This window comes from Tetrao urogallus, assembly GCF_951394365.1.
Source record: "Tetrao urogallus genome assembly, chromosome: 6".
In the NCBI taxonomy this organism is placed as follows: domain Eukaryota; kingdom Metazoa; phylum Chordata; class Aves; order Galliformes; family Phasianidae; genus Tetrao; species Tetrao urogallus.
This window is the reverse complement of record NC_136819.1, coordinates 6264162-6330700: the sequence shown is the minus strand read 5'-3', so window position 1 is coordinate 6330700 and position 66539 is coordinate 6264162. Positions and strand designations below refer to the sequence as shown.

The 66539-nt window shown below is 45.2% G+C and overlaps 3 protein-coding genes across 3 annotated transcripts; all 3 read left to right on the top strand.

The window, feature by feature from the left end:
* Nucleotides 1-12994: 12994 nt before the first annotated feature.
* DISP2 (dispatched RND transporter family member 2) lies at nucleotides 12995-30159 on the top strand (the record flags this gene model as incomplete). Its single annotated transcript, XM_079536891.1, has 8 exons — nucleotides 12995-13074; nucleotides 19815-20267; nucleotides 21948-21977; nucleotides 23264-23387; nucleotides 24307-24422; nucleotides 24720-24838; nucleotides 25528-25625; nucleotides 26740-30159. The coding sequence occupies 8 exons, from the start codon at nucleotides 12995-12997 to the stop codon at nucleotides 30157-30159; spliced, it is 4440 nt and encodes a 1479-aa protein (XP_079393017.1).
* Nucleotides 30160-31681: 1522 nt separating this feature from the next.
* On the top strand, nucleotides 31682-36311 carry KNSTRN (kinetochore localized astrin (SPAG5) binding protein; the record flags this gene model as incomplete). The annotated part of the gene is made up of 8 exons (XM_079537203.1): nucleotides 31682-31814; nucleotides 31981-32113; nucleotides 32903-32959; nucleotides 33174-33273; nucleotides 35012-35126; nucleotides 35408-35469; nucleotides 35594-35668; nucleotides 36180-36311. The coding sequence occupies 8 exons, from the start codon at nucleotides 31682-31684 to the stop codon at nucleotides 36309-36311; spliced, it is 807 nt and encodes a 268-aa protein (XP_079393329.1).
* Nucleotides 36312-36767: 456 nt separating this feature from the next.
* On the top strand, nucleotides 36768-50854 carry IVD (isovaleryl-CoA dehydrogenase; the record flags this gene model as incomplete). Its single annotated transcript, XM_079537292.1, has 12 exons — nucleotides 36768-36908; nucleotides 39577-39666; nucleotides 42358-42409; nucleotides 43947-44116; nucleotides 44470-44563; nucleotides 44978-45114; nucleotides 45801-45897; nucleotides 48468-48561; nucleotides 49234-49315; nucleotides 49578-49682; nucleotides 50539-50611; nucleotides 50721-50854. 12 exons carry the CDS (start codon nucleotides 36768-36770, stop codon nucleotides 50852-50854), a joined length of 1269 nt encoding a protein of 422 aa, XP_079393418.1.
* Nucleotides 50855-66539: the final 15685 nt, after the last annotated feature.

Genomic DNA, 66539 nt, shown 5'->3' with positions numbered 1-66539 from the left:
GGGGTTATATGCATGCACATATGTTTGTTTATACATGGTGTTATGACCAGAAAGAACTGCAATTACACCAGAGCCATACTCAGCTTCAGGTCTTGCTGCATACTGCCAAGAACTCTGCTTTGTTCTTACATGTGTGTCATTCCTGGAATCAGTGATGCCTTCCATGCCCACCACAGGTTAAGGGTGATCCTCCAGAACCACCACCCTGACCTTGGGGAGCACGAAAACGCACCAGGAAGGAGAGGATGGTCCCCAGTCTTCAGTTACAGTGAGAAGGGTGTGATGGATATTGGACATTTTGGTGGCCATGCAGGACCTTACGACACTCTGAAACCTGTTCACATGAGCACACCCACCTTGGTAGCTGAAGCACATACTCTCTCAGGCAGTCGGTGGCAGCTATTTTGCTGCACTTGATGGAGTATTTCAGGGAGTGAATGTATATTACACCCATGTGTGACAGTAAGGTTGTTTGGAGGAAACAGGCTAATTACTCATGCAGAAATTTTTCCACCACCCCCAAGGTAATCCATTTATTCTTCTAAAATCATCAGAAGGCCTTTAATAAGCAGGATGACCTCTTTCTGAGCTGGTTTTATTGTAGTCTGTAGTCTGTAGGCTGCTGTGGACTGGCTTGTTCCATCTCTAAAGCCTACTACTCAGCACAGAAGCCACAGGGTGCACCCAGCATGGACACTCCAGATTGCCTCTCCCTTTTCCACTTTATGGAAAGTGGATGTATCAGATTTGCTATCAGAACCCTCTGAAAGAGCAATCCCTGTGATGGACAGAGGTTTGCTTTCAGAAAACCCTGAAATAAGAGAAAGGGACTTGACTGACTGATGTTAAGTTTAGCTTCCAGCTGCCCTCACAGAAGCCCTGGTCTCCACTCGGGGCAAAGTTTGCCAGAGATTTTCTGGGGCAAAATAAGGAGATCAGAGGAATGAGCCATCCATTTTGTGCTCACAGCTATGAAATAATCCCTTTTTCTAGTTGTGTGCTGCAAAGCCTCTCCCTAACCCGCTTCAGCACAAAAAAAAAAAGTCTCTCTGACAGCAGTCTACAATCTCTCAGCTCTAGGACAGCATTTAGCAGATTGCAGATTGTGTTGCTCCACATTTGACAGTAAGACTGTTTGTGTCTTCTCCATCTCTGACTTACACAGAGTTTGAAGGAAAGAATCTGATCCCTCTATTAACCCAAATATGACTATCACAAGAAGTATTCCTGGCATCCTTTTATCTGCCCTTCCAACAGTTGAAACCACCTTGCCTTGAAACCCTCATCTCTCTTTCTTTTGCACTTTGTGAAAATCCTTCAAAGTCACTTAGTCCCATGCTGACACTCCTCCCAAGTGCACTGTGCCCAACTTCACCTTGGCTCCCTTCCATTTTTTGCACGACTGCTATTTAGTCAACAGATGGCACTCGGTAACTGCTGGGAGAAACTGGGAGCCAGCTGCCAAAAAGCCCACTGTTGAAGTTAATCTGCCTTCTCTGGGAGACTGCTTGTATATCATGTATTGAGACTGCAGATAAGCCGCATCGTTCAGTTTCAGAAGCACCACAGTGTGCTGCCACACGCACCAGAGAACTCTCAGATCATGCTGCCCAAGGCTCCTGAGTGGAATCAGCAACCCTTTTCCAGTCCTGTTGAATGCATGGAGGAATAAGAACATGCAGATTATCTAAGGAGAGGTTGCTGACAGCCTGGAGGCATTTTTCGTACCAAGCACAGAGCAAACTTCCTTGCAATAAGCAAAGTCCTCCTTTGCCTCCCTTGCTCACTCCTTGCTCTGGCCCTTTGGCCAGCTGTAACTGCAGGATAAAAAGGAGTTAGGCTGTTCCTCAAGCCAGCCAGATGAAAGGTCTGCATATTCCTTAGACTCGGAGGAGGTATAAGCCAGAAATATTAAATGGGCTTTAGTTGGAGAGTATCACGAGGATCAAAGGACTGCTGAGACATTAATTTTGAAATGTTTCAATATACAGAAATTGAAAACTACCAAAGACAGTTAAAGGATACAAAAGCAATTATATCCTTTAACCCATTATTATACATAGTGATACCAGTCACCACAGAGAAACCTCTCAGAATGTGCGAATCAGCTCTGTTCCTACCGAAAGACAATTTTTCCCCTCTTTTCCCCCTCCCTGCACATCATCCCAACCTGCAGGCTGCCACTGCACATCCTGTGGATAAGTTTTGAGCTTACCAGTGTTTAATGCTACCACGAATAATTTGTGCTGTCACAACCTGACTTGACATCTCCCACTCCTGGAAAACTTGTAATTTTGCTGTAAAGTCCCTGAAGTAAGCAAAACAACAAGAAAAGGATCTGGTCTCTTCCCTCTTCCCACTTCCAGACATGCAGAGCAGGACCAAATTCAGGTCTGCTGACCCCATTTGCATCCCCAGCCTTCAGATGTAGGACATGCAGGCCAGGCTAGGGAAGGATGCCAAGATCTGACAAGTGGCTGGAGCCAGTCAAACAGGTTCTTTTCATGTTTTATGACAATGCAGTCCTTGTAGAAAGCAGGGAGAGCTGCAGACAGCAACCAGCTCGCCCTGGGTGCAAGGTGCCATCAGCCAGGGTGTTTCTCCTTTTCAGCACATGGTTTGAGCCCAGAGCTAGGAGGACATGGGCAATTCAATGGCCTATAACTTGTAGTGTGCAAGGTGCAAATGAGAAAGCCAAGAGTCAACTGGCTCATAATATGGTCATGTGTGCCTGGTGAACTTTACAGTGTCCAACTTATTGGACACAGGGCTGCTTCAGGGCTGCACCAGAAGCAACGTTACTCGCTTCCAGACCAATGCAGGAGGAAAGAAGTGGTGAACTCAGTGGCCATTTTCCAGGCCTCTAATCTCAATCAAACTGAATTAAAACCTAACAGTCCAACTCATTTTGCTTTGCCAGCAGAACTTAAAAGCAAACTCTAGAGACCAACCTTGGCTTTGGGATCTAAACTGGACTGAAGATTCTTCATGGACTCCAGTGGCGTCACATCATGCTGATGCTCTGTGGGTTCAGTTTGGACTCAGAAGGGAGGCGGACTTGCAGAAAGAGAAGGTGCGGAGCAGAGGTGACTTGAGAAGGGAGGATATGAAAAGAGAAGACAAGGTGACAAATATTAAAGAAACAGTTCAGCAATACTCTCCTTGGGTGAAGAGAAAGGGTGGAGGTACACTAAGTGCTTTCAGACATTTGCTGTGCTATGTCTGTCTGGCTGAACACAGCCCTCATGTGTCACCAAACTCTGAAAAATACCAACAATCAATAATCCAGCAGGATGGAAATCATATTTTGAGAGGATGAACTAAAGCCTAGCTGGAAATGTTGGTCTAAAGCTAGGATAAATCCTAGCTACGGTCATAATTTGAACCCCGTTGGCCTCGATTCTCCCTTTGCACAATTTTTTTTCTTTCTAAAATAAATAAATAAATAGACAAATAAATAACGATTCCTGTCATTTTGGATAGATGCCTTTTTGTCTCCATCCCCCCAGCCTTTCCATCTCCAGTACCCATATATGTGACTACGTTTCCAAATTAGTGAGTACTTCAGGGAGCTTTCTGGAACCTTCACTTGAAAAGGTTTCCTTCTGGAATAAAGGCTTTCTGTGTCCCTTCTCTCAGGCCACCCTGACCATGGCTACAGTAGTGAAGTATAGCTTGCCCCAGCTGCTTCCATCAATTAAAGACCCTTGACAATCAGATGAAGGTAGCAGGAGCAAAATTAAAAGTAACAAAGGCTTTCTTTCACATCCGCAGAACACCCTGTCAAGGGACACATGGAGGCAAAAGGTTTACCCAAGTCCAAAAGGAGACCACACAAATATTTGGACAACGGCTCTTTGGAGGTTTCCCAGCTGAACACGCCATACCATGCTTGCAGAATCCTATGCAAATGATTTGGGGAACCATCATATATGCTCACCCTGTTCTTACTTTTCTCTGGACATCTATTTCTGGTCCATGTGTGAGTTCTTGTGCAAGGTGAAATTCATCTGGGAGTCTGGCCAGCAGGTGATCCCTCTGATGCAGTCCCCAAAGCATGACAGGAGGGATGGGGAACATCACAGTCTAAGCACATAGCATTAGGAAGATTTAAAATAAAGAGTCTTAGAGTTGCATTTGTAAAAAGAAAAAACTGCATTTCCTTCAGTCCCTTGAAAAGAAATCTGTTAAATTTGGTCAATTTCCTTTCCAAAATGTCAACGGACAGTTCCCTGCATAAGACCAAATCACTGGCACCGGTGCCATAGGGACAGAATAGTTCTTGCTGGGTCCTATAGATCCTGTGGGCATGAGACTGGCAAGGCAGGGATCATCAGTTTGCAGCCAGTTCTGCTAGCTTGACAACACAGTTGCTAGTCCCCCAACACAGGGGACTGTGCAGAAGCCAGAATAGCTGGAATGCTGTGAAATCCAGAAATAAAGGTAGTATTTGTGATTTGAGTAGCATTACAGTTGTTATTGTGAAGACAAATGGGCAAATTCATAACTGAATACAGAATGCATTAAACTGACAAGATTAAGGATATGTTAGAGAGTAGCTCTTCTGTCTTTCATTATATCTGGCCATATTCCCATCTGCAGCTTTGATCATCACCTTCACAACAGTCCAGAAACCTGCCAGAGCCATCAAACTGGTTTCAGTGAAACCATCCCCGCTGTGCTAGCTTTCCTTTGCTCCAGCAGGCTGTGCAGGAGCCAGCACAGCCCTCACTGGCTAAGAGCCAGGCAGAAGTTTGTCCCTAAATACCTGAAAAATTGCAAATTTTAATCCTACATAAAAAGGGAGAGTCATTCTAAGTTAAAGTTCTCTTCAGGGAGATCAAAAGCTGCCAGAACTAACCAAGACATGAAGGTAATGTTAAGGTTGTGCACTGGCCACAAGGACTGAAGAAAGCAATTTGTCAGGAGTTGCAGAAAGGTCCATTGGGTTGCTAGAGCAAGAAGGGGGAGGATTTGCCAGCAGTTCATAAGGGAAATGTGAAGGCTGGGGTTACAGCTAGGATTTGCTTGAGGATCAGAAGCATAGAGTGAAAGCCACCGAAAAGCAGACCCAGTAGAGGCAAAGGGCCAGTAACTCATTGTGAGCCCACCGTGATCCCCAAGCCAGGCATGAGTTGAAGTGGGGGCTGAAGGTTTAACATTCAAATCCAAATCCAAACTTCAAATCCAGCAATGAGAGGAAGGGAGATAGAGCTGGAGGAGATGAATGTCCCACAGCATCATCAAGAAGGGAGGTTGGATGTTTGGGATGGTATACAAAGTTAGAATTACACGTGAGCGCAGCATGAGAGTTTAAAAAGCAAGAGGAAAAAGCTAAATTTATGGCCTAATGCCTCTGTGTTGGGGCAGCTGGTGGGCCACTGCCTGATAATAGGAGTGCCCAGGGAGAGCCAAGGAGGTGCCACTGCTATTGGGTTGAGCATGTTGTGGTCTACAAACATGAACTCTGGGAGAAAAAGGCTTTTCCCACAGACTCACAGCATAAAGTTACTCACCAGTGGAATTTAAATGCATCCTTGGCAAGACTAGATTATTCATATTTTGCAGGCATTGCAACAAAGCTTAGATAAATCAGGAGAAAGAATGACATAGTAGGGTTGTATATTTAAAAGCTATTCCAATATTAAAACTTTCTAGCTGATAACCACTGGTCTAATTCGCTGATTCATCTGATTTTCTTTTCCATGGTATGGACAGAGTCTTATGGGCTGAGACTTTCCCTTGCCCATAAATATGTTAGCACTGTTCTAACAAACTCAGATGGAGAGGAGAGCAGGAAGCACTTAAATAAGCCTTGCCACAATAGAAAGAGCAACATGGTCTTCTCTTTACATGGCTGGAGCAGGAAGGCAGACAGTTAAACGCTCTCTGGAGCTCTCAGCCAAACTTTCCTTATTGAACAATTAGATTAGAAAGGCTGAGAGTCTCCTGGTAACTGATACCTTGGCTGTGCTTGCTGAGCAGTGATAGCACGTGTCAAATCAGCTGCAAAACCACAGGAACCCGCAGCACTCGTTACAACCTGAGCTAACAAAGCAGGGGAGCTCAGGGCAGAAGGGGCCTTAAGGTCAGGAGGGAGATGCCAGAGGTGTGTATAGTGGGGGGCAGCATTCCTTGGGATTTAGAGGCAGCTCTGTGGAAATATTTTGAATGTAAAGCAGAAGCCATAAGTCTTCAAGGGCATATCTCACAGTTAGCACAGGACAGTATTTTATAAGATTTTTTTCCCTGTTGCAGAAGTGTCCATTCAGAAAACAGATTATTTTTTTTTTCATGTGGCCAGTTGATTTCAGTGAATCTCTTCTTTTAGAAAGTCATTATTCTAAAATCTTGGACCTGTCCTCCTTTTTGTTTTTCAACACAAATTATCCAATCCTACAGATAACAGAAATATGCTTGCCTCCTACCTCCTCAGCATCAATCAAAATCCCTCTTTTGTACAAAGCTGCCTCACTGCACAGATTAGAGGTCCGAGGCACTGGCAGAAAAACAGTGCCTCTCAGTGTGCCTCTTCACTATCAGCCTGTACTTTTGCAATGAAGATGAGGCTATGTCTGAGACTCACTGAACTGTGATCAATCCATTTTAAGGAACAGTTTACCTGCAATGGGCCAGGAGCAAATATGGTATAAGGAAAGGAAGTTGTGCAGAGATTCAATGGCTGTAGCAGAAAATGTGTGACTTGTTCCTTTCTCTGTCAGGATGAATGGTACAGGGTGAGTGTCAGCCATGTCCTCCTTCCTCCTACATCTTCTTAACAATAGAGGAGTATTTCTCCCTTGAGAGTTTATGTATCTTGGCTGTGCTGGGGTAACTTCAAAAACTCTGTAGGTTTCTCACGTTCTCCTCATGGTATCTATCAGGTCTGCATCGAGCTTGCTGCTTTTCTCTTGGAGCTGAAAGAATCAAAGACTGTGTTAACAATGTGGGACACATATCGTGCACAGCATCCTCACACTTAGCAGGCTGTGTATGTGCTTATGAATCCTGAATGACAGAACTCAGGTAAAATTCCCATTTCTACGATGTACATAGGATGTAGAGAGGGTGACCAACCATGCCAGGGCTTACTTCAAGACTCAACAGTTTTCAGATAAGTGGCAACACATCCTTCTTTATTCTTAGGGGTTTAAAAGGAAGGAGCTTCCCTCATTCACCGCATCCTTAATGCCAGATCTTTTTCCCTTCTTTTCCTGCTTTTGTAAGCATGAAGAAACCTGAAAGTAATCACTGATACCTCAGAGATACAGGTATCTATGTGCTAGGCTCTAACGTGCTGTGAAACATTTGGGCTCAGCCTGTTTTGCAGAACCAGGATTGAAATGTGGGTCTCACATGTGAATTGCAGGAGCCTGGGAAGGGGCTGGCTGGTTTTGAAGTGTTGGATTTTGTACATGAATTTGGCTGTGTCGTGCTAGGGCCACACTGTGAAGGTTGTCTGCAAGATCCTTAATTCCACTAAAAGTCAGTTGTGATTTCAAGCCTTTTTGAAGCTAAAGAACATGTTACAGCAGACACAGTTAGACAAGATAGAAGTTGATATATCCTAGCATCTTCTCAGACCTTCCCTAAGCAGAGAACTTGTCTCAGACTTTCATAAGGACCATATTTACCTGCAAAAAATGAAGCCTTGCATATCTCAGGATGCTGTGAGGGAACTGGCTCATTGTCAGAGACACTGGGAAACAGTGTGAACATATGGACTGCTTCAGAGCTGCATGGCTGTGGTCCCAGCACAAGGCACTGCAGAAAATGGTACAACATTTCTACACCGAGATTTTCCCTGCCAAGTCAATGGTGAAATAGGTCTCTATGGGCGTTCTGCCCCTTACTGCTGTATGCCTGTGATGGACAGAAATAATAGCAGGTCCCCTGAGCCTGATTCCTTAGTCCCCTTGAAATCCTGTGCCTCGTGCTGATGCAAGCATTAGTTGCTGAGGATGCTTCCTGTCGGCGCAGAAATTTTGAACAAATTTTGGAAGGTGACAGCTCCTTCAAGCCCATTTCAGGACAGAGTAATCAACAGATAGCTTCAAATACACATCCCTTTTAAAATAAAAAGCAAAACTCCATAGAGCCTGCTGGTTTCTGCCTCTAGCTTGCTTTAGCTCTCCCCTGGTAATTATACTTCTCAGAATTGCACCTCCAAACAACAAAAAGGCAGTTGTGGACTACTTCACCTGACACATGTGAATGGACTCACACAGAGGAACGTGACAGGATCAACTGAGTGTGAATGTGTGCAGAGATATGCGTCCTTTTAAGTGACATTGCTTGTGCCATGCTATTGGTGCGGGAAATCAGATCAGTTCTGTACAGGAGACAAAACGTGCATCCAGACCTTTCTCTTTCAGCCTCAGAGATGATGTTTTTGGCATAAGTGTCAGCCTATAAGTAACCAGCTTTCTGGATAGATAGGACTGACTCAGGTCTTGGCATTCAACCTGTGACTAAAGCACATTTCTATACTAAATTAAACCTTCTTGAAGTGGCAGTAAAGAGGTAGATAAATTCACCGGTAAAATAAGCTCCATGAAGTGAAGGTGAATGGGGCTCAATTTGCTAACACAGCACCAACTCCCACAAAGACTTGTGCTCCGGCTAAGGAAGCAATTTCACGGGCTGAGGCAACAAGAGGTTTATGAAGCAGAAAAGTTCAGGACTACTGCTGCTGTACTCAAGGAAATCTTCCAGCATGGGAAGGGACTGGCATGCAGTCGCTGGCTTTGAGGAGCAAAAATACCATTCCTATTTTATTGCTACAGTGAGCACAGGCAGGCTTGAGTTCAAATGCAGCTGGCTGCAGATCTGCAAGACAGTGCACATTGCTTACAATGTCAGCCTGCTGCAAAGAGAAGCAGCGAGCGGAGCCACAGAGCAGCTGTAGGCTGCACTGTGATCTCCAGCCTTGATACGACCATGGTGACTCCAAGAGCTCAGCTGTCCATAAAACTCATAATGTGAGTGATTTTGCTGGAAAAATCACAGTCTTTAAGCACTGTAGTGGGGTCACCACTGCAAGCAGTCAGATTGGAATGCAGTTTTTCTGAGACCCAGGGTAGCACTACCTGCACTGAGAGGTAAGGATGCATCACCATCCAATGGTATGGATCTGGACCGCTCTGTATCCATCGTGCTGACCAGGCACTGTGGAATAAAATATCCCTCTGTATGAATGTTCAGTGGCAAGAAGGTTTCAGATGGAAGGAAAGGGTTTATGGGCATCATTTATGTCCATAAAACAGTTCAGGAGACCTGTTTGGTAATCCTTCCTGTTCACTGTTGCATTTTTTACTTAAAGGGAGGAAATCTTCTTGGGATTAGCACAAGTATCCCCTACCACGGCACAAGATCTTTTCTATCATTATGGCAATATCTAGAGGTAACAGGCAGTGGGGCCAACAACAGCTTCTGGCCGATGGGCACGAGAAGCTCCTTGGTTGCTGCAATGCCAGGACAAGAGCCAAGCAGATTTTGAGGAACAGGACTCCTAGCATCCAGGATTTTGACCACTACAGCTGCCTGCTCCCAGCAGCAGGTCTAGGAAAAAGTCTAAGGGAAGCCAGCCTCCTCCTTGGATGTAAATGGCACGGTGTGAACAGAGTTGTATTTGCAGCAGGCTGTTTACATGAGCTGCCAGTAGGACTGCAGGACTTGTTGTTTCTTCCTCTGAACACAGAAGAAAGCAAGACACATACAGCAGAGCAGGGAAGCAGCAGAATGTGGGTGTCTGGCCAGAAAGGCACAGGCTTGTTCTGAAGCATTGCTGCACAACATGGCTTCATTGGCTGGTGAAATGCCTCAGCTGTGTACAAACTCATGCTTCTTGTTGTGGATCACTGCAATCAGGGAAGAAAGGCCCTTAGGGTTTGCCCTAACTGGAGGTATAGGTAATATTTTCAGCTCACTCTTTTTTCTGCCCCTGGTGCTCAAAGAGTGCACCAAGCCAAAGAAATGGCAGTTTGAAGACCCAGGCTCAAAGACGATTGGATACACAGAGAGCACTGCTTGCTGTGCAGCAGAATTGTTGTGACTAATGGGCACTGCAGCAGCTCTGAAGTTTTCTGCCACAGCAGCTGATGGAAATAGAGCGATCTGTGTTGTAGGGAGATAGATGAGCAACACAGCTCCCTCTGGTCTTAAAGTCCACCCATGTGCTCATGCTCAGTGACATTTCTGAGAACAGGAGCCTTTGAGTACAGCAGCTGCAATGCTCTGCAAACAGGAGTCAGGGCAGCATAAACCAAGCTAAATTCTCCCATGGAAATGTTGATTTACAGTGAAAGAAAATGAATTGTGCTCAGAAAGGGTGCTGGGAAATGATGCATGTTGAATTGTGACTATAAAGCAAATCCAACTGGAAATGCTCTCAGCCACATCTCCAGCCCACTGAAGTAAGACTTCCTAGGCTTCTCTAATGCTATGCCCAACTTGTATTCCTAAGGATAAAAGGAGCCTTTTTACAGACACTGGTGGGAGAGGAAGGAATCTCCAAGCTGTGGGGACATCGCACACACATCAAGTGCCATGTAGTGTTCACTTCCAACTCAGACTTCCTTCCTACAGAGGAGAGACAACATTTTGTTTTCTATTTGTTAAAGAAATGCAAATGGATGATCAGCAAGGGAGTCAGGAGAAGTAATAAGCTATATAAAATGAAGAAAAAAGATGCTTCAAGTAACAAATGTATCAAAGCTTTAGTGCAAAGTTCCTCTTATCTCTTTCACAGGTCAATCAGGAGAGGTAAGAAATCTGTCTTCATTTGTCACAAACACTGATTTTGCTTGGGGAGCTCCAGCCCAGAGACAGGAGGCTTGCCTGCTCTTGGAAGCTCTTCATGAAATGTGGAGTAGTTGATGGATCCCCTAAGTTTCTCAGGGTCAGCGGCAGAAAATTGCTGTCTAGGATGACAAAGTGGTTTTGCAGCATAGCAGCTCTGTAAATCTGCCTTAGCTACCTCTTGCATCACCATCAGTGCATCCTTACCCCATTCACTTGTTGTATATCTTCCTTTTCTCTTGATCTCTGCTCACCAGGTTTCCCCTTTTCCACACATTTCCATCACTGCCTGTCTGCTTTTTTTTTTATATACTCCTGAGCCCTTTTTTTTTCTTTTATTTTTCTCTTAGTTTCTATGAGGTTTTCAGCAACTTCTCTCCGTGCCCCTCTCACTCACCATTGGGGGACCAGCTAGACCTAGGAGATGCTGGCAGGTCTTGGATGTGAGTTGCCATGGCAAAACCCCAGCTCCAATAAGTGACTGTACCATTGCAATTCTCCAGCTCTGTCTAGGTGAAAACAGCCCTGAGAGAGAGGTGAGCAGCTCCACTGACACCTTGCACAGTGCTTAGCCTCTGCATGGGAGCACGAGCCCTACAGTACTCCTCATTTAAGGGCAATTTAAAGAAAATCCAGACACTGAATATCTCACAGGCCATGGAGGAATACTGCCAAGCTGTGGGAGTGAGGAAGTGTTATCACCCCCACTTCACAGACACGGAGTTCACACATCGTACTGAGCCAAACTAGAAGCTGTATGGTGCAACTGTCTGTCAGAAGCAGTGAGATGTTTGCAATTCAGACTATTCCCATAGTCCTTTCAGCTCCCATGGCTTTATTATTATTACTGCTGCTGTAAGTATTATTATTTAGCGTCGGGAAGAAAGAAAAGGAAACAGCAACCATACCCTTGCCATCCCATTAATCCCAGCCAATCCTGTCAGTAGATACCAGGTTTCTGTCTTTCCTGCTGAGCAACATAATACAAGCTACTCTCTAGCTGCACGACGTATCTGATCCTACCAGGCATTTCTGTGGCTAAGGCTCAGCAAAGCAGGCTGCTCCCCTCGCTGTGGGCAGTGCTTCAGTGGGTTTCATCTCACTAGGACATTTGAAGTCTGGCTGTTGGAAGTCCCTCTTGCTGGGTTTGAAGAGGTGATAGCCTACAGTTGGAGAAAGTATAGTAGCATTAGAGAAAGCTTTTTGTTCTTTAAACTGATGTGGGCATTTAAGTCATTGAGGCAGGAAGGGCTTATTCCAAACAGCTAGAGGATTAGTGGGAATTACAGGATACTCTCTTATCTAATACTCTCCCTTTTTGCTTCGGCTTTTTTGTATCATGTGAAGCAAGAAGGATGCCACCCTCATATGAGAGAAGGTCACTGCCCCTGTGAGGGTCATAGACACAGCCATGCGAAAGGAGGTCACAGCCATGCCCACGGCCACATGTAGAATCATGAGAAGAAAGAAGGTTGCTGTCACTCTCCTGGCCATATGCATAGGCGTGAGAAAGGTTCAGGCCATTTCCAGCACAAGTAATGTCATGGACATTCACATGGGGCTACAGTACTGATAGCCAGTGTTAGCAGATCTGACTTCCTTGTATTCTTCTAACTTTCAACTCAGCTATTTCAAAGATACCATCTATTTAAACAAACTTAATTCTGCAAAAATCCAGATAGTGAACGTCTGCACTTCAACATGCTGCCCTGCACCTGTGATAAGAAGTCTAAGAGTGCTTCTGGCAGCTTTCCTACCTTGGGCAGCACAACTCTTCAAGGGACCAGCCATCCTAAAAATGCACTACTCAAACATATAGCCTGCTCTACTGCACATCTTTCAGTGAGGACGCACAGTGAGTTTGGGGCTGGAGGTGCTTTGCTCCACCTTTGAGAGAACCCCACATTCTTGCATTGCCCAGAGTTCTTACCTGTACCTTTCTGGCTCAGTCTCCTCCCAAAAATGCGGACAACACCCAAGGGCTCACCCACACCGCCCAGCCTCTCCTCCGGCTTTCCCCCGCCCTCCACTCGTCCTCAGCCTCCACCGGCAGCGCCCCGTGGTCATTGGCCGGCCGCTCCGGGCCCGCCTCCGCGGTCGCGCAAGCGCTGCGCGGAGCTGTCGCCGCCGCCTCGCCGGGAGCGTTCAGCACCGCGAGCTGCGGACAGCGCCCCGGCTGCCTCCGCAGCCGGTCATGGAGGCCGGGCCGGCCTCGCCGCGCCGGGAGCAGCGGCCCGAGGGGACGCGCCGTGGCCGCGCCTCCGCCTCGCCCAGGTAGGAGCGCGGAGACCGGCGCGGAGCTGCGGGGGACGGCGGTGAGCGCTCGGCGGTGTCTGCTGTTTTGGGGGGGTCACTGGGCGAGGCTCGGTTATCCCGCGCCTTGACATTGCCTTCCAGCCCCATCGAGGGGCATGTGCCTTTCGTCCTAAGCCCCTCGTTTCGGGGTTTACAAGAGCCGCGCTGTCTGGCTGGCACCCTCGTGGTTCGTGCCTCCTGTGCTGGTGGCGAACTTGGCCTCCTTGGGGGTTTTTTGTCATGCAGTAGGTGAGCAACCCCACCTGCAAATGGTGAAGTATTGCTAGCAGTGCTCAGCATGTTTTGGATGAAGTCCTCTTTTCACCAGGCTTTGGACAAGAACTGGTTTCAATTCAAAGGTTTTTTTCTATAAAACCCTGCAGCTCTCTCCTTCTGCCCCCCATGCCATATGCTTCCTTAACTGGTGTCTCAAACCAGGCTGGAAGCCATAATCATTGCAATTTTCTAGAAATGCCAACAAGCCCATGATCCTGGGCATAGAGCCATCCCCAAATTTTTGACCACACCGCCATTTGTTAGACTGAAGGCAACAGATCTGAGCTCTTCAGATTCTCCTGAGCAAGGCACATCCTGAGTTCAACAACACACAGATTCATTCTGAAAGCCCAAAGAGTTTCACTTCTGCCTGACACAGAATCTTCATGCTAAGCCATCCCCACCTGCCTGGGGGATCCAGTGGGGCAGCTGCATCCCCTTAGCTCTGCACATCTCAGCCTTAAATCTCAGGCATTGGGTGGGGTCTGAGCACCAGCAAAGCCCCATTAGCTTTACTTGCCTGTCTAATCCTTGCTTGTTTAAACAGATCCTTTAAAATGAATACTGCAGCCTGTCAGAGTTCAGTTATGGATACAAATTACATCAGCTGAAATGGGTGCCTTGACTTTATCTCATGCTGTACACTCAAGAACTAAAATTTATGACAATTATGATAGTTCTCTGACTCCTGAGCAAGTTTATACATAAATGCTTCTTTAAGCAAGACTGTTCATGTAGCCACAGAAGGGTTAGCTCTGTAGCACCTGTTCTTTGGCCTAAGGCAATGCTTGACTGAAATGATCATCGATAAACAACACCTTCTTTCTGACCTTCTTAAGGCTGGGATAGTAAGGTGTAGTTTTCTTCAAAATAGGAGTGAGCAAACAGGTTCGAACATCTGTTTGTTTTACACTGCCAGTGTATATATAGCAAACTGCATCCAGACCTTCCTGGAGCTGGAGACTGGGTGGGGATGGCTGAGCCCTTTGTGTCTGCTTGCACCCCATCCCAAACACCTGTGCCCACAACACTGCTAGCTGCCCGAGGTGAGGGTAAGGCTGTTCAGATGAGTCAATGGAAAGGATAATAAAACTAAACTTTTCTTGGCAGACTACGTGGGAAGCAGAGCTTTTCAGTCTCATTAATTTTTCATGAAGATTTAGCATACGCAGGAGTCTCATTAAAAAAAAGATTGTAAGGCTTCTTAAGGATACATGTTATCTTGCTACTAGACTGAAAAAGCAAAACAGGGAGTAACTACACAGAAATTTTCCAGTGTACAAAAATTTGACCATGCCGACGAAGGAGATGAATTGCTTGACAGGTGCCCATCCCTCCCTGCCAGCTGGGCAGTGAACCTACATAATGGGTGAGAGTGAAATGCAATAAGCCCTCCCATAATCTCCAGATACATGCACTTGTCATGTTAAAAGCACAAGCAAACATAAGCAATAACAATGGTGTTATCTTGACCATTTTCCTGTGGAAAGAGGAAAAGGGAAGAGACACTTTTGCTGATTCGTGCACATCTGCACAGGGCTCCCTGTGCCCTGCTGCTTGCCTCAGAAAAGCACTGCTGCACCTAAAGGGACTTGGGCAGTTTCATAAATTGGATTATTATCCTGTCTAGGCATCTCAAGGGAAGAGATGGGGAAGCAGCATGACAAATGCAACTCATTTGGGTCTCAGGAGCAGTTTGTTCCAGCCTGTCACCTGCATACAGCTCGTCTTCCTTCTCTCTGTATCTCTTTAGTTGCATCCAGTTGAGCTTGAAGAAAAAGGAGGTTGTCAGGCTGCTTCTGTAGGCTTTTCTGTGGCTGAGAGGCCATTTCTGCCCACACCATCCCAAATATGTCAAACATGTGACACAGTCCTGAATGGGAATGAACATTCAAAAAAATGTTTCTCTTCCCCTGGTGTTAGTCCAGTGTAATGCTCTTGCCGACCTCTTCTTCTGTCTAACAGTACACAATAATCAGGAATACACCCACAACCATTTTCCAAACACAATTCAGGGTCCTAGATACCCAGAAAAGTCATAGTGACATGCTAGTAGGTGTCAAGGACCAGCCTACATCTCCGGTGCAGATCTCAGCAGATCAAATGCACCAGCACCCTGGCTAATTGAGAGCATAGCAACTGAAGACTCAAAACCTGCAGACCTGTCACCAGTAATTATCCAAAACTATCATTATTTGTGAGCTCCAGGTTTCCCTGGAGATTTTGGATAACCAAGGTCACATTGTCACAGAGTTGGAGATGAGCATAAGGCAACTTGGATCTGGAGTGTGATTGACAGAACTGTAATTGTGCAGCCTGAAAAGGAGATAATGAAGAAGACTCACAACTGAATGATTTGAATTAGCTAAAGTTATTCTAAAACATGAAGTCGCTGAGCAGCCAGGGGATGGAGCTGAGACCACATGAGGAGAAAGAACAGAACATGACAGTATTTCACAGCAAAGATGATAATCAAGGGGAGTGGGCTTGTCTGTTAACTATTAGCATTGAATGCATTAATGTATGTGCAAAAAAAAAAATGAATGCAATCTGTGATATCCAAGGATTTGCCACCTGCCTTTGCCACCAGGAGATTGTGTAGCTGAGGGTTTTGGACATGGAATTTTTTAGCGCATGTTTCTTGCATTTCCCTGATTATCTTCAAAGTGTTTTTTTTTCTGGTGAAAGCCTTTTCCTCCTCTCCAGTGTAACAGATGATGCAGGCAGACATGGCAGTGTAGTCCTCAGACTAATTCAGTTATGAAAAGCCTCTTGTGCCCACTGCCAATGCAAATCCAGCAGTTTACATGAAAAAGAATTTTGTTTTCCCTTAAAAAAAAAAAAAAAAAGCACATATTTTACAGGTGTGGAAATACCAGAAGCATAAATTGTCAGTGCAGTAGTTTCTGTGAATTATTATGCATTTTTGGAAAACATCTTACTTAAGGTGTACCTAAATTAAGAAAAGTGATACGTGGAAGGTAGAGAGAAAATCACAGAATCACAGAATCAGAATCACAGAATCATAGTGGTTGGAAGGGATCTCCAGAGATCGTCGAGGTTCCCTACACCAGGTCACATAAGTAGGTGTGCAGGCAGGTCTTGAACATCTCCAGAGAAGGAGACTCCACCACCTCCCTGGGCAGCCTGTCCCAGTGCTCTGTCACCTCACCGTAAAGAAGTTCTTGTGCACATCTGTACAGAACTTCCTATACTCCAGTTTCTGGCTGTTCCCTCTTGTCCTGTCTCCACACACTGCTGAAAACAGTCTGGCCTCGCCACTCTGCCCCCCACACCTTAAATACTTATAGACCTGGATCAGGTCCCCTCTCAGTCTTCTTTTCTCAAGGCTAAACAGACCCAGTTCACTTAGCCTTTCTTCATAAGAGAGATGCTCCAGGCTCTTCACCATCTTTGTAGACCTCTGCTGGACTCTTTCCAGAGCACTGCACACAGTACTCCAGATGAGGCCTTACCAGGGCAGAGTAGAGGGGGAGGATCACCTCCCTGCTGACCACGCTCTTTTTAATGCACCCCAGGATGCCATTGGCCTTTTTGGCCACAAGGGCACACTGCTGGCTCATGGCCAACCTGTCGTCCACCAGGACACCCAGGTCCCTCTCCGCAGAGCTCCTCTCCAGCAGCTCATCCCCAACCTGTACTGGTGCATGCAATTATTGCTCCCTAGAGGCAAGACTCTACACTTGCTTTTGTTGAACCTCATCTGGTTTCTTACTGCCCAGCTCTCCAGCCTGTCCAGGTCTCACTGAATGGCAGCACAGCCTTCAGGCGTGTCAGCCAATCCTCCTAACTTCGTATCATCAGCAAACTTGCTGAGGATGGCCACTATCCCCTCATCAAGGTCATTGATGAAGATGTTGAAAATAATAAATTAGAGATATAAAAATAATAAATAAGAGACATCAAAAAGGGGTCTAGAAGCATCAAGAAGAGGTCTAGATTTTGCAGAAGTATAACACAACCACAGTTCCAGCTTTATGATGATAATTCAGTGCCTCAGCTCTGCTAATACAAAACTACAAGCCTCCAAATAAAATTAACTTGCACTGCAACCGCTGGAAATCCAGGAGAAGGGAGAGGAGTTACACTTTTATCTCAAGAATGGAAGTGTGATACTCTCACAAATAAACCTCGTCCCTGAGACTTCCTATAGATAGGGAGGATGTGGTGGTTACTATGTCCCTGGCTGGTTGGTTCTGCAATTATTGTAAATGGGCAATAATTAATTAAATATGCCATTTCATTCATTGCCACAGACCACAAGCTTTCCCTTCTCTGCCTTTGTTGCACCTGCTCTACACTGCAGTTGTACAGCTGAATGCAAATCCCCCCAGTGCAGGTGACTTTGATGAGGCTGTAGCAAGCCCCAGATTCCATCTTATGAACGCATTGCTGACATCTGATTTATTGTCTTGTGCAGCGTGTTTGTATACACCACCAAAAAATTTGTAGCCTTCTTTGTAAGCTGCCTTCATAGAGCTATAACCCAAATCACTTGCTTGAAAGTCTGGGTAATCCTGCCACTAATCCATCTGTGACAAGACAGCAAGGACTTCATGCGACAGGATTTTATATTATATCTTTTGACAAACTCTGCGGGAGAATGGGATATCATTGTCACAATCTATTCAGGAGCTCGGGCTTTGCAAACAGCACTTCCTCTCACTACACTGAGCTAGCTGAAGTCTTATTAGTCCTTTGTATTGCAGAGCAGAGGCAGCTGAGTGCTGGAACTGTTGAGAAAAACCTGTCAAGTTTATCAATGAGGTGTGCACACATCTGTCTGCAGGTTTTCTGGCACTTGCTTCAGTGCAAACTTTGTCTTGTTGCCACCAATTTGTACGTCTGCTGCCTTAAGAAAAATCAGCAGTCTCACAGATCCGATCTGACCTTCCTACCTTTGGGTGTACCTTCTTTTCCCAGGGATGCAGAGGCATTTGCTAACTCTTTTGATAACTGTTTTGCCAATTTCATGACCCAAAAGCTGCATGTGAACATCAGTTACTGCTTCCAAAGTCAATGACACTGTGATAAGCAACTTCGACTATGTCATCTCTGCCTGTAACTACATAACTAACAACTAAAAATAGCATTGGATGGTGTCTAACTATGCAAGATATCTTTGTTACTAGTCCTGGATAGGTTGTATGTGCAAGTAGCAGTGACTGGAATACCTGTGCCATGAGTCTCCACACCAGCATTGGTATAACTGCTACTGCAAACATTGCTCGGTCGTAATGATTTTAGTGAAACGAGCCTATTCTGTATAATCATGAAATATAGTTTCCCAGTGTTGATAAGCTCAATTGATGTTGGAAAGTACACAGCATGAGCTGCCAAGGCCAATATGTCCTCCTTTCTGGAAAAAATAACAATTTTCAAGCAGTACTGAACTAACGGAAATCTTCAAATCTCTTTTGTCATCGATACTATTATTTAACTTCGGGTGCAATTCCGGAGACTTGTAATTGCTAAAAATTTTTCCATGTCTGTCAGAAAGAGAAATGAGATGAACTCTGCAAAGTTTTGAAAATATTCCCTTCTCAGTTGTATTTTGTCTTCAGTTTTTCTCCACATCTCATCAGGTGCCTCAGGCTAAAGTTCATTTCATTCTTGTCTCAATCCAGTACTCATAATTCTCTGACAACTCAAGACACTTTGTTATTCTAGCTGGCCCAAATCATCCATTATACTTAATGCTTAATGCCAGACATTACAGCAGGCATATAACTCAGCTGTAGACACCATGGCACGTTCTCTGATCGACCACCAGAGGCTGTAGGTGTATCCATATCATTCTTGCCTTCTGAACTCCAAATTGCACAGTGCTTCTGAAGCTCCCTGACAGTGAGATGGTAATTTCAAAGGCACTTTTGGGTCAGTGTGAGTACATCCTACGGTGTGTGAGGGGTTTTCTTGCTGTCACAAAGACTAAGATCTCTGTAATTACTCTGTGCTTCCACATTAGGATCCTACCTTTATCACCGGCCAGCGTGTTTTGCCCTTTTTTTTGCACCGAAATCCCTTGGAAGAAATAAGAAGGAATAAGGAGGCCCATCTAATTAAATGCCATTAGCATTTAATTAACTTAACTCTACCTATACATTGAAGCCATACCTGGTTTCTAAGACCACAGCCACTAGAGGAGCTGAAAACTGTTCAAGGGCACGTTACGCTATTTTTCATAATTTTGGAATAACATGCAAAAAGGTATGATAGATTCACCATCAGCTGCACTCCATGAGTGAGGCATGGATGTTTCTGTAAAAAGCATGGTTCAGCTCAGTCCTGGCTCTTGATACAGTAAACAGAGGCTGAGGTCTTATGTCTTGCATTAAGTGGGAGACAAGATGCAATTCCCCAGCATAGCCCTCCTGATGCTGTAACAGAAAAAGTTTTACCATCCCTTTGTTTCCTCACAGAGAAAAAAGAAATGCAGGACCTTGCCAGACCTGTCTCGCCATGCCAGAGATTGCCAACACTGAGCCCAGCTACAGTGGCACTTCTTGGGAAAGAATCTGCCCGGTCCATCACTGCCCCATTCCTGCATCGCCCAGGCTGGGGGGAGACCACCTGCCCTCCTCCAGCCACACGCTGGGGCCAATCTCCACCCAGTCCAATGGTCAGGTACCGTCGAGCTCCCAGGACGCGCAACAGCATCACTTGTATTATTCCTGCAATCAGCAGGAGCCCCGAGGCAGCTATGGCCTGCCCCTGCTCCCTGGGCACGGTGAGAGGTCCACGTTGTGTTCTCACCTCTCCAGCAGCGATCCTGTCCCAGCTTCTCATCATGAGGCTTTGGAAACCCCTTGGAAACGGTGGTCCCCTGGGCAGCGACTCTCCCAACCGGTGCAGCACCACATTGTAACAGTCAGGTAAGAGGCATATGGAGAACGGTTCAGCAGTTTTCAGAAGGCATCTCCTGAACTTTGGGACAGGATCGGAAGGCTCTGAGTGATTTTGCTTACCAGTTTGAAGCAGTAGATGCCCCCAGAAATATAGAGGGATAGAATTTTCTCTTTCCACCCATTAGGAACATATACAACTACCATTCCCGCACCTGGGAGAGTCAGGATTTCCTTCTCAAGGTGACCTGTTAAATAGAGCCAAGGTCACTCTGTTACTCCTGCATCACCCAGCTGTGATCATGCCCATCTTCTGTGATCCTCCCCTTTTCTCCATTTGCACTCAAGATAGCCAGCTGGCTAATCCTTTATCTTGGCAGAGTTTCTGAGTGATAAGAGCTCGGGTCATTTATTTTTCTACTCCCAGTGAAGCTGCTGCCTATGATGGAGGGGAGGGAAATAAAATAAGAAATACAAAGTTGGGGAATATGACTTGGTCTTCCAGGTTGCTTTGCAACAAGCAGTAGGCAGCAAGCAAAGTTCAATGGTGTAGGATTCCCTGCTTTTTTACAGCAGTGCAGGGTTAGGCACAATAGTCCTTTATGGTCTCATTTTCTAACCATTAACAGAGGATTTAATTTGTCTGTGTTTGCATTTGCATCAATATTGCATCAATAAAATTGTTAGCTGCTTTCTCTCTAACAGGTTATTCAAGTAGGAAATGCAGCTGGACTGCAAATCATTGGCAGAATGTGCAGCACTAGCAGACAGAAAAGTGATGTTACAACAATGATAGAATAAGGTTTTTAGCCTGAGCAATTCTGCTTGAGAAGCTATTGTGGAAGAATTAACAAAGGACAGGCAGTGTGCAGCTAAAAAGGGACTCCTCTTCGAGGAAAAATCTATGAGGATTTTTCTCTGCTCCCCTCTCTCTCGAATCTGTGGAGCATTAGAGTGATGAGACCATGCATTTCAGGGAGACATCTCAGGTGGAAATGGAGAGCAGAAGGAAAGGCCCTTCAGATATGGTGACCACTGAAATACAGTTTTTTTGTTAAGATTGCCCATAGGGATTCACTAATAAAGGTAACCTCAGATCCCCTCAGAAAGGCTTCTTTTTTTTATCCCTCAGAGCTCTACAAAGAATGACAAGAGCTGCTCTGTGATGGAAACACCAGAAAAATGTTCTGAGCAGCTCTGCTCGCCTCCTTTTCCTCTAGATTGGACAAATGTCATCTCTGAATTGGCTCAGGAAACAAATGAGATTGACTTTCTGGAAAATCCTTGCTGAGTTGAACAGGAAATAAAAACTATAGGCATTGTTAGCTCTGATCATAAAATTTCATAGAGTTACACTGTTGCCAAGAAGTAATTTAAAAATTCAGCAGAAAAGCACTTGAAAAATATAGATTTTCATGGATAAGTGTTAAACTGTGATTCCTATGAGATTATGTTATGTCCTTTAAATTCTATTTCTGGAGGGGCAACACAGAGGAATTACTAAGAGTTTTCCCATTTGGTTTGGTTAAAATGCCAGAGAGAGAGGGAAAGACCCTATTATTCATTACCCAAACTCATCTGGTGCCAAACAACTCCCACAGCAGTGGCTCAGCTTCTGAAGGGGTAAACTTGCTCACTAGGTACCCAAGACAGTGCTTGGCAGGAAGATAATAAATGTATGCCTTTTTTTTTTTTTTTTTCTGTCTGCAGACACGACAAGGCTTTCAGGATGCCCAAAAGGTATGCTTAATATCAAATCCTTGCCATTCTTATATCCTACTATCACGACTCTCCTGCTCTGCTATTAGCAAATGCAGGGCGTCAGTGCTGGTGATTGAACCTCCCCAGCAGGCCCAGTTTCAGAGGCAAGGTCAGCACTCCCTGCTCCATGCTTCTCATCCGTCTGGAAAAATTTCTATTTGCTTGTACAACCTGTACTAATGAATAGCAACGGTGCTTTGATGGCCGTTTTCAGAGCAGGTGCCTGGCTCTAGTCCATACAGCAGCTTTATATTTATAGTTACACTGGCGGGGTTAAGCCAGCTTGGCCCGCCAGATGGGGAATCAGAAGGGTATCAGGAGCAATAGCAGTAGAGTCCTGCATTTTCTCACAAACTACAGTAGGAGAGATCTTTGTTGCAAGGCTATGCACAATGATTCATGAGGCTTAAATTGAAAAAAAAAAAAAATAAAAACAAAATAGGCCTGACCTAAACTCACGTGAAAAGCTGTTTGAAGGACCACCATATTACACCAGTCTATGTGGTTTTGTGTGTTCTCCAAACTCTGATCTGCAGCACTTGCTGGTGCTTTTGTTGTAGGGTCAGTGTTTGGCTTTGAGGCTGCAATCAGGGTGAGTCTCTCATCCTGCAGATTCAGAAACCACTTGCTCACTTCATGACTGCTGCTGACAGTCCTAATGGTGGTTGAACATCAGATCAGTGGTTTCCATCCTCTTTTAACTTTGCAGGTGTCTACGTATTTCCGAGCAGTAAGGCAGGCTCCCATATAGCGAGTGAATTTAGAGCAATAATAATGACTTGCTTGAGCTAGTTATCTTCGGGAGACCTTTCAGAATAGCTAAACTTCTTAGGGTCCATGGGCAGAAAATCTGCAGGCCAAATAGCAAGACAGCTACTGGTGTAGATTGCACAGTGGGAAAAATGAAAGCATGAGAAGCTCCTTCTAAATGCAGCCTTTTAAGTTAAATATTTAAAGCTTCCTTTTGCCTTAGGATGGAAGAGTCTGGGTTTTATTATTTCCGATTGAAAAAGCAGGAAAATATACAGAGGCAAAATGTGGTTACCTGAGTTAATTAGAGTTGCCTCTAATATAGTGGAAATATAATACATTCATTAATAGCTGTACTAGAGCCTCTAAGCTTTTCAATAAACAAGTGCTCAAACCAAAAACCCCTAATTCTTTTAACTTCCTTTTATTAGCACTATGTCAGCTCAACAGCAGCTTTCATGCTAATAACAGAAGGGCTCTAACAGCTGCATTTTTTCTCCTCCTGTTGATTCTAGTTATTCTCAAATGATCGCAGAGTGGCCCATTGCTGTCCTGGTGCTGTGTGCAGTGACAGTTGTGGTTTGTACTTTAGCTGGCCTGCTTGTTGGAAATTTGCCGGATTTTTCAGAACCCCTGATGGTAAGTCCCTACAGGCAATATGTCAGTGTGAACAAAAGGAAATCCACAGGGCAACTAGTAATGTGTTCTTTCTGCCATACAAAACAAGCCTATGCTTCCCTCCTTCTCTGCAGATAGAGGCAGCAAGGCAGGACAGGAGGACACTAAAGCCACTAGAAATAAACGGCAGTGTTTATCAGTGATCTGCTATCTTCTTCCCTCTTATCTTCACAGTGTGCAACCAAAGCAAGATTCCTTCTGGATGGACATAATGTTTCAGAGTAATGTTCAGTACTCACTGTTTCTTTGATACCACAGTCACAAAAACAGAAATAGTGACATCACTCATTAGTGAAAGGCTTTTATTCCTTGCTATTTCACTGCTGCACTGCTCAATAGCTTTCACTGGTGAAGCAATTCTGTTAGTATTCAGTGTTAAGTCCCCTTCCTGAGGCCCAGCATGCTGCTCTGGTAGTATGTCCTCATCAGCTTCTAAACACTCCAGCTCACTCCTAAGGACTGTTTGCTCCAGCCTACAGAGATGCATCTCCAGATTTCCCTCCTTAGAAAGAGTGCATCTCTCAGGACGGGGGCACAGCAAACTTTGGGTTACACTTGGCAGCTGCGGAAGGGCTGAGCTTCACTCTTGAGCTGGGTTAGGGAGCACACCCTGTGCCAACAACAACCACCAGCCCATCTCTGCAGTGCTGAGGACTCACACTATAGCTATCCATGCCCAAAAAGGAAAGGAGAAATATTTTTTTCCTCTCATCTCTTGGATGCAGTATTGCCAGGGAAAAATCAATGTGTGTATCTCTCCAAGATGCAGGAATCATCTCAAATAGTCTCATATAGTTTCTATGTCTAAGAAGAAGCATTAAGGAATGCTAAGCTAAGCTAAAATGCAAGCTGATGATAAAACCCTTCTGCTTGACTACAGGGTTTTGAGCCACGAGATACTGACATTGGCAGAAAGCTCATTGTATGGAGGAATGTAGAGAGCCATACGGGCCACAAGAAGACCTTTTCCCTTTCTCCATATGCTGAGAAGAAAAGGTATTTGCATTTGGTGAGGGAGCTTTGAGGAAAATGGTGGGTATACAGGTATCGATTCACTGTTCCAAGATACTTATGTGAATTACAGTGTACATCCTGTGCTAGAAAGCAACCGAGCACTGGAGGGTATAAAGTCTGCTGCCTTGCAGTGTGCTTTGTTTCCCCACTCTGGATACTAGGAATTAGGCTCTGAACTCTCCATGTGTTTATTTCACAGTTTACCAGAGACTCGCTAGTCAACATCACTCGTTGCCAGCTGATCTCTCTACTTACACAAATTATATCATCTCTTGCTAGCTATGATGACATTGGCACTAGCAGAGGACAAAAGGCTGTTCAGGGAGGACAAGAAGCGAGGACACGGAGAATGGTGGAACAAATCTATGGAGTAGATGGTTTCTTTTGCGGCCCCCCAGGTGAGTGGAGTTGTGATGGAGCAGTATGCACCCAGAATTCAACAGTGTACAGAATTGTCAAAGTGTTTTAGGACACTGGGAAGAGCTCTGAGAAAGCCGTGCACACAATGCCACTCCCCTTCCTTCTTTTCTTCTTGCAATACATATGATAGTGAAAAATGGGAAGGAAAAAAACACCACCACCACTCCAAGATACCTCAAACTTAATAAATAGAAGAAAGAGGAACAGCATGCAGATAGTCTGATTCCATACCCTGCCTCAACTCCACTTTTGAGATCAGTCAAACACCAAACTGACAGGTCCTTGGGAGTTCTTGGCTGGACTTCAGCTCCTCACTCTCTAAGAGGGGGTGCAGCACCAGATGGCAGCACTTACTGAAAGCAAGCTATCGGCATGGAGAGTGCATTTTGAAAACATTCCATCCTTGTTCTCCTGCTGCTGACAGCTGGGTGAGGAGCTGGGTCAGATCACACATGGGGATGCTACCAGTCACTACAAGCCGCTTCATGACCTGGCTGTCTTCAGGGAGTCCTGTGGACTTGTGCCTTGGAGACAGCACAGTTTACTTATTTATTTATTTCAATGCCCAGAGGGTCTACTCCAACCAGCTTGATTAACTCATCTTCATTACCTAATATCTGTTGTTGGCTTTTTTTTTCCTGTTCTTTTACATTTTCCTTTCTTTCAGAGAAGGGCTATTCCAAGCTGGTATTTATGTCCACAACTGCTGGGAGCTTATGGAACTTGCAAGCTATTCAGTCCATGTGTCAAATTGAACAAGACAAGGTTAGTGATGTCACAAAGAACATATATACATATTATCTCTTTTCTGACTGTCGTTATCTTGACTAGCTAGCTGAAAGGCAGAAAAAACAACATAAGCTGCAGAGCAGGTTTCAGCCTAGAGAACTCCAGAGCATTTTACCTACCTAGCAACATAAGAATGATTTCACCTATCCCTGAAGTCCAGCTGCCATTAAACAAGAATACACAGTCACTGGGCAAAAAACCTTGTCCAGAAGCCAAAGACGTCCATCAGAAGCTGTTGAGAATGTTGAGCAGCAGAACCTAATTACCAAAATGGAGCTGTTGTCCTGGAGACTGCCACAGTGTTTTTTAAAGGGACGTTTAATAGGGTTAGTTGTGTTTGCCACAGGATCTTGAACAACTCTAAGTGATAAGACTCCAGGAAACCTCCACTGCAAGAGCCTGACATCCTGCTGGCAGAAGGCTCTGTGTTCACACTACACCGTGCCAGATACATAGTTATGGGAGCTGCAGCCAAACTAGGTTTTAAACCATCTCACAGCACACAGAGGGTGCAGGCTTCCAGACCCATCCACATCACTGCATATTGCACACTCAGCAGTGCTAGTCATGTTGTCAGCCACACCTGAGCTGCTGTGGTGTGCCTGCAGCTGCCAGCACAGTAATGCCTGCAATGGAGAAACGCACAGAGCTACAAGTCCCAAGGCATAACAGGTAAGACAACAAGACTGTGTGCCCTGGAGGACTGCACATGATTTCTTTGGCTGCCAGTGATTCTACTAGCAAATCTAGTAATAATATAAGGAGTAAAATAAAAATAAATATAAAATAAAATCAGTAGAAAGTATCTCCCTCTTCTGTACTAGCCTTGAGAACACCTGCAAAATGAAGGGCAATGCTGTCACTAGGATAGTGGAGAAGGATCCAAATTTTCAAATCAGAGGTTATAACCTGTAAATAATGGACAAGGTTTCCTTTTTTGGCAGAAGGCTAGTGTGCTTTAATTGCTTTAGTATGTGCAGTTTGTCACTGAGAGCCATGGCTTGTACAGCTGGAGGGGAGGGTTACTGTGAGGAGCAAGATAAAGCGTGCAGAGTGGACCTCACATGATGTTCCCCTGGCTATTTTTCAGATACGCTCACATGTGCGTTTTAGAGACCTCTGCCAACGTACTGAAGCCAATGAATGTTGCCCAAGCTGGTCTCTGGGGAACTACATTGCTGTCTTGTACAACAGGTCATCTTGTCTGGAGATAACTCAAGGAGACATTTCCCACACCCTGGCTCTCCTTCGTGCCTGCGCTCCAGACTACCACAAAGGTATCCTCACTCCATCATGCATAGGTCCTGAGACCATGAGACAGAAACACCCTCAGTGTGCCAAAGTCCCAGAAAAATGTACCCGCTTCAATGCTATTTACCAGCTTCTTCACTTCTTGGTTGACAGAGACTTTCTTAGTCCCCAGACAATTGAGTACCAAGTGCCATCTCTCAAGTACAGCCTACTCTTTTTGCCTACAAGGAAAGGTGCATCTATGATGGGGATCTACTTAGACAATCTTGAATCCTGGGATCTATTTGATAACTATACATCTATCACTGGAATGGACTTGGGCCTTAAACAGAAACTATTCCAGCACTATCTTTTACTGGATACTAAATATCCAGTTCTGGCAATATTAGCCATTTTTCTAAGCATTTCTTTTTATTTACGCTCGGTCTTTATTACCTTGATGGTCCTGCTCACTGTCGTCAGCTCTTTGATGATCTCCTACTTCTTGTACAAGGTGGCCTTCAGATTCACCTACTTCCCTTTCGTAAACCTGACGGCTGTTATCATTCTCAGCAGCATTTGTGCCAACCACACCTTCATCTTCTTTGACCTCTGGAACCTGAGCAAGAGCCAGAACCCTTCTGCTGGGCTTTCACTGCGGGTGAGTCAAACCATGCATCATTTTGCGTATCTCATGTTGGCATCCTGCTTCACAACGGGTGCTGCCTTCTATGCCAGCTACATTAGCAATATAATAGCCATCCGCTGCTTTGCTGTTTATATGGGCACCTCCGTCCTAGTGAATCTCATATTCATGATGACTTGGCTTCCGTCTTCGGCTGTGCTGTATGAGCGCTACATTGCGACAACCTGCGTTCACAAGCCAGAAGACTACTGGAAAAACACCGGCCACAAGAGAGTGGCTCTCTCCCTCCACTATGTTCTCAGGGGTCTCCAGAAGACATTGTGCGAAACCTCCAAGTTGTTATTTGAAAAGCTTTTGCCTTGTGGGGTCATCAAGTTTCGGTACATCTGGATCTGCTGGTTTGCCGCTTTAGCAATCGGAGGTGCCTACATTTCCTGTTCCAACCCAAAACTCAAACTCCCGACTCTTGAGTCATCGTCTGTTCAGGTGTTCAGACTGAGCCACCCCTTTGAAAGGTACGACTCTGAGTACTGCCACCAGTTCATGTTTGAGAGGCTAGAGCATGGAGAAGGGCAGCGTATGCCAGTCACTATCATCTGGGGTATCCTGCCTGTGGATAATGGGGACCATTTCAATCCAAAAAGCAATGGCACCCTTGTGGCAGATGCCACCTTCACAATCCAAAGTCCTGATGCCCAGAAGTGGCTCTTTGAATTCTGTAAAAAGGTGAAGAACCAAACTTTCTATTACCTTGATACGGAGCAGAAATCGACTGTGTGTTTCATGGAGGAGTTTGTCAGGTGGATGGATAGTCGCCAGTGCTCCCAGAGAGACAATAGCTTCAACCTGTGCTGTAACCAGTTCTCTTTCCCTTATGGAAGTGAAGTCTTCCTACACTGCATCAAAATGATGCTCCTGGAACAAGGCAGGGAAGAGGCAGAAACATACGATCTGGGCCTCAGATTTGATGGAGAGGGAAATCTTGCTGCCTTAGTACTGCAATTTCAAACTGTTTATCACTACAGCTTCAATTACAGCAAAGCCAAACACTTCTATGAAGAAATCAACCTCTGGGTAACAGAAGAAATGAAAACTGCCCCTGTGGGACTTCAGAATGGGTGGTTTACCAGTAAACTAGAGCTGTACAACCTCCAGCACAGTCTCAGCACAGAAACAATAGTGGTCATGGGGCTCTCTATTGCCATTTCTTTTGTGGTGCTGCTGCTCACTACCTGGAATGTTCTCCTTAGCGTTTTCTCTGTGACTGCCATTGCAGGCACTGTCCTGGTAACTGTTGGCCTTTTGGTCCTCTTGGAGTGGCAGCTCAACGCGGTGGAGTCTCTCTTCATTTCAGCTGCAGTAGGTCTCTCTGTTGACTTTACTGTCAACTATTGTATCTCCTACCATCTGTGCCCCCATTCGGACCGCCTGAGCCGAGTGGCCTTTTCCCTGAAGCAAATGAGCTGTGCCACTGCGATGGCAGCATCTGCTTTGTTCTCTGCAGGAGTCATTATGTTGCCCGCTACAGTTCTGGCCTATAGAAAGTTGGGGATATTCATAATGATGATCAAGTGTATCAGCTGTGGATTTGCCAGCTTCTTCTTCCAGTCACTGTGCTGCTTCTTTGGCCCAGAGAAGAACTGCGGGCAGATTCTTTGGCCTTGTGCCCACACCATGAAAGATTATTCTGATGACTCTGAGCCAAATGGAACCTATGCCTGTGGGGGAAATGAGAAGCAAAACCGATTGCGGAAGGTCCAGGAGTCCAACACTGCAAATGAGCAATATGAGCTCCAGCCTTTGTCCAGAAAACTGAGTGACAGTTTTGACAACAGCACATCCACAAGCAAGCTGTCCAACAGGCCATCGGTGCCCTCCGAAGACATGCAAGCTGAAGATAATAGGTGCCCAAGAATAGGATCACACCCTCCCCTTGAAAGAGAGAGACAGAATCTGCAAGAGAACCTTGGATGTGACCAGTCTGTCCTGTGCCAGTGTCCTGCCTTGCAAACCTCCTCTCCTTACAAGCACAGCAGCTCAGGAGCAGAAATTCACAGGGAGAGATTATGCAGAGATTGTCAGTGTCGAAAATACAGCCCAAAAGCTTGGGATAGTTCTGGGCTGGACTATACTCAGCCAGCTGGTGTGAATGAAGAAGGGCAGCTCAATAAATCACAGTGCTCCACTGACACTGCCCAGCAGCAGTCAGATTATACCTCAGACAACAGCCATCTTCCTGCTGCTGACATCTACAAAATTCACAGATGCCTTTGTTCTCTTGGCAGCTCTTTTGACATGCTCAACATCTCCAGTGAGACATCGATTAGTGATTTTGAGCAAGGCCTAAAGCTTGCTGAATCAGCCAGTTCTTGTCCTGATGTCTTAGAGCTCTCTGATTCATACAGTCAAACAGAGAGAGGCTACTTGAACGGGAAGAGAGATACACTGCGTCTGGACCTGAGGGAGACTGTCTTTGATATTTCTCCAGCAGCATCGCAGCAAAACAGCTCTTCATGGAAAAATCGATTTGGATTAGGGAGTGAGGGGCCCGTTGTGTTACCTAACAGCCAACCGGACATGCCTGATGTTTGGATCAAGCGATCTAGCGCTCAAAGTTCTGGATACAACAGTTGAAATCTTGCAGAGAACAAAACTGTACTGCTAGGGAAAGGGGAAGTCGAAATCTCCTCGGAACTGTAAATATCAATTTTTTCCTCCCACCTCTCTTTGGGCTTTAACTATTTCACAGTATTTCAGCTGTGCAAGTACCTGTGCTTTCACAGAACCAGCAAATCCGATATTGCGAGATCAGTCATGGTGGAGTATAAAGCCCTTCGACCTTCCAGTGTCCTGTGCCACATTCACAGCTGTACTGTGGAATGTATCGAGTAAACCTGTTTTGTCTTTTCCTAAATGGTGATTAGATTTTTTCTTGTTAAACTCACATAGGAGGGAAATAATGAGAAGAATTTCCCCAGATATTTAGGGACAGAGAGTTCATGTCAAAAACAAACAAACAAACAAACAAACAAAACAAAACAAAAAAAAGAGCCAAAAACCAAAATCACAGCTATGGATTTCAAGTGGAAAACATAATGTTTAAAAAAAAAAAAAAAAAAAGGTCTTTCATTTTCTACTGAGTATGTGAATTCACGTTCATCCATCTCTACAAAACACTTCAGATATTATTTTAAGACTCTCACCAGGACTTTTCAGTTGGCATGTTCTCTTATTGATCAGGGAGGAGGCTGTAGACCTATTCTCATCCCCACCCTGTTTTTGGTGGCAGTTTCAGCTTGTTTTCTCAGCATCACTACTGATACTGCCAAAGATCTATGGTGGAAGATCTCCTCTTTGAGAAGTGCCCTCATCCCTTCGGACCTGTTCTGTCTCCACAGCCGTTTCCACAAGGCTACAAACACACAACTTTTTAAAATTTGCATATGATTTTACAAAAAAAAAATATTTCCCTATCAGGAACAAGCAGAAAAGCAAGTACATTCCTCACCTTTCTCAAAAACAAATTCTCCCTACAAGTTGATGTAAAATAAACGCTTACGACAAACTTTTACTATATTTGTGTGATACTTCATTTTTGCCAAATATGCTGTGGTTGAAGGTGGTAATAAGGCACTTAATGCCATTTTGCAGCGTGTCAGCAGAAGGAAAACACAGACTTGACAGATTCTCTCCCTTGGATTCCCAGCAGACTTGCCAGCTCTGTGGGAGAGGGGCTGCCCCACGTAGACAAGGAATACCCATATAAACTTAATGACCGTTCTTGAGACGGGTCGTGTGTTTCAGTGTTTCCCGCACCATGCTGGGAGCTGAGGTGGGTGTTTTGGCAGCCAGAGCTGACTGAACCGTCCCCACACGACACAACGAGAACACTGAAGGGAGTCAGAAGGCGCTTTGCTGAGGTGCTTCTTTCCCCGGGGGTTTTAGCCGCCTCAAGGGCACACCGAGGGGAGAGCGAGGAGGGCTCCGCTCGCCGAGCACACACACAACTCGGAGCGAGGCACCTCTGCTCCCCGAAAGGGAGCTGCAAGGGTTAAACACCGACAACATCCCCCCCGGTAACAACCACCTTCCCCCCGTAAAGCGTACGGCGCCGCACTGCGCATGCGCGCTGCTCACGGGCGGTGCGCCTCCGCGCATGCGCGAGCCCGCCCAATCGTTGGGCGCCGGCCGCGATTCAAACTGCTGCTGTGAGGAAAGGGCGGGCGGTATCATGGATGTGGAGTCTTCCCGCATTCCCGTCTATGGAGCGTTCCACCGCGGCCCTGTAGGTACGTACTGCCACCTTACTGCGTATTTTCCTGAGGTAGAGAGGTCCCTGCTGCGGGGTTGGGGCAGCTGGGGGCTTCCTGGTGAGGTTTCACTTTGCTGAGCGTGTGGTTGTGACGATGAGCTCTTGTGGGCTCCGGTGTTCTCGTGGTTGTCTTTCTCTTGCAGAAACGCAGCTACCCTTTTCTTCAAAGAAGCAATGTGCCGGTAAAGCAGCAGGGCTCGAGCTCAACAAAGATCCCGATTTTAATTTTGGTTCCAATGTTCTAGCGGACGGTGTGTTCAGAGCAACAAACCAAGGGTAAATTAAAGAACAGCTGGGTGTGTTGTTTGATAAATGTCCCAAAGAAAGCTCTTGCAGGGATAGTGACTCCACTGTCTCCCTGGTTAGCTTGTTCCTAAGTCTGGCCGCACTTTCCTTGAAGAAATTCTTCCTGGTACCCCTTATAAACTTCTCTTGGTGCAACTTGAGGCCATTTCATCACATCCTATCTGAGAAGAGAGACTGAACCTCATCACATACTTGTAGAGAGTGACAAGATCCAACCTCCAGGCTAAACCCCAGTTTCTTCAGCTGCTGCTCAAATGTCTTGTCCTGTACTCATTTAGTCAGCCTTCTTGTTCTTAATCATAGAATCACAGAATGGCCTGGGTTGGAAGGGACCTCAAGGATCATGAATCTCCAACCCCCCTACCACATGCAGGGCCCCCAACCTCTACATTTAATACTAGACCAGGCTGCCCAGAGCCCCATCCAATCTGGCCTTGGAAACCTCCAGAGGTGGGGCATCCGCAACCTCTCTGGGCAGCCTGTTCCAGCCCCTCACCGCTGTCATAGTAAAGAACTTAAATCTTCACTCCTTCAGCTTAAAACCATTTCCCCTTGTCCTGCTGTTACTTGTTCTTCTCTGAACGTGTTCTGGTAACTCAGTGTCTTTCTTGTAATGAGGGACCCAACACTTAACACAGCATTCAACATGCAGTCTCACCAATTTGGAATGCAGAAGGACAAAGAGCGGTTTTGTCACGTGTACATGATCTGTAAGTATGAAGCGATCATTGTGTAACTGTGTTCTACTTGTTGCTTAAGGATTACTAAATCTGCCAAGAAAGCGGAGCCACCTTTGAAGAAGGCAGTTACAAGAGGGTATGTTTTTTCACATTGTTAATAGCTGTCCCTATGCAGTTATGTTCCTTCTCAGAGAGTTCTGATGAGCTCTACACTTACAAAGGTTTGCTTTGCTAATGGCCTTTTGTCCAGGAACATGAGCAAATCTTTCAAAGAAGGACATCTTTATGAAAGTAAAAGGTGTGTGATACCAGTGTTCTTTCACTTAAATCTTTAATGTTTGATTCTACAGACCTCTGAGCAGGTACAAACTAGAGACAGAGCTGAAGGCCAAGAATCAGCTATTGGAATCAGCCAAACAGCAATTGCACTCCAGATTAACAGGAGCTCAGGTAGGAATAAGAGGTGGAAATCATTGAGTAATTCTTACATTCTGCTCCTTGCAGGGTTAGATCAAAGGGCTCACTTGCTCGTTTTCCTGTCTCCCTTGGAAGGCAGTAGACTGAGTGGTCTGGGTTTTCTCTTGCAACACTGAAGGTATTTGGCTAGAATTTGGCAGTCAGCAGTGCTATGGATGTATTTGGCTAGATAATGCATCTGGATCACTGTTGATAGCCACCAAAACTCTAATCCTGTCTTAAGCTCATTGCAGGAGAATGTTTCCACTTCACAAGTGAAATTTGAAGAAAAGAGCCTCAGTATTGCCAGATGTTTACAATGTTAACAGAAACAAGTGATAATCATACTCAATAGTGATTTGAAGTCTATTAAATCTATTTCAAACTTAGAGCCAAATATGTTTCTATTTGATTTCTTGATGATTCTGCTAATTCCATCACATAATGTGGTGTGGAACTGCAAGCAGTGTTGAATGTATGGTCACATTTTAGTAACTAAGGATGCTTGTTCTGGTCACTTCTTTGCTATAAAATTTGAGGGATAGTGGCCTTGTTTTCTTTAGAGTATTTTTAACTGAGAGCTCTGTATGTATGATTTTAAGCTTCCTGATGTGCTATTGTTTTTTAATATCTTGATGGATTTCTGCAAGCTTTTTTCCTATCTTACCACTGGTGAGGAGGCCACACGTGGAGTATTGTACCTGGGAGCATGAACATGGATACAGGAGAGACAAGGGTGTGTTAGGAAGAATCCAAAAAGGGGCCACTAAAACATTTGAGGAAGTAGAGCTTCTCTCCTGTGAGGAAACACTGAGAGCTGGAACAGCTGAGCCTAGAGAAAAGCAGTCTGGGGGCAATTTTGTCAGTGTATATTGATATGTGGAGGGAGGGTGTTCAGTGGGGCAATGGACACAGACTGACACAGAAGCTTCAATCTGAACAACTCGCCTGAGCAAGATCACTTCCAGAAGTGCTTTACCAACTCAGTGATTCTGTGAAATCCATCAAGCCGAGATTCTCCTTTCTTAACCTAAGTTTAGATTCAGAGTCTGCGCTACGTTACTCATCATCTCTCAGTGATCAGAGCATAATGTAATTGCTATCCTATATAAGAGGCCCAATGTGTAACCTTCAGTTGTAAAAGTTCATTTTATTTCCTAGTTCTCAACTGGTTACTAATCTGTGAGATGATCTTTCCTTTTATCTCGTAGCTTAACTTCTTTGTAAGCCTTTGAGGCCTCCTTTGGGATGTTCAAAAAGCTTATGGCTATTATCAGCTGGATCACCCTAATCCACGTGCTTATTGATTCTCTCAGAAAATTGCATTCAACTTGGGAGGTTGATCAGCTTATCCAATTGCCTGCTAAAATCCGAACTGTGCAGGGAATAATGCTGTGGCCTAAAGATTCTCAGATGCCTCTTTATTCCTGACGTTAGATGCTCCTCTGTGCATAACTTTTAAAATACTACAGAGAGAAAGCAAGAAATCACGAGCTAGAACTGTCTCAAAGGAATCTATCTCTAGGAATGGGATTTCCTAGCAATTACTATGACATTCACATGTGATAGATCCTGTCAAAAAGCAGGAATAAGGGTCTCTTTCTCTGGCGCGTAAAGGATAGAAAGGCAAGATGTGATTCTTGGTGTTAGAGGAGAACCTGTTAAGAACTCGGTATTACTGACTAATGGGGAAAAATTTGGTTCACTTAAAATGTCACTGTGTTAATGACAGGGCACTATAAAGGAGTTAAAAGAAGAGAATGAAAGCCTGGTGCAAGAAATTGAAAAGCTCAAGAAATTTCAGGAAACTTGCATGGTGATTTTAGAAAGCAGAAACATTGACCCTGGTAAGGATTATGCATTTCATGTTTATTTGTTGTTCAGAGCACCACTTTCTTTTTTCTTTTCTCTCTCGCTGCATCTGTCTGTAAGACATTGGCTTCTGCCTCTTTGTTAAAAAAGCACTGTGATAGTGTGGGATTTCTTTTTGCTAGTTTAAGAGGAAAAGCTGCTTCTTGTGGTTGGCTCTGTCCTAGATAAACTTTGAGAATAATTTTCTTGCTGCAGAAAGTTACCTTTGGGAAGCTGTTAGGTCTTAGAGCACTGTATGTTGTGTCTCATCAATCAGTTACAGGCAGCAACATTTTGGAGGAAGAAGAAAAAACACAGGAATGCCAGAAGCAGACAACGGTAAGAGAATTTTTGAATGGGCTTTGGTGAGGTGTGTGCTACTGCCCTTTTGTGCCGCTGTTGTAATAAGAGCTGCTGAGATGTGTTCATCTGCAGTGTTTTATTATTTCTTTTGTCTCTTCAGCTTTTAACTGAGAAACTCATAGCAGAATTGAGGCTATTTAATGAAACAGCTGAAAAAGAAAAGGAGGCACTTCAGGTAAGACTGTGAGACTTGTTTCAGATTCAGCCAGGCAGTGAGCATTTGGTCTGGGGCTTGTTTTCCACCTCACCATGTTATTCTGGCCTCCAAACAAACCAGACAGTGAATGCCTGTATCCTTAATCAATGTAAAACTTGATCTGACCTGAAATCTTTCTGGGAACTAAGTATGCAAACACAAGCAGCTTCTGTATTACTGTCTTGTCTATATACTGACCAAAGTAGTCATTAAATTACAGTTCTGCAATTCTCAGTATGAAGTTTGAGCTAATCAACAAAATTGCTATTATACATGGCTTCCTCAACTTTTGGTCATGGAAGATTGCCATTTTTCTCAAGGAACCCAGGCAAGCTAGGCCAGCCTTAGTTTAGCAGCTATGACAGTGCTGAGGAGTTCCAATGTCTGAAGGCTTCTGTTGCTTGTTCTGGTTTGAGCTGCCTTTTGGAAGTCAGCTTTGCTAATCTGTACATTCACATTAGTGAAATGTTGTGTACATTGTGCCACACAGACAGCAATGGCCAAGTGGGAATCAGCAGAAGAAGAGAGACAGCGTTCCCTGGAGAAGCATTCCTCCTTTCAGGAAGAGATGAAGGAATGCTCAGCAATCCTCGATCAGCTGGAGCAGCTCCTGGCTCAGTGAGGCACAAGGATGAACTGCACAGTCTCTATTTTGCAAACCTTGTTCTTATGTCTAAAACAAGAAGATGGGCAGGCTGGCCCTGGGTGCAGGTAACACCTGCAGGATGGCAATGGGGCAAGGTGAGCAGCAACTGCTGGCTGCACAAGAGCCAAACGTTCACAGCTATTTAATTGCCTGCTGGGGCTTAGCCTGGATTTCCTTACTGCATACCTTGCCAACGGCTCATCTGCCTCAATCCGCTAGCGTTTCATTTCCTTGTATTAAGTATTTTTGATTAAACGCATTAGAAAGACAAGCACGTTTGCTGTTATACCCTCAGGCAGCGCACCGCAGGAGACCCGCCGTCCTGCCGCTGCCCTCTACCGCCCCCTCCTGCCCCTCGCGGCACGCTGGGCGGGCCGGGGCTCTCCCCGGGACAGGGCCGCGCCTGCGCGCCGGGACCGGACCGGGGCAGCCATGGCGGCGGCGGTGCTCGGCAGAGCCGCTCTCTGCTCGGCGCTGCGCGAAGCCAGGCAGCGTCAAGCTTTGCTGCGGCGGGGCTGCGCGGGGCTGGTGGTGGACGATACGGTGAACGGGCTGAGCCACGAGCAGCGGCAGGTAGGCGCTGTCCCGGCTGCGCGCCCTCCGCTGTCCGTGGGCCAGGCGCGGCGCGGCAGTCCGCCTTCCAGCGGAGGAGGGGGTGTGTGTCAGGGCTGGAGGGCGCTGATTGGCTGAGAGTGGCGAGCAGCTGGCCAATCCGCGGGGGTGTTCTGCTGACACGTGTCCGCCGTGCCCCGCGGGGAGGCTGTCCGGGAGCTGTGTGAGGTGGGTGGCGCAGCCCGCAGGCTGCGTTTTTAGGTGAACGAGTCTGCTGCACTCAGATTGCACTTCTGATCAAATCAGCTCAATGATCAAAGACATTGGATCCTCCAGCGCTCTCATTGGCTCTGTTGGCCGGTGGGGGACCTAAAAGTTCTGATGTTACTTCCTAGCTTTACAGCCTTGCATTCGCATCAGCATAGTATGCTGAATGTGTGCAAGGCCTTTGAGGTAGTCCCACACCACATCCTTGCCTCTAAATTGGAGTAATACGAATCCAAAGAGTGGGCTATTTGGTGGATAAAGAATAGGTTGAAAAGTCACAGCCGGAGGGTTGTGGTCAATGACTCTGTGTCCAGGTGGAGGATGGTGATGAGTGGTAACCCCCAGTGATTTCTCCTGGGGCTGGTGCACTTTAACATCTTTATCAATGACATACATGATGAGATCAAGTACACCTTCAGCAAGTTTGTGGATGACACCAAGCTGACTGGTGCAGTTGATATAACAGAAGGAAAGGATGCCATCCAGTGTCTTCCAGTACTTAAAGAAAAGTCGTAAACAAGAGGGAAATAATCCTTTTATTCAGGTAGATAGTGAAGGGACAAGAGGGAAGGGCTTTAAGAAAGGAAAGATTCGGATTAGGTGTCAGTGGGAAGTTTTTCACTCAGAGTGGTGAGGTACTGGAATGGGCTGCCCAAAGAAGCTGTGAATGTCCCATCCCTGGAGGTGTTCAAGGCCAGGTTGGATGGGGTCCTGGGCAACCTGCTCCAGTACCTGATATAGTGGTTGGCAGCCCTGCTTGTGGCAGCAGGTTTGGAACTTGATGATCTTTTGAGTTTCCTTCCAACCCAAACTATTCTATATTCTGCTATTCTCACTTGCCCCAAGGTAGTGGCAGTATCTTGAAAGGGTTAGTCCAGACCAATGAAACTTTCCTCTGTGCTTCTCAGGTCTGGGGCTGGGCTGAAAGGGACCTCAAAGCCTCCCTAGCCCTCGCTGCCCTGCTGTGGGTGGATTGCTACACAGCAGATCAGGTTGCCCATGGCCCCACACAGCCTGCTGTTGGTCACTGCCAGGTATGGAGCACTCACAGCTTCTCTGGGCAGAGAAGTGTAGAGGAATGTGGTATTGCAATAATGCTACCACTTGTTTATACCTGATTGGTTTTTGTGATTTATATCTTTATCGGCTTGATGTTTCAGTGTGTTCAGCAGGTATAAAAAGGTGAAAGTAGTCTTGTAACTTCTATGTCTCTTACAGAAAAGCTTGGCAAAGACCATAAATAGATCTTTGGTAATGTTGGTTAATCTATGCATTAAAAGCACTTGACACTGTTATATAAGCTGTTTTAAAGTTTTTGAGATGCCTGTCAGAATGCATCCTCCAGTCTCTGATGATTAAAGTATATTTTGCATGTGTTTAAACTCTCTGTCCAGTTTTTATGGTCAAGTTTACTGCTGTCAATTCTGTCGCGATGGAAACATTAAGGTCTGAAAAAAGGAGGGGGAAAAAAAAAAAAAAAAAAAAGTCTGCCAGAGAGGGATGAACTTGTTTGGTGGCACTGGAATCCAGGATCTGGGTAGCCATGGCAACTAACATATCTTTTTAATTTGAAACAAGGGAGAAAGGCAGAGCAGACGAGGCAGATTTTGCTTTGCTGCATCTGTCCCTTCTCAGTGTTTTGGTTAAACAGCAGAAGGTTCCTTCACTGACATTAATGTAAGGGAATAAAGAACCAAGAGTTAAAACTGGATTTCTAAGCTCTACTGTGATGTCTTTTACTTTTTTTAAAAAGTCTTCTTATTATAAACACTTAAGATATTGATTAAGTTTATTTGGAATACGTACAGACTGCTGCAAAGCGCATATAAGTAAATTAATCTTAAAATTTGGGAGAATACTCTGAATTGATTTTATTTCAACACTTTAGAACAAGTAGCATACCTGATTCAATGACATTTTTCCTCTATAGAAGATATCAGGATAGATCATATAGTCCCAGCCTGATAAGCCACACTTGTTATTTAACACGTGTTCTTACTGCAGACGTGCTCATAAAATTAAATGAAACGCTGAGCAAGTACTCAAGGAGGATAATGAATCATAAGCTCTGCTTGTCAACTTTGGAAGTTTCCTAAAACTTCCCCTGGAACCCCAGTGCAGGCAGGCAGTAGTTCAGTAGCATGTGTCTCTCTCATGTGTCATTTTTGGTTGGATGTCAAGGGGAACTTCAGTTCCCTCTTGAGAACTTAAGAGAAGGACTTCTGTCAAATCCACTCTTCAAAAAGCTCAGGGCCTTTTGTGTTATATTTCAGCTAATAACCTGAAATAGAGATTTCTCTATGATTTTGTGTTTGTGGGTTTGAGATCATAGAATTACCCAGTGGTGAATGCTGGGAGTATCCCAGGGAAGAAGATGGTGATAGAGTGTAACACGTGCATTTCTCCTCACTTCTTTTCTCAGCTTAGGCAGACCATGACAAAGTTCTGTCAAGAGCATTTGGCTCCAAAGGCCCAACAAATTGACCAGGAGAATGAATTCAAAGGCATGCGGGTAAGTATTTGATGTGTGCCTATGAAAAAGATGGTAGTCTGTACTTTGATCTATATGTAAGTTCAGACAAAGACCCGGTATGCACCACAGGAAGATATGCATCAACTTTTCAGACTTGAAAGCAGCAGAGAAAAAAAAAAAAGTTTTTTGATTTCCTGTTTCTTCTTTTGGTAACTTCGAACAACCTGGGGAAGAACTGAGCCAGCATCTGATTTAAAAAAAAAAAAAAAAAAAAAAAAAAAAAAAAAGGTGGATTGATCATGGTCTTGTTTAGATTTTCATTGTGGCATTTGTGCCTGGCTGTCTTCAAAGACTCCTCTGATGTGTGCTTCTCACTCTCCCTGCTAGGGCTCACTTTGTGCACAACTCTTTCTTATATATCTGAGTCTCCTCTCTATTTTGCTTTGGAAGTGTTGCGTGCGAATGCAGGAAACGTAGAGCTGTTTGACTTGAGCTGGAAGTTTTCTTCCTAACAGAAGCAACAAACTGTGTGCAATAGGGAGGTTTGATTGATGAAAATGAGAGCTCTCACTATTGGTTTTCATAAGCTCCACAAGACTTAAGACACTCATAACATCTGCTAGGATCTCTCAGAGCTCTGATGTTGATATTTTCAGGGATATATGTGTAGCTTTGAAGTTAACTATATGGGTTTAGTCTGGCGCACCAGATGTCATCCAGTGCTATTGAATAATACCTTTTGAAGTGTCTTGGGGCTATTCATAGATAACAAGCATTTACCTGAACGTCCATTGTACAATGGAGGAGAGCCCACAGTCTAAAGTGGCAGCAGAAGTGGCCCTTGGTGGTTTTGTCCCTACTGCATTTATTCACAGCTTCCCCTTTTCTCTGTGATGCTTTGTGCTAGGCACAGCTGATGTGTGTGTTGTGTGTCAGCTACCGATTCTGTGACTTGCAGAATCATCTAGGCTGGAAAAGGACTGCAAGATCACCCTGTCCAACTGTCAACCTGACCCACCAAAGCCACATTACTGAGTCATGTCCCTTAGTACCACATCCACACATTTCTTACAGTCTTTTAGGGATGGGGATTCCACCAGTTCCCTGAGCAGCCCTCCGTTGCTTTACCACTCTGTCCGTGAATGATTTTTCTTCTAATATCCAGTCTGAACCTCCTGTGGCGTGACTTCAGATTGTTGGTCAGTGGAAGCAACTTCTAGTTTTGTTAGCATAAAAATACTGAAACTGATGAATTCAGAGAGTCAAAGAATGGTTTGGGTTGGAAGGAGCCTAAACCGTTCCACAATTCTAGTGGAATTTATTTATCTTCAATTGTTCCCATTTGAAAGCATATCAGAAAGTATTTTATTTCTGTCCTACAATAAAAAGGGCAATGGAGAATAGTTCTTGCTGTGCTGACAGCAGTGTCGTTGCTACCAGGGGTTCTTGAGAGCTGTGAAGTTGTCTTGGTCTTAAAGAGGGAGCTGAAAGAAAGAAGGGGACAGACTCTTTAGAGGGGTCTGTTTTGATAGAACAAGGGGAAGCAGTTTCAAACTAAAGGAGGGGAGATCTATACTGGATATAAGAAAAATGTTTTTTATGATAAGGATAGCGAGGCACTGGCACAGGTTGTCCAGAGAATGGGAAGCCCCATTCTTGGAGACATGCAAGGTCAGGCTGGATGGTGCTCTGAGCACCTAATAGAGCTGTAGGTGACCCTATTCATTGCAGGGGCATTAGACTGGATGGCCTTTGAAGGTCCCTTCCAGTGTTAACAATTCTGTGTTCAGAACAGTTCAGATCATGTGGCTGCAGAGCAGCAGTTGCTTATGCAGTGGTCTTGTCAGGAGGAGAAATCTGGGAAATGGGCAAAGGAAGGTCAGGGAATACAGCCTGTCCTCTAGCAGATGAGCTTTGTAGGGTGTGTGAGCACTGCACAACAACTTTATCCAGTTCCCATGTGCATCAAGTATCCTGGCCATCCCAAAAACACTGAAGTTTATGTACTTGAGTGGCCCTTATGAAGGTAAAGGATCTGAATCTCCAAGTCCAAAGTGCTCACCAGAAGGCCAGCTCTTATAGCTCTTCCAGAACCTTTGCTTTCCTCAGTAGTTGTTTTTCCTGCCTCAGCTTTAACACTTCCTTTGAAGAGATTTTAAAGAAGGAAGTTTCCTTGGCTTTCCATACCAGTTTCTGTGTTACTGAAAGAGTCTTAAATTGCTCAGCGATTGCAACTCTTCTCAGAGTTTTCCAGAGTCTCGCTTGTGGATAACTTATGCTATCTGCTATTTGCAGCAGTCACAGGCTAATAGACCCACACAGTGTAACAAGGTTGTATGAGGTAAAAGGCAAATATAAATTTAAATCCCAACGCCTTAAATTATCTTTAGCTAGATACAGCATAAGAAGGTCTAAAAGTGCAGTTTTTGAAGTTAATAGGAGGCTTACATTCATCTAAATTCTTAAATTGGACATGTATTAAATCTTAGTACCCGTCTGCCTCAAATTAAATTTAGGGTTATGAGTTACCTTCCTTCAGTCAACAGATTGTAGCATAACTAATGTCATTATGGCTGTGTGGGTTCTTAGTCTGAAGGGTGAAGCTGCTGCTGCAGTAGGAACTGGTGTTGATGTGCTTATCTCTGAGGTCTCGCACCAACAAGGTAAATCCATGTGTCCAGGGAGCTACTTCTCTTCCCACTGGCCTGACTGCTGCTTCTGTGTTTGTAGGAGTTCTGGAAGAAACTTGGGGAACTGGGAGTTCTGGGGATCACAGCTCCTGGTAAGTGCATTCCCACCATCTGTCAGGTGATGCTTCACACAGAAGAATCACAGAACCGTAGAATGGCCCAGGTTGAAAAGGACCACAATGATCATGTACTTTCAACCCCCCTGCTATGTACAGGGTCGCCAACCACCAGACCAGGCTGCCCAGAGCCACATCCAGCCTGGCCTTTAATGCCTCCACGGTGGGGCGTCTACAACCTCCTTGTGTTGCTTCCATTCGCTGTAAATTTTGAGTTATGGGTAAAAGTATCCCAGAGCAAACATCCAGCTCTAATCAGAGAAGTTACAGGATATAAAAGACATTGTGGAAAGCTGTGATTGCTAATGGAGAACTGACAACACAGAACTTTTTTTTAAAAAAAAAAAAAAAAAAAAAATTAGGGCGAACTTCCTCAGCCTCATCCAGGTTAGCTGAAAAGTGTTCTGATTAATGTTACGGATTACTGAGGCACACAGTGTAATGAGGAAGAGTCTTAGTGTAGGAAAGCAGCCACTGGGGCCTTTATTTCCACTTCATGAAGTCTATTTCTACATATGTGTGTGCAAAGGCTTCTGCAGAAGCAAGCTGAACAGCAGCACCTTAAAATAATGCCTCTGCTCTTCTTTCAGTGGCACTGAATCTGGAACTCTCTTCCTGCTCTCTCTCTTTACTCTTCCCAATTTACTGCTGCTCCTGTTTTTTCTCACTCTTACCTTCTTTATTCTTTGATGTTGTGCCTGAGGCTTGCAGCAGTTTCCCACGCTATAAATAAGCCATCGCCTCATGAGTGCTGTCTGTTTTGATTCCCTCTGAGATTCAGCTCTAATTTCTGATTGTGTTGTTGTGTGTGCTTTCCCTAATGGCATTGGTTTTGCTGTAGCAGGTAGAGTTAGGGTGTGACAGTAACACAGTTCTTTTTGGGGGCAGTAACACCCAACCCAGCAGCACTTTAGGAACTAGTAGAAAATCTTTTGTTTTAGCATATGTCAGAAAAGGATAAACCCATGTTTCAGGATATTGAGGGTAAAAACCCAAACTCTGATTGGGATGATTTCAGAGGGTGAAGTGGCCCTGCAGATAAAGACAGGAGTCAGAGTGAGTGACATGGGAGAAAGGCTGCATCTAAAGCCAGTGGCTGTTGTGTGAACTCATGGTAGCTCTTGCTGGTCTTGCTGCTTGCTTCCAGCATTCTTGCTGAGGGCCAGTGAGTGCACATCACTTCCCTGACTGGTGCGTGTTTATGTCCTCTTGTTATAGTTCTCTTATGAGAACAATCATTTGCTCCTTGCCTGTAAAACAAACCTTTTACTTTTGGTTGTGACTGCATTTGTATGTACGCAAATGTGTCACTTTCTTTAAGATGAGAAAACTCTGTAAAAAATTTCAGAGAGGATGGGGAAAGCCAGAAGTGCTCAGCCCAGAGACAGTGCCAATCAAACCCAAGAGCTCTCCTGTAACTGTCTCAAATCTTATTCAAGACTGAGCCCAACCCTGGGATCTCATGCATACATGATGTACTCTGTGGTGGCTCATGTGAGCTTTTTCTTCTCAGTGGAATATGGTGGATCTGCTCTGGGCTATCTGGACCACGTGCTGGTGATGGAGGAAGTTTCCCGTGCATCAGCAGCTGTTGGGCTTAGTTATGGAGCCCACTCGAACCTTTGTATCAACCAGCTGGTGCGGAATGGCAATGAAGCCCAGAAAGAGAAGTACTTGCCCAAGGTATGATGCTGGGAAATGGCAGGATGGGGTCTTTTTTTCCTTTTTTTTTTTTTCACTCCTCAAATGAGCCTTATGCAATGTGGTGATATGTGACCCCAAATTGTCCTCATTGCAGCTCAGGTGTATTTTAATGCCCTCATTCACTGGCTTTCGATACAGGTAGTGCAATCAGTTTAATTACTTGCCATGAAACATGATGAACCAAGTTCTTATTAGTACTTCATTAACTAAAATTGAGTATATCACTGAGACTTATGTTGAAATGCACTGATTGACTGAATTAGTTTGAATAAGGACGAGACGTAATGTCCTTAAGTTGTGCCAGAGGTGGATCTTCTGTTTCTCTTTTTCAGCTCATTAGTGGGGAGCACATTGGGGCCTTAGCAATGAGCGAGCCCAATGCTGGGTCTGATGTTGTGTCCATGAAGCTGAAGGCAGACAAGAAAGGTAAAGCTTCCAGCACAAATGTCTCTTGTAAACTGAAGCTAACCTCCCTAACGCCATTCAGCATTTCTCAGGCCACTTTGGCAGCGTTGTGCTTCCTCCCAGAGTAATCAGTGCATGATAACACAACATAGTGAAGACACAGGGTGGGTGGTTGAAGATCCCAAATAGACTTCTGATTATGGTGGTGGAGGATGATAATGTGATGGAACCAGTGCTAGGAGCCTTAGTTTGTCAGGCATTCGTTAAGCTGTCTTTGGACTCCAGAAATGAAGGTGATGAGTCTTCTTGATTTTGGGGAGAGATGTGTGCATGTTGTTCATGGGGATCTTAAAGATCACCAATGAAATAAAGGGTGACGATGTAAGTGTTGGTTTATCTATTACAAAGTAACAGACTGCAGCTCTGTGCTTCCAGGGGACTACTATGTTTTGAATGGGAACAAATTTTGGATCACCAATGGGCCAGATGCAGATGTTCTCATTGTTTATGCTAAAACTGACCTTAATGCCATTCCAGCCTCCCGAGGGATAACTGCTTTCATTGTGGAGAAGGTAGGTTTCAGTTACTGTTTAATAATTCTCCCAATTCTATGTTGGTGTGCTTTTAAAGCTACCTTCTTCACTTTAAGTGGACTGTTTAGAAACCAACTCAGTATCTGTCAGTCCCTTGCTCAAAGACAAACTATTCCCTGCCTGAACCTTATAAACCTGTGAGATTTGTCCTCTGCCCCAGTGACATGGCATATTGCACTGGCAGCTTTCGATTTGGGTATGCAGGCACAGTCTTTTGGACTAGAGATATGGAGAGAAAGGACAAGATCTGTGTAAAGAAGGACTTGCTTGTTTCCCAAAATTGTTGGAGGCTCTATAAATATCCTACTAACCTATTTTTTATTCTTGCCTTCTTTTTAATACCAAGATGCTGAAATAACATTATTAATTTTTCTCCCTTTTTCTTTTGCTGCCCTTTTGGAATCCTATAGCAACCCAAACACTCAGGCAAAAATCATCAGAGTCCTTTGGATAGAGCCCTTGGGAAACAGGAATCTGGGGGTTTTCTTCCCTTTTAGTTAACTGAGACTATGCTCTGCACATCTTCTTTCCCATGAGGAAGCTGTAATAAAATAAACTCTCAGAGATCAGTAAACTTTCTGATGGACTTACCTGACGGAGAGATTAGCATAGTTCTATCGCTGTCAGTGCTTGTAATCCTTAGTTTTGATGTCTTGGCTTTGCAGGGAATGCCAGGCTTTAGCACAGCACAGAAGCTTGATAAGCTGGGAATGAGAGGGTCTAACACCTGTGAATTGATCTTTGAGGACTGTAAGATCCCTGGTGAGTTGGCTCCAAATCGTGGCAGTATGCATGTGAGAGCTGCGCTCTCTTCTTGCGTAGGCAAATCGGTTAATTGATTGCGTGCATGCTCAGACTGTGACCCAGAGGGCTTTGGGGATGGCTCCCTGCTCTTAAACAGCCTCACAAGAGAGCTGGTGAAGTTGGGAAGTTGTAGTCTGATGGATTCCATGAGTGAACACATCCTGTGCTGGATCACTCCCACTTCTCCCTCAGGGACTTGACTCATACACAAAACCTGTATGAGGATTCCAGAGAAACTTCTGATTGCTGCTGCTAGAGCTCCCATCTGATAAGTAGGAGAACATACTTGTCTTAAAGTTTCTTTTCTCCAAAATCACAGAAGACCACCTGAGAGAGACTTCTGCTTTACTTTTAACAATTCTATGGAGTCTAGGCCTTAAAGAAAAAACATCCTTCCATCATTAATACAACAGGGGCAACTGTAGTGGCTGTTTTCGTTACTCCACTGGCTGTTTTGTTGGTTTGTTTTTTTTCTGATAGAAAGTTCACAGCCACTATACAGCAAGCAGAGGAGATCCCTTATCTGTACTCCTAACTGCATATCTGCAGAGAAAGCAGTTCCACTGCTCCCTATACAGCAGCAACAGCTGCTTTCAGAATGTGGAAGTTTCAGCTGAAATTGGACATGTCTAACTTGACCAGACCCCTGTAGTCTGAAATCAGAAAGGGCAGTACCCAAGACTTCAGATTATCATCTGGATAATCATCTGTGCAGAACAGTGTGTTCTCATGGTAACAAGATTTCAATTTTCTGATAACTTGGAGAAACACATCACTGCACCATTGGAAGTTAACACATTTTGCACTCTGGCAATTAATGCTACATCTGATCTTCTTTCTACCTTGGAAGCTGAACCAGTTTGATGTTGTTTCACATGTCTGCAGAATCTTTGTCTCAGATGTCTTCCTCTAGCACTGCAATTCCATCTGCTTTAAAACATATGGGTTTCATTGTCAGCTGTGCTCCACTGAGTGTTTTTTTCTCATACTGAGTGTTGTCCCTGAGTTCATTTGGTCATACTGATTTGGTAAAAGTTGGTTCAGAACCTCAGCATTTCTTTGTGATGTGCAGCCAGCAAACTTGCCCTTCCTTGTGCAATCAGCACATCTCTCTCAGCTCCCTGCATACCTATCCATCCCTTTTCCCTGGATGTATAGGAGAACATTCAGAATGTTTGGTCCTCTTTGTTTTTGTGTTGGTTTTTTTTTTTGTTTTGTTTGTTTGTTTTTTAAAATATAGAATGTAATTACTTCTAATTTTACTATTATTGATGCTGGAGTTTGTGCTCTGTTCTTCAAAGTAACATTTGCTGTTAGTGTTTCTCTTTGTTGTTTTGGGGGGAGTGGGAGGAAGGGGAATGTTGAAGTTTTTCTGAGGGCCAGGTTCATTCTTTCACTTCTAAGATCCAATATCATGTCTCTGCCTCTGTAGGGGTTACACTTCTCTGCACAGCACATCAACGTGTTCTTCAGTAAGAAGGCAATGCAGTCCTTGGGCTGATATCACTGAAAGAGTGTTTGCTTTGGGAGTTTGTGTGTCCACAAGTCCTGCCTCATTTTCACATTGCATATTGCACCTCTCGGATCTCTTGTGATCAAAGCCTGAAGCACATGTCAGTTCCTCTTCATGGCATGATGAGTGAATAATCTCTGTCCGTCTACAAAGCAGAGCTGATAGACTTCAAGTTCTCCCCTGCCTTACTGAGATGAACCTTTTGGTCCTGCGTCTCTATTGATATTTGCTAATGTCAGTGCGTTCTTCAGATTGTTCCACAAAGACATGGCTTTGAGCCTTTTTGCCAGCCCTTAATCTGATGTACTTTTTTCTGTTCTGTTTTCACAGAAATAATACTTGTCTTTGAAATGTGTGTTTGTAATATGCAATGCTCTGTTCAGTCCCTCGCATGGAAGGGGTGATAACAAGAATTCAGATTTTCTAGTCCCAGAAGGCCAATGTAGATCACCCCAGTGCATGCTAAGTGGTGAGCTTTGGCTGGTTGCCTGCATAAGCTTTGGTTCCTTTATTAGGAATGTTCAATAAGGTGATGTAGGCGTATCAGACTAGGATTCACATTCATTTCAAATCCCTCCTCAGCAGACATCAGATGGTAGCACCTTTTGGTCACTGTCAGATTGGATTAGATACAAACTGATGAGATGGAGAAGAGGGCTCCCATTTTGCCCTCCAAGGCTGTTGAATCTCCCATTTACACAAACACTACACTGAGAGGTCTTCGGAGTGCTCCTTACTCTCTAGAACATGGATAGAGAATAACAGCAATTGTAGGTGGTCTTTGTAACTCTTTACTGCCTTTTGCTTTTTGGCTTTGTTTGGGTTAAGGTGTTTCAGTGGTAGGGAGCATACGCACCAAAACTCAGCCTATTTAGCTCATCCTGAATGTGTCTCAAGCCAGAAGGTAAGGTGAACATAAGTGAGGATTTGAATCTTTTGCCTAGAGAACACAGACCCTCAGACAATGGCTTATCTTAGGATTGCACATGGGTAAATCATTTTTCTTTGGTTGCAGCTGAAAATATATTGGGGAAGCTGAGCAAAGGAGTCTACGTTCTGATGAGCGGGTTGGACCTGGAGAGGCTCGTGCTGTCTGGTGGGCCACTGGGGTAAGGATTTGCCACCTTTCATAGTTTGTAAGACCAGAAAGATCACCCAGCCAGGTTGATATTACCTCTCCATTCCTCATAGAAGCAATGCAAGAAGGAAAGTTTTGGGAATCTCTGCCTTCCAGTGTAGCATAAGCGAGGTGGTTCCATAGACTTACCATCCAGACCGTGATTTTGAACATGGTGGTCTTGGCATAAACATTTTTTACTTTACAGTCCTTTTGTCCCCTTCCTTATGCTCCTTTCTGCATTAAAACCCTCGTATGGACAGACTGTCATCTGCAAAGCAGAAAGAGGATTTCTTACCATTCTTAATCTTGTCTACGCTTTTTTTACAAAATTGGCTCGCCCCTTCTGTTGGTCTTCTGGAGACACAAGGTGGCACAAACTGCCCTAGCAGCAGGTGTAAGAAGGCTCTTCTACCCTCTCCTGAATTAAGAAAGTAAAACCCTACTACAAGATATCCCAAATGAACAACATGTAGAACACTGTGGAGAAAACATGGGCTTTTGGACTTCATTCTTAGCATTTTTTGAGTGGAGCTATAGGAAGACAGCACCATATCTTCTTAGGTAGGAAAACCTTTTTGCCTTAGATTGAGCTTCCAAGATTTAATCAGTATTTTAATTGTTCTGTTGTCTTTCTTTTCCTGCCTACCTGTGCTTTTCTCAGGCTCATGCAAGCTGTTCTTGACCATGCAATTCCATACCTACATGTAAGAGAAGCATTTGGACAGAGAATTGGCCACTTCCAGGTGAGACAGAAAAAGAATTGAGATTTTGTTTGTCTTTTTCTTCTTCTTAAAGAGAAGATGGGGCACTCTGTGTTGGGAGGGCTTTTCGTGAGGAAGGTGGCCTGGAGTTATGACTGATTTTTGAGAGACCATGGGGAATGCATTGTATGAAGCCAGCTGATTCACAGAGCTCAAGCTGAAAACAATTTCCCCTCAATCCCTGTGGACTTATGTTAAGTTTCAGTATCTACATCATGTGTCTCTTTTCTTCTGCAACGTGCAGCTCATGCAGGGCAAAATGGCTGATATGTACACCCGGCTGATGGCCTGTCGGCAGTATGTCTACAACGTGGCCAAAGCCTGTGACCAGGGCCACTTTAATGCAAAGGTGAGCTTGCAATTCCATGTGGGTTGTGTCTGAATTCTCTCCCTTCAATTGAATCATTAAATTTGGAAAAAAAACCTCCAAGATCATCAAATCCAACTGTCAACCATTACCACTGTGCCCACTGAACCATGTTCCTGAATAGAATCATAGAATCATTAAGGTTGAAAAAGACCTCCAAGATCATCAAGTCCAACCACTAAACCATGTCCCTCAGTGCCCCATCTCCACATTTCTGAAAACCTCCAGGGATGGCAACTCCACTGCTTTGCTGGACAGCCTGGTTCCTCATCATGAGCAGTGTGGGCATACTGGGGTTTAAAATGACTCAGAACTCTCCAAGTGTTTGTTTTACCCTCCTCACCCCCACAATACAAGAAAAATAAACTGTATTTGTACAAGGGAACAGATGTAGCAGAATGGGTAGGTTTTATTGGAAAGTCAAACCCAGTATCCTGCCTGCTGTAAGGGGCTATGGCAGTCATCCCGAGGTGGTGTCATTGACACAACTGACATATCACCGTGTCTGTCGGGGGAGAGCACCAGGCATTTAGCAGAGCTGAGCCTTGCATCCCAAATCAAATCATGTTGGTCTCCAGGGGGTATGATGTCCGTTTGTGAGGCAGAGAGCTTCCCTGCTGCACTCTATTTTCTACCTTCATGTAGTCTGACAAAAGTGACAGAAAGACGGTGTCAGCTTCTTGCTTGCAGAGGATGAATCTTGTGCCTTTGTGATGAAGTGGTTCAGGTTTGTTAGCAGATGTCTGTAGAGAAATGAAAAGGTCAGAGCAGCACAGGTGGGGAAAAGGGCAGGTGACATCTTCTGTGCCTCTGTCACTATTTGTGTCTTTTCTTGCAGGACTGTGCTGGAGTGATCCTCTTCTCAGCAGAATGTGCTACCCAGGTGGCTCTGGATGGGATCCAGTGTCTCGGTAAGACACAATCACTGCCAGTGTGTTATTCTGGGAGACTGCAGGAGTGGGCCTCTCAGCCCCTCAAATGAGAGAAAAGCAATAACTTGTGCCTTGGTTCTGGTCGTAGGTGGGAATGGATACATCAATGACTACCCCATGGGGCGCTTCCTGCGTGATGCCAAGCTCTACGAGATTGGAGCTGGCACCAGTGAGGTGCGCAGGCTGGTCATCGGCAGGGCCTTCAATGCAGCCTTCAAGTAACCTCCAGCAGTGGAGGGGCAGCCTGCTGAGCACCACGAGGCCTTTCACACAGAGGTTGGAGCGCACAAATTTGTTCTTCCCGTGGTTCCTGTCTTGATGCTTGTGAAGCCTGTCTGCTCGGTGATCAGATGAATCAGACTGCAGTGTAGAAGGAAAATGTATTTGTTTTCTTCTTGTGATCAGCCTGATTCATCCTGTCCATAAGCCATCCTAAATCTCAGCACTGCAAAGCTGAGGTTCATCCACAGGACGTATGGTAACCAAAGCAGCAGTCAGCATGGCTGGAACCAGGGGAAAGCCATTGCTTGGGTTTGAATCAGAAACTCGATCTAAAAAATGACTGTGGGGATGATTTTAGTTCTCTTTTAAAAACAGTGTGCCATTAATAGCTAGCAGTTAGCATGCTGCTACTGGAAAGAGGGATTTCCCATTGAGATCTTCCAGTGGGATGAATAACCTCTGTTTTGGGGAATGTGACACCAACCACATTGTGGGGGCAGCCATTTGGAATGCTTGAGCATCGTGGGTGCCCAACCAGCGTTTAAGGTGATGATTCTTAAAATTTCATTAAAATACCACATCTGTTTCTGTGCATACTTCCTTTCCTTGTCCTGCTGCTTCTCAAGATATTTCAGCACAGCCCAAAGCCTTTGCCTCCCTGATGGACTGCCTCCTGCTGTGTTATTCATCCACCAGTGTTGCCATCCATCATCCAGGAACAGTTAAAACGTCAGACCTGTATTGTGACATCCATGAATGAGGCAGGCAGGAGGAGGCTGACTTCTGGGTTTGGGGTTATTTGTTTTTTTTCTTGTTGTTTTTTTTTTCCTTTTCCTGAAGGCTGTTCTTTTGGCAAAAGCATGCATTCATGCTCTGCTGATGGTTGGCTGAGGAAGTCAGAGCAAGAGCAGCAGTATTTGTGGGTGTCCTCAGTGTATGTTGCATAGAGCACATTGAAGTTTCACGTTATTAAAGAGAATTGCACTCTTCAATTCTCTTCCACTGCCAGCCTTCAAGGGTTGATTCACGCTGAAAGCTTGGATGCTGTAAATATGATGGAAGAATGAATTAAAGAGCTGCCATACAGGCAAACTCCCAGAAGTTGTAACGTAAAGAATTTAAAGCTTTTTGTATTGTTATTTTTTTTGCTTGTAGTCTATTTCTACTAGGTGGCAGTAGCTTAATAGAATTTTTAAATGCTACAGCTTGAAAAGCCTGAATTGGTCACCAAGCACATAGGAACACCGCAGAGCTCACCTGTAGGTGCATCTTCTCAGCCTCAGTAAAGTGGCAAATCTTATTCCCAAAGGTGGTGGGAAATTTGTATCGTACCTGCATGTTCCTCAGCTCTTTAATGTGGGGATGAATCACTACATGCTTCCTTGAAGGCTCTCAGAAGGGCATCGGAGCTGAATCATTGTGTTTTCATCTGTCTCCAGCCAGAGGAGCTTCCCCCAAAACAAAGGTCAGAGCCGCATCAGAGTGTTTAAAACAAAATATGTACTCTAAGCTGCAGGAGACACACAAGTTTTTAAACCTGCCTTCTATCATAGTAGAGGTCTATTTTTTTAATATGCAAACAAGAAATAGTGCCTTCACTTTCTAGGCTGATCAGCACCTTGGAGTTAAAGGCATTGTGAATCAATGTCAAATGCGTCGTGGGGTGGGGCGCAGGGAGGGACTCATAAATTCTGAGCAGGGTTTTGTTAACTGAAGTTCCTATGCATCCCCCTTTCCTAAGGCATGGACTGCTTCCAACCGAGTGCTTATCGCTGTAGTACCAAAACAGAGCTTCTGGCATTCAAGGTTAAGGGCATTGGTTTGTGTGCAGTGTGATTAGATCAGCTTGCACTGGGCAGCCCTCTGGTCTTGGGGTGGTTCCCAGAGAGGTGTAGAGTTCAACTGCTACTTGGTATGTTTATATATGTAGACGTGTGGGTATATTTATGTGTGTATGTGTTTATATACACAGTGATGCATCTGGGTCATGCCTCAGGCCTCCTCTTGAGAGCAGCAGAGTTAACAGGGAAAAGTGTATGAGGGCTCAGTGCCTCTAGATGCATTCCTAAGAGTATCTGCTGTGAGTCTGCAATGGAAGTAGATGATGGCAGGGTCCATGCATTGCTGCACCTTGCCTGGTTCTGAAGATGCCTGCTCTATTGGCAGCTGGTTGGCTGCTCAGCAACAAGAATGGAGGGAGTGGAAATTACTCCCAAAGGGAAAAGTAGATTTTTTCATAGAACCATTAAGGTTGGAAAAGACCTCTGAGCTCACCAAGTCCAACCACAACCCATCCCCATGGCCCTCAGTGCCACATCTCCACTGTTCTGGAACACCTCTAGGGATGGTGACTCCACCCCCTCCCTAGGCAGCCTGTGCCAGTGTGTGTGTGAGCACTCTTTTTGAGAAGAAATGTTTCCTAATATGCAACCTGATAGCGTGTAGCAATAGCAGCCTATGGAAAATGAGGTTGGGGGAGGGTTGGGAGGAGGCAGAATCATAGCGAAGCTTCTCCTAGCTTATCAGGAATCTGCAGGTGCTTCCTGGGAAGGGCACAGTTGAAGACAGAATGATGTTTGGGGTGCAGCCATAGTTGTTCCGAACAAGGAAAGCATTCTCTTCTGCAGCAGCTGGGTAAGTTTTCCAGATTCAGAGTTTATCAATTTCTGGGAAGAATTAAAACCACCCTGGGTACATGTGCTGAAGCTGCTGGCTATGGGGAACCAGCTCAGGTGATTAATTTTTTTGCTGTGTGCTCACGGCTGCTCTGCAGCTCAGCCCCTGAGATTGCAGACCCAATAAAAGTGCAGCCGAAGCACCGTGACCGAAAGGTAGACCCCCACCCCAGCTGTGTCTAGGGCTTGTTCTCCTGCATGCGTACAGCAGGGGATGTGGTTTGAGCCTGTTGGGCTGCTCCTCAGTGCTCGTGGCAACGAGGAAGGGGTAAATGATGTTTCCCTCCTGGGCTGGGTGTTGCTGTGCAATTTCAGTACAAGATAACGCATCGTGAAGGTGGCAGAAGTTCTCGCTTCTACTCTCCGGATGGGATGTGCTGAGGCCAAGCTCTGTGATGCTGCTTCATCTCTGTATATAGTACCTCCCTCGGGCATGAAGCCCCATTAAAAATCTCTCTGCGTTCAGAGCTTTCACTTTGCTGTGGTTTAGAGCTGGTGACGGAGCTGCTGAGTCACCTCCTTGTTCTGCGCACTGAGCTCTGCCCTTTGCACACTCTCACTGTCCCGTAGGCAAGCAGGGAGATGACACGGTCCCACACCCTCTGCCCATGCTGGAAATGGGGAAGGGGCTCAGCTTGGGGGTGCCACGCAAAGCAGCTGCCCCATAGCATGCTGCACAGCTGTGCTGAGCTCCCCTTGCCCACTTTTGGGCAGGAAGATTAGAAAGATATTTCCTCCCCCCCACATAAAAGAATTCACAACTGCAAAGGAGAGACAAAAACATTCTCTAGCCCACAGGACAATATTGAGCAAAGTGGGGGAGCGGGGATTACTGCAGTGAAGCTTGGGGTCGCACCGCTTGCACCTGCTGTTGGCTGAAAGGCAGAACACTGAGCAGCTGATGCCCAGGCCCAGTTGTCAGCATGAATGGGGAGTGTGGGGGGTGAAAAATACATAGAAAAATAAAAAGCCTCTGCTCAGTGCTCTCCAGAAAAAATGGCAGGCCATCCACATCTCTGTCCATCCATGTTTCTGTCCTTCAGGGCCACATGGGCGATGATGCTGCAGGAGCTTGGTGCTGCCAGCTGTGCCTGCAGCTCTGGGCCAAGTGTTCCCACAGAGCTGTGTTTCCAATGCTGCTCCTGCTCGGACCAGCGAGGATTGGCAGCAATGCACTGAGCGCAAACAGAATTGTCCCCATGCAAAGGGGTTTTTGTTTCTCCCAAGGAGGCAGCTGCTGCCACAGCACGTGGACACATATCTTCCTTTCCACTGACTCAGCACAATTTGGACAACTGTTTATCACCAGTCACAGCAAAGTCTCCCTGCAGCTTTGCACCTGACTGCTTCTCAGAATCACAGAGTCATAGAATGGTTGGGTTGGAAGGGACCTGAAAGCTCCCCCAGCCCCAACCCCTTCTGTGAGCTGCTTCCCCTCATCAGATCAGGCTGCCCAGAAACTCATCCAGCCTGGCCTTGGGTACCTCCAGGGGCATGGAGGTTTTGGGCACCTCTATCTCATCTCCATACATCTGTTTTCTCTGTCACAGCATTGAGACACTGCTGCCTTGGTTCCCACAAATGAAGATAAACATACTTGAGGGGCAGCACTGCTGTTTGAACATCCAGGGAGACAACCCCATTGATCTGGAATGAGATGATCCCTCATTCGCCTGCTGTTCTTTGCTTTGTTCCCTCTTGCCAGATTGGTCCTGCTGGATCTGGATTTGGGATCCAGCCAGTGATTCTCCTTGTGCCTTTCTCTGAGAAATTAAAAAGCTCTTTAACATCCAGGTTATACATTGCAGTCAACACTCTGAAGGATGACCTGGACAAGTTGTAAGAAACAAAGCTTCTTCCCCAAATCATCTCTGTGCTTCCTCTCTGCAGCTCACCCCTTCCCTGACATTCATTCCAAGCATCAGGCTTCCCAAGCACAACAATGTCAGCCCCACACAGACTGGCTGAACCCCTCTGCTTTGCTTTCCAGCTTCTTGATATATGACCACTCCAAAAGGGTGGAATCCACTTTATCTGTGGATGGGAAAGAAGAAATTCTCCACTCCAACAGCAGACAACAGCTTCTTTTGGATCTGCCCCAAAGGACTGAGGAGGAACTGCATGCTATCAGTAGGCTTTAATTGCTGCCTCTCTCCTTCTGACTGTGCCTGAAGAGCAAATCTCAGATGATCCCACTGGATGACATCATTTAAATCAATTTTCTTGCCATCAAATCCCATCCTTCCTTCCCTGGCCCTTCCATGCACCCCATGATTTATTCATCTTGGGCTGCACTTAAATGTCTGCTCCAGTGCCATTTGAGGGTGGCAGAGCATTAGCTTTAAAATTTTATGAAATGTCGGGCAGGTGGCAAAATTAGAAATTAAGGATAGCTATCAGAGAGAAGAAGGGCTGATGGGCAGATCTTGTCCATGGTCAATGGGCCGTGCTTTTTTTTTCTCCATTTAGATAAATAGCCAACAATGTGCTCCTGCAGCCTAGAAGTCCAACTGTATCCAGGATTGCATCAAGTGTGACCAGCAGGTCGGGGGAGGTGATTCTGCACCTCTGGTCTGCTCTTGTGAGACCCCACCTGGTGTACTGCATCCAGTTCTTGGGCTCCCAACGCAAGAAGGACGTCATGAGCGGGTTGTAAGAATCCTTCTTTGTTTTTTGGCTCAACACTTGCTTCCTGAGGTATTTCTTGTGATAAGACTCTGAGTGATTTGTTGAGGAGGCAACTGATGGGTGCTAACTGTGTGACAATCGATATCGCTTTGGGAACATTTGAAAGCCCCTTCCTCCAGAGCTGCTTAAGAGTGGATGAGAGTGCTCAGGAGTGTTTACTGGCAGAAGATCTGGCCTGCGACTAAACAGCTCCAGCTAGGTGTGGGAAAATTGGGGAACGATACCATCGTGTTCTGTGAGAAACAGGATGCAGATGGACATCCCTGCTCCCTCTTATCTGCTGGCAAGGCCCGGAAGATGGGAACAAAGGAGTTTCTGCTGAGATCCCAAGGCCAGAAGTTGCCACTCAAAGGAGAGCTGACTCAACCACTTTGGATTTGAGCTGTCACTCCAAAGACAGCTGACTCGACCACTCTGAAACTATTGAAAAGGGACCATCATCACCATGTTCGTTGTCATGCTTCTCCGTCGTCGTCAATAGAACAACTCTGCCCAACGACCCACCACTACTGAGGATCAAAGACGGAACTACGAACCTCGCTGGATCCATGGTGGTGACTATGTCCCTCTTGCTGCCTATAAAGACTCCTCGCTTCTTCTCTTCTATCTTTTCTATCGCCCTCCTTCCCTTCCCCATTACCCTAATTCATAATAGTGTCCGTCCTCCCCTTCCCCATTTCCCTGATTAAGATTTGTAATAAATTGGTTGGACCAACATTTGAACCGTTGTTTCTTAATCTCACGCCGGGAATATAGTTAATAAAAGAACCTCCTCTCCCTCCTATAAATTGGAGCGAGACACGGGTCCAGAAGAAGGCCATGAAGATGATCAGAGGGCTGGAGCACCTCCCCTGTGGGGACAGTCTGAGGGAGCTGGGGCTATTCAGCCTGGAAAAGTGAAAGCTCCGGAGGGACCTTATAGTGGCCTTCCAGTACCTGAATGCTACAGAAAACTGGGGAGGGACTTTTTATGAGAAAACAACTTTTTATGAGCAGGTAACGAGAGGACGAGGGGAAAATGGCTTTAAACTGGAAGAGGGTAGATTTAGACTAAATATTAGGAAGACATTCTTTATTGTGAGGGAAGTGAGACACAGGAACAGGTTGCCCAGTGAGGTTGTGGATGCCCCTCCCTGGAAGCATTCAAAGCCAGGCTGAATGGGGCTGTGAGCAACCTGATCTAGAGGGAGGACCCTTCCAACCCAAACTTTTCTTTGATTCCATAATTTAATGACTTTCAGGTGTTCAATTTTCTTATTTTCCCATTTCTGAGCAGAGCTGGAGGGAGGGTTGAGAGAAATCTTCATATCCTTGCTTCACGCAGGGAGATGCTGAGTGTTCTGTGCTCTGTTGTCCTTAGGTTAGGTTGTTTTGTAATTAAAAGTATTCTGTAAAGAGATGACTTTCAGTGTGTGATCTGCCAGCCAATCCCATACTGGTGAAGGAGATGCCTTTTGTGAGTTTGGCAACAAAACAGGAATATCAGCTTTTAATCCAAATCCCCATCCCAGCTATATTAGTGGGAAGAAGGAGCCCATGTTGGGGATGTCTCTTGTCTGTGTCTTCGCCCCAGAAGCAGAGCCAGTGCTGCTGGAGCCCACATAGACTGGAAACCCCGCACTGCAACAGCCCCATCCCCTCCAGCACTGCAATGCCCATTTGTCCTGTGAGCACTTCAAAAAATGAACTATAATTTCAAGTCTCTTTGGAGCTATTAAAGCTGTGATCCAGTGCATAGCTGGGGCTGGCCAAGGAGGGAGGCAGCCAATTAAAGGGGATTTGGCAGTAGGTGTGCAATGCCCTTGGGTCTGGTGGTGTTGATGCTAAAGTATCTGGCAATTTCTGACCTGCTGTGGTAAGGAGTGGAGAAGGGCAGATCAAGCCCTACAGCTTTTCCCAAATGTAAATAACCTAAGGGCATGATAAAGTGCTCTGCACTTCTGTGATCCTACCTAAGCAACCAGCCACTGTGGGCTAATCAGGGCCTTTGTTGCTCAAGAACAGCAAGAGGCATGATTGAGATGAGATGAGAGGAATAGGACAATATGCTTCTGTGAAGCTCTCCCACCTGCAGGCCCAGGAATGCTGAAAAGGTGCATCCAGAAAAGCCAAATTTCTTCTCCTTTAGATATAGGTCGGCTGTTGGGTTGGAGTATTTTTTGAAATATTTTCAGTGAGTGACAGAAAAGAAGGGTTATTTTCAGAACTGACTTTCTTTGCTTGCAACTTCATTGCTTTTAAGCTTTTTTATTCCCCCAGGCTTGAAGGAGGCTGTGGTCAGCAGCAGTTTCATTGCATGATGAGCTTTGAAAATTCACCTGACTCTGAATTTCCCCGTGCAAATGTAAACTTTATGCCATCAGTGACAGCTTTTAGCAAGTTTTCCACCAATGAGCTCAGGAAAAACCCTGGTGCTGTGCAAGATAATTTGTAACTTCCCTGGTTAATTGTCAAGAGAGCACAGTGTACACACCCAGGAAAGCTCTGAGCTCCATACTTTCTACCTGCGTGCACAGAGGCACAGCATCGCTCAGTCCATTACACTGCAAGCATTCCCATAGCAACAGCCAGTGCAGCTGCAGATGGGAATTATGACTTTGTTCAGTGTTCTGGCACAAGGAAAGCTGGGCTTTGCAGGATCAGGCAGATCGCAGTTCAAACATCCAGGAGAACACTGCAGGGAATAATGAATTGTAATAGCAGAATGAATGGCTTTGGATATAAGTCCATATCCAAACAGAGCTAATTACTCACCCTGCTTAAACTTAGTAGATGCTGACATTTCCATGATGAGTACTAATGCATTTGGGTTGGATTTTTGTTGAGCTTGCCAAACTACATGTCCATCCATAGTATATGGCACAGCTTTCTGAAAGCAATTCCTGACCATGTTGATCAAGAAAATTTGTGCTAACTTACATTGAGATGATCCAACCCCAAATATTTTGCTCACTGTGGGCTTTCATGTAAGCACTATTCTGCTCAAACCACAGGATTTCTGTTAGAGTTACAATGTGGATTCTCTCTGATATGACTATTCCATCAGTGTGCAATGCAGAGAACCCCAGTTCCTTGTTCCATCTTTCCCAGTTGTCCACAAGTCATTAAATTTGAGGCCAAGAGCAAACATTATCACCCAGTCAGTATCTCAGATATCTCTAACCCACATCCTCTTGCGCCCAATCTGTGGCCAACAACTCAATTTTGAGAAACCATCTTATCTTGGCAGCAGCTTAATTTTGGTGATAACAGATCCCACTGATGGCCAAGTGCTCACGGTTCTCTATCCAAAACACATTCAGCTCCACTTTCCAGGCTAGAGTTCAACAAAAACTTGCCTTCGTGAACTGAAGTTCACACCAACACGTAATGGTTGAGGTGAGAAGGCAACCAGAGAAAGACACAAAGCTGCTCGTGCCTAGTGGGAGATGGGACCTGGCTTTAGGGCTCTCCTCCTCCCATTCCAGATATCCAATGCCTAGACGAAAGAGCTGCAAAGTTTTCTTTTCTTTTCCAATGGAAGATGATATACAAAAACCAATATTGAGACCGAAGTATTTCAAAGCCTTGGAGGATTGCCCCTTCTTTCTTTTTTTTTTCTCCTCTCTCTCTCTCTCTCTCTCTCCTGTAATAAAAGAGTGGTAGGGAAAGTGGGAGAAAATAAATTAAAGAGAAGTCCAGTGCCTTTCTGAATGACAACTGTAAAATGCTGGGTGCTCAGCCATGCTGGGGTCAATTGGCATGCCAAAAATTACAGCAACAAACTGCTTGATTTACTCCCTGCCACCGTCCTCAGACAAAACTCCCTATGCACAGGGATGTCACTCCCTGTTCTGTCTTTCGTAGTATATTTGTTGATTTAAGCCAGACCCTTAGGGATTCAATTTCTGTGCAGAACGCAAGGATTTAGCTGCACGGCTGATGTTAATGCTAACAGGATTTGTACAGCTAAACTCCAAGCCTCACCATAAAACTTTCTGCTCTCCTGTTATCTTAACTCTTTTGCTGCTTTCCCAGTGCTCAACGTGGTGGGATGGTGATTCCCAGCATCCTCATGAGCTCCAAAATCCAACACCATACCCTAATTCATCTCTGCAACCTATGGGATGAAGCAGAGGTTCACAGTTGATGTGCTTAGCTTTACTCCTTTTAGACTCCTTTATTTCACCTCTGAGATCAGAGTGTGTTTTCTTCACATTTTTTGTACATACAACAACAAAGGGAAAAAATGAGTTGATTTTCGTAGAACCATTAATATCATCAAGTCTAGCTATGTACCCATCACCACCATGTCCACTAAACCATGTCCTTAAGTAGAATCACGGAATCATTAAGGTTGGAAAAGATCTTCAAGTCCAACCCATCCCCATCACACTCACTAAACCATTTCCCTCTGATTTTAAACTGTGCAGATTTTGTTACGTTGCATTTTCATTTCATATGGAGATTATTTTCTTAAAAAGCCTCAGGGATGACCTGCAAAATGTCTGTTCCCTATTTGTTGCATATAAAATCATTGCAAAATGATGCTGGCCTATCTATGTCCACTTTTGTATCTGTTTGAAAGTGAGACAACTAAGCCTCCTCGCTCACCCTGGACCTTTCTAAGGACATCTCGTGAATGCCATCATTGGAGATGACCTGCAGGGACGCCTCTGTTTTGCAGCAGTGAGAGGAACAAGGTGTGGATGTGCTGATTCACATAACCAAGTGAGTTTCAAAACAAATAAGCCCGGCCACCACCCGCACTTCCCCTTTCAGTGGGGTTCAAGCTGCACGGAAGCGTTGTTTTTTAGGGAAACAAACATCTAACAACACCTGTTTCATACTAAAATAATAATCTGGTATTCATTATAGAGAAGGCAGAGGCCCAAGTGTCTGAGTGCTTACCTAGATGTGCCCAATCCTGGCATTTGCCAGTAGCATATTATATTTTCTACATCACATATCACACTTTCTCATAGCATGAAAGCAGACAAGCAGGACTGGGGATAATTCAGGTTTCTCAATGAAGGAGAAATGTGCTCAGAAATGTGTTTGAGCTACCCAGGTACACTGTGATACTCTGGGTTTTCTCCCACCGAAAACAGAGAGGCAGGTATTCCAGCACCAAAAGCCCAACTGGGAAATGAGGAGAAACTTAAGGAATAGCTCCATGAGCCTGACCAGCAGGATATGCCAGAACATGGAAAATGGTAGATTGGTAGATTCGCAGAATGGTGAAAAGCAGAAATACTGATGCCTTCTTAAAGCACCCAAGGCAACATCCAGAGAGAAGACGTCTGTGCAGCGCTGCTTTGGGATCTTGTAAAACGGATGCAGGGAAAGGTTGGCTGAGTGATGGGAGACCAGCATTTTGAGGAGTCCTGGAGAAAATCATCACAGAATGGCTTAGGTTGGAAAGGACTTCAAAGATTATCAAGAAAAGTGTGATCAGAGGTCAAGGAAGATGATTTTACCCCTCTACTCTGCTCTCATGAGACCCCCACCTGGAGTACTGCATCCAATGCATAAAACCTGAGCCACCTTTACTCTGAAAGCCTGATGAATTCATCCATGAGTAAGAGTGACCTGGAGATGATAAATGCGTTCCCTACATGCTCAGTGCTCTGGATGTCACAAAAGTAAGGAAGTATCATCCCCAGTTTAAACAGATGCACTGGTATTTGTGAGGTGAGTGCCACACTGTGCAAAACTCCTGGCTGTTTTCTTGAAGCTGAAATAAACATTCCCAGCTTCAGATTGTTAACATAGCTGCTTCTGCATAATATGAATGTAGGAGCTTGGACTTTGGGGAAAATCAGCTTTTTGTCTGAATATATATATATATTTTTTAGATGGCTTCAAACAATGCATGCAAATAGATGCAGAGAGGGATGAACCCTAGGAACTGCTTCTTGCTGCTGGGAATCACCTAAATCTACTTGCTACTAAAGCTCTTTGAAACCTGCAAAGAGGGCAGGTCTCCTTACCTTTCTGAAAAAATTTAATAGAGCCATGTCTCACGTGAGTTGGATTTTATTATTTTCACAACGTACACTACAGATGCTACTACAAAGCATTATTCTAATGAAGATACAAGTGATAAAAGAAATGAGCAAAGTCCATTTTGAGAAGAATTATCTTCCTTCCTGGGTGCATTTTGTCTGCTTAGGCACTCGTTCACAACTCCAGTCATCTGCAGCTGAATTCACCTCAAGCTAATGAGGCTCCATACAATGTCATCTTTCAATGATTCTGAAAATTAGGATAGCAGATGGACTTTTTCTGCAGAGGTCCCAAAATTCCAGAAAATCTTGCAATATTTGAGATGGTTTTTGGAGGTACGAGCCTTAAAGGCGATGACATTTGTGTCAGGTGGATGAGAATGGAGAATGTGGCCCAGACTGATATGGGTGCAAGTCAGGGCAGAAGGATGGAGAGGGGATCATAGAACCATAGAATCTTTGGAGTTGGAAAAGACTCTTAAAGGCCATCTAGTCCAATTGCCCTGCAATAGACAGAAACACTTACAGCACAAGCGGGTTGCTCAGAGCCCCACCCAGCTTGAACTTGAGTGTTTCCAGGAATAGGGCTGGAACTATATACCTTTCTCCAGTGATTCTCTGCCTTTATTTAAAAAAAAAAATAAATTCTTCCTTATATCCAACCTAAATTTCCCCTCCTTTAGTTTGAAGCTATTTCCCCTTGTCCTATCACAACAGGTCCTGATAAAAAGTCTGTCCCCTTCTTTCTTACAGCTCCCCTTTAGATACTGACAGGCTGCTCTCAGTTCTCCCTGGAGCCTTCTCTTCTCCAGGCTGCACACAGAATCATAGAATCATAGAATGGCCTGCGTTGAAAAGGATCACAATGATCATCTAGTTTCAACCCCCTGCTATGTGCAGGGTTGCCAACCACCAGACCAGGCTGCCCAGAGCCACATCCAGCCTGGCCTTGAATGCCTTCAGGGATGGGGCATCCACAGCCTCCTTGGGCAACCTGTTCTAGTGTGTCACCACCCTCTGTGTGAAAAATTTCCTTCTAATATCTAACCTAAACCTCCCTGTCTCAGTTTAAGACCATCACCCCTTGTCCTATCACTATCCACCCTCATCAACAGCCATTCCCCTTCATGCTCCCTTCAAATACTGGAAAGCCGCAATGAAGTCTCCCTGGAGCCTTCTCTTTTCCAAGCTAAACAAGACCAGTTCCCTCAACCTTTCTTCATAGGAGAAGTGCTCCAGCCCTCTGATCATCTTAGTGCCCTCCTCTGTACCCGCTCCAAGAGCATCCACCAGGACCCCCAAGTCCCTTTCCGCAAGGCTGCTTGATCTCAAGGAGATCTTCCCCCAGTTTGTACAAATACCTGGGATTGTGCTGATCCAAGTGCAGCACCCTGCACTTGGCCTTATTGAACCGTATCAGGTTTTCATGGCCCACTTCTCCAGCCTGTCCAGATTCCTCTGGATGGCTTCCCTTCCTGGTGTGTTGACTGCACCGCTCAGCTTGCTGTCATCTGCAGACTTTCTGGGGTTACACTCAGTGCCCTCATCTGTGTCATTGATGAAGATGCTAAAGAGCACCAGTCCCAAGACCGACCCCTGAGGGACATTGCTTGTGACCAGCCTTCACCCTGACACAGAACCATTGATCACAACACTTTGCCTGCATCCAGACAGCCAATTCCTCATCCATCCAACGGTCCATCCTTCAAATCCACACCTCTCCCCTTTAGAGAGATGGACATGGTGAGGAACCATGTCAAAGGCCTTGTAGAAGCTCAGGTATATGACATCCACCGCCCCTTCCCCGTCCACTGAAGCCATCACTCCATCATAGAAGGCCTCCAGATTGGTCAGGCACGATCTGCCCTTTGGTGAAGCCATGCTGGCTGTCTCGAATCACTTCTTTATCTTGTATTTGCCTTAACATAGCTTCTAGAAAGATCTGTTCCATGATCATCCCAAGCACAGAGGTGAGGCTCACCGGACTGTAGTTTCCAGACTCTTCCTTTCTTCCTTTCTTAAAAATAGGAGTAATGTTTCTCTTTTTCCAGTCACTGGGGACTTCATCAGACTGTCATGATTTTTCAAATATGATGGAGAGCGGCTCGGCAACCACATCAGCCACCCCTTTCAGAGCCCTAAGATGGATATCATCCAGCCCCATGGACTTCTACATGTTCAATTTCATGAGGAGGACTCGGACTTGTTCCACTGTTACAGCGGGACAGAAACCACTCCCCTCACCCTCCCCTACAGGCTCAGGGTCCTGGCAGACATGGGAAGCCTGACCACCCATGAAAACCGAGGCAAAGTACTCATCGAGTACCTCAGCTTTTTCTATTTCTGAGGAAGCCAGCTCCCCATTACCTTTCATCAGAGGGGGAACATTCTCCGTGGCCTGTCTCTTCCTATCTATGTACCTTCAGAACCCCTTCTTGTTGTCTTTCACATCCCCCACCAAGTTCAGCTCCATCTGTGCCATGGCTTTCCTAATCCTATCTCTACACACACGGATAACAGTCCTGTATTTCTCACAGGATACACAACCCTGCTTCCACATTCTTTATATTTCCAATCTCTTTTTCCTTAGTTTATGCTGCGGGTTCTTGCACAGCCATGACACCTGCCTCCCCTGCTCGACTTCTTCTGCTGGGGGATGCAGAGCTGTTGCGCTCTCAGAAGGGTGTCCTTAAAGAGCTGCCAGCTTTGTTCTGTGCCCATGCCCTTAAGGTCAGCTTCCATCCCCAGTTCTCTCAGCTTATCCTCAGAGGAGAGATGCTCCATCCCTTGGATCATTTCTGTGGTCCTCCTTTGGACATACTTGAACAGGTCCACATCTCTACTGCACTGAGGACTCCACATCTGGACACAGTACTTCAGGTGAGGCCTGTCCAGTGCAGAGCAGAGGGGCAGGATCAACTCCCTCACCCTGCTGGCCACGCTGATTTTGAAGCAGCCCAGGATACAACCAGAAATGCATGAGGGCACATTGCCGGCTCATATCTGGCTTACCATCTACCTGTACTCCCAAGACCTTTTTTGGTAGGGCTGTGCTTCATCCTTATATCCCCAGATTTACAAAGCTGCCAACACCATCCACCCCTCATTTCGTCCCCCAAGACAAGACTTCACCTCTCTGCCAGCCTGGTCAGCAAAGGCAGGTTGGCGTAATAGAAGCTCCCAGAAGCATGGAGAAGCAGAAATGTCCCCTCGGACACCAGAGCAGCACTGAGGAATGTCACTGTCACAGACATGCAGACGTTCCTCAGTGCACTACATCTGGGTGACACAAAGAGAATAGGGCTGAATTTCTAGTGGTGATGCAGCTGTTTCCTATGGAAATGCAGGCTGTCCTTAGCTTGTGCCGTCGGGATTTCTATTAGGTTTCCTGTATTAGTTGTGTGTAAGGAAAAAAGTCAGTGTTTTGAGCTGTAAACATAGCAATGTATTTGTTCCTGCTGACTTGCCCCATCCTTGAGCCTCACCGTTTGCAGATGGTCCTATAATTACTGTTTGCGTTCCCATCATATCTTTTTGGGACATGTGTTTTGTGTTCACATTTCTCCAGTCTCTCTGTTTTGTGAATCACACTTCATAAAATAATGGCTACCCAGGGAACGCGAGGCATAACATTTTATTCTTCCCGTGCATATGAATTTTTCACTAGTGTTGCCATGATCCAGCTCATAAGACTGAGCCCTTGCTTTTAATCTGTATTTGGCAATATTCTTAAGCACACTCCTACTTCTCACTTCAGGCCATGATAATACTGAAGTATGTTTTTAACTCTTACTCCTGTGATTTTCTGCTTTAATTCAATCCAACCTCATTTCCTGGTCCCTACTATGCTCATCTCAAAAGCCAATTTCATTGTCCCTCTCTTTTTTTTTTAAATCCCCATCAATGCATTTGGCTCACAGCACTTACATGTTCCTCACTAAAGCACAGCGATGTCTTAAGATGAAAGGCAAAATAAGAAATATAACATAACAACCCCCTTTCTTTTGCAGTGCACATGTGCTGAGTTTCCCTGACACCATTTATTGGTAGAAGACAGCATCTGATGCAACTGCAACAACTTTTTTAAAACTAAATATGTATATGTATATTAAAACCTTCATAGCAGTAAAGCTAAAAACAGATGCTTCCCTCAGTCTCAAGCACAATGCTTTGCATTTGCCATTTTTGCAGGTAACGAGATCATCTAGGGCACCTTCGTGCAGTCAGATCCCTCTTATTCAGCCCAAATCCCTCCTGACTGCTTTCAAGGGAAAAGGGGAAATATTTCACCCAGTTCAGAATGAGCAAAAGCTGATGTTTGAACAGAAATCTCAG